The sequence below is a fragment of the Acomys minous genome, assembly GCF_964271855.1.
Source record: "Acomys minous genome assembly, chromosome: 5".
Classification (NCBI taxonomy): Eukaryota; Metazoa; Chordata; class Mammalia; order Rodentia; family Muridae; genus Acomys; species Acomys minous.
Window position 1 is genome coordinate 32,706,123 of NC_140494.1, and position 71,389 is coordinate 32,777,511.

The window sequence follows — 71,389 nt, forward strand, 5'->3', positions numbered from 1 at the left end:
AGTGTAACGTGTGTCAGGGTGTGCTAGGTAGAGTAATGGCAAGTGTAACGTGTGTCAGGGTGTGCTGGGTAGAGTCATGGCAAGTGTAACGTGTGTCAGGGTGTGCTGGGTAGAATAATAGCAAGTGTAACGTGTGTCAGGGTGTGCTGGGTAGAGTCATGGCAAGTGTAACGTGTGTCAGGGTGTGCTGGGTAGAGTAATAGCAAGTGTAACGTGTGTCAGGGTGTGGTGGAGTCATGTGGAGATAGATGCTGGCAGCCCTTAAGACCAAGGAGAGGCCAGGGAGGACTCCTTTCCTGACTCCTGGTCTTTATTTCTGCTTCTAAGGCATGAAGCCGACTTTATGGGCCACCCAGTGTGTGTGCTTCGCTAGTTTAAGCCTATCCACTCAGAGATGACTCTGAACTTAGCAGTTGAGACCCCCTCTTGTAATCAGCCAGTGTCTGGGGAATCTACTTTGATATGCAATTTTAAATGATATTTAAATTAAAATAAAAGTGTGTTGCAGGCCCCCTAGACCGCATGTTTAATGGGCTCCGCTGCACACCTCCACCTCCACTGTCCTTGTCTCAACCCACAGAGGCCTTGCTTGGCCACCAGGCTTGGTGCCCTTTCCCACGATTGCTTCTCACACATTTTGATGTCTGTAGCACCCCAGCCATGGTGGGTGCTGTTTCAGCCACTCACTACCCAGTCAACCACAAGAAATAATCTGGTCTGTTTTGTATCGGAGAGATACTATATCGGGGCCTTCCACAGATGTGTTCAATAGCTTCCCACCCCTAATAGGGTGGCCTCAGAAGCACACCATCTGTTGATCTTAGTCTTAATGCATAATAAACTGCTCTTTAAATTATCCTGGATAGGAAATTTCATTTCATTTATAAACAAAGTTTACACCCAAAAAGCCTTGAGATGTTTTTAATAAACTTAGACAAGCAGTCAGTGCAGTTTTGCTGATGGACTCTCTGTACGGATGCTGCCCAACACATAGCAGCATTTTAAGGCACATTATACTGTGATCAGAATTAAAGTTCAACTATGATTATGCTCACAACATTAATACACAATTTTAACCACTCAAAATATATTTCTAGTTTTGATGAAACTTAAATTTCCTTTGATAAAAAGATCAGTAATATATATTATATTGAACACTGTAATAAAATTATTTTCAAGAAAATACAGAAGTGGAAACACAAATTTCCTAAATTTGTATACTTTGTAGTACCACAAAGTAGGTCAAAGTTCAGTATTAAATAAATAGAAATTCTCTCCTAATAATACACTTTTACAACACTTTTCCTAAGGAAATACATTCATAGGATTTTACATTCTATTGTACAACAACGACAAGAACAAGAGGATCTTCAACTATGAAATGTAGCCACAGTGTCACGTAAGCACAGGAAATGAGTTTCTGTGGATGAGGCTTTCTTGTTAAAACTGATTCCATGTGGCTGTGCCCAGTGAGTGGTGTGGTTCACAGCTCAAAGGATATGGCCTGTGCACAGCTAAAACATGGGGACAGAGTGCCAAGAGGTTCCATAGAAGCATCACCTGGCTGCTAGCTTTGGTATCTCTGGGTATCTGGTGCGAGGTGACAGCTGTTGAGGTACTGTCTGGTCAGAGTTGGCTTCTGATTCTGCGGTAGAAATTAGATCTCGTGCCCAGCAGATCAAGTGGGGCGTTAAGGCAGTGTCCTGGCTCAGGCAGGTAGGAGAAACTTGTCTGCAGAGCAGGGGCTGATAGGTGCCTCTCAGAACACCCCTGGTACAGTAGCCAGGCACAGCCTACCTAGGAGGTGCTCCAGAGCAGTCTGATGAAAGCATTGGCCAAGGCATTGCACAGTTGCCAGATTTCCATTCAGAAATGATCAAATGCTACAAGGGCGAAGGGCTGTGGAAACCAGATGCAGAGCATCTTATGGCTGAGGCTGAGCTAGCCAGACAACAGCGTGTGGACTGGTTCAGTTGGGAATGACACTCTGAAGCACATGGCAGTGTGTTGCGCACATTTGCTTTCTTCTCGTTCATTTCTCTTATCTCTCTTCTTATCCGTGATTCAACTGCACCATTAACACAACCTGATGGACCTTCCCGTGACTCCTCCGAAGGTAACTGTCAAACCTTGTTCCTGAGACACTATTTAGTTTCCTGAGCAGAGACCTGAGTGGTTTGTTTCAGAAGTTTCCAGGAGGTCCCTAAGTCCACCTTCGCCCCATCTTGGTCTCCCTCAAGTGAGACCCTGTGATGCAGGCGAAATCTCCAGTGACTCTTCAAGACGGGACTTCTGAGGAAAGGTGATAAGTGATGAGGGCTCGCCCTCTTACCACTCCAGAGAGACAATACTCTAAGGTTGAGGCCCTGAAGTCCTGGGGGGAAATACCCACCTCCTGGATGATGTTATGCCCCCAGGTTTCCCCTGCCTTCAACAGATGGAGCCAGAAAACTGGCTATAGTTCCGACCAAGGTTTCCTGTGGACCCCCTACCCAGCCAGCCTGGCCATCTGCAGTGTTCCCAGGGACAGCTCAGGCCAGACACCTTGTGTGAGCAAGGGCCAAGCTGGGAGGGGCCGGACAGGGAAAGTTTGAGTTAGAGGAGCCAAAATTGGAACAAGTATTTCTGCGGTTGTTTCCTGCGACTCACAAGGTTGTAGGCGCGTCTGGAGAACTAACTGGGAAGTGGGGTCAGACAGGGCCTTAGGGGATGCGCAAGAACCTCCTCACTGCCCGTTTTAGACGAGGCTAATCTGAGTGATGCCTCTTGCACGAATCTCAACCATTTGTGCCAGGAGTGTTAAGACCACCAGAGGCTTGTCAGGGGTCTTCCTCCTCTTTGACATGGGAAGGAAACATTACAAGTGCTCAGGTGAGGGTGGGGGTTGGGGAGGCAGCACCTCGCAGCCTTAGGGACTGAACCTGGGCAAGAAAACGGCAGGAGGCAGTGTGGTATCTTGGGGACACCTCATGGATGAAATGATTCTTCCTAGGCTATGCATAAGACTCCCAGAAAGCACTGGGCCTCCAAGAAACCTAGCTGGCTGGGGAGGGGCCACTGAAGGAGACCCTCGGAGCTGGGCCACCAGCCTGGCAGCGATCACAGCGGCGTCTCTTCTTGCTCCAGAGCGTGTGGCGGGAGCTCTGTAGAGCCCGGAAGAGAAGCGAGCTTTAGCAGAGCAGGGCGTCTGCGTGGGCGAGGCCTCTGGAAGGATCGTCGGCTGTGTACCCGACGCGCAGCCGCCGACCGAGCATGCGCACTGGGTAGGGCCCGGTGCTCTGGCTCCACCCCAGGTTCACCGGAGGCAAAGGTAACAGGTGGGATGCGCTCGGGTGGCACAGGGCTAGGGGCACGTGGACGGGCGAACCGTGAGGGGAGCAAGGGCTGCTGGGCATCTGCGGATGGCCGACGAGGGGACAATCGTCCGGTAAGCGGTGTGTCAGAACCTGTGTCACCTGCGGGAAGACAGGATGTGAGTGGCTACCAGTCCAGTGCAACACTGAACTATTCACTACAGAAACCTGTACCCAGCCCAGGATTCCCTTCCGCCTAATTTTGTTGTTCCTCTGACCTCAGGCTTAAGTGCAAGGAGGGATCCCTTAACCTTCTACACCAAATGGCGGGGGCATTTTCTGCTGTGCACTATTGCAGAGTTGCAGGAAGTTTCAGCCAGTGTCATTGAACCTTCCTAGGCAGCTGTGCACTGTGCAGCCAGCAGATCTGGACCACTCCCGATGTTTTAACACGTTCAAACCCTGCCCTTGATAGCAGCCCCATCTACACGGGGTAGCAATGCCATACCTACCCCAGGGTACTACTGCTTTACCCCCAGAACCCTGCCACAAGCCTCTAGGCACACTAGGCTCTGCTTCAGAACAGCATGATTTAAGAACGAGGAAGGGAGCCAGGCCTTTAATTCCAGCCTCAGGAGGCAGAGGCAGCCATATTTCTGAGTCTCAAGACAGCCTGGTCTACAGAGCTAGTTCCAGGACAGCCAGGGCCACAGAGGGCTGACCAGCATCTCCAATCATAATGGAGTGTGCTTCATTTCATTTCCCACTAGACTGATAAAAAGGCCTTTGCAAATGTCCACCTTTCCATTTTCATCTGAAATGAACCTGAGACCTGCCCACACGATACCTCTATGTTCTCCAGGCTTAGTCCTCCTACTTATCTTTTATAAATGCTGGGGCTATAGGAACACACCACCATGCCAGACCCTTAAATCTATCTGGATACTACACATTGGCTAGAGAAGCAGGCAGACTCTTAGGGAATTCTCCATCAGTCTCCCGAGAAATACACAGCTGGACAGATGACCAAGACAGGGTCTACAGAGTGAAGAGAGCTGTTGGAAAGGCTGAAAAAAAGGTCCAGGTCCAGGAGAGAGGCCTGAAGGCAACAGCTAGGAAGAAAGCAGGCGTTAGAGGAAGAAGCCAGTTACATGTGTGTGGACTCAGGGGAAGCGGGTTGGTGCTGTTCCTCGGGGCCATCAGCCAGCAGGAAGGAATCCACTGATTTGTTGCTGAGGCGGAATGGTGTCAGGCGGCGGAAGTTGCTGGGAGAGTTGGGAATCTGGACACGGGCCCTCTGGGAGGGCACCACGGTCTCCCCAGGGGACAGCCAGGGTGGCACCCTGGATAGGATGCCTGGATCCAGGTCCTCGTCAGGAGAGAACACGGGGTTATCAATTCCTAAGAGAAAGGGCAGCTGGTCAGCCTCTAAGAAGTATTCCCAGGGGCAGTAGGAGGCTGGGTGGGTAGGCTCTGTACTGGGTGACTGTCAACTCGTCTGTGCTGCCACCTTCAGGGTGACCTGGATGGTCAGACTTACACATTTAGCCTCATCACACACCATCCCTCTATATCTGAGACCCCATACAACCTAGACAAGTTCAGCAATACCTCCCTTCTCTCAGATCTGGCCTGTTCTTCCAGACATGCTTGCCATCTGCCCTGGGAAGGCATCTAGGTGGAGGAGGTGACAACTCCAAGACCAGTTCTAACCCTCCCCAAGCCTTTGGCTCCTCCATCAATGGCCAAGCTCACTTCGGGCAGCAGGGGACATCTCTCTCATTGGCCTCTCCCAACTCACCTGCCCCAGAGTCAGAGGCTACATCCTTGGTGACATTGGCCAGAAACTCAATGCCCCCACTGGTCTCTTCATAGTTGGTGGCCTCCTCGGGCTCTGAAAGTTCCAAATCTAGATAGCAAAGGAAAAAAGTACTTTGGTTAAGGATGACTCAACTTCTTAATGGCTGGTGGTAGCTCCCCAACCACCGGCCCCACACACAAATGGTGTTTCACAGCACTTGGGTAGCCCAGTATCCAAGTGGCTAGGGCCAGTTGTACAAACGCCTGAACCACAGAAGGTGCTTCCTTTTGTGACCCCAGCCATGCTTGGTCTTTGGGAAGGTCTTTTGCATAGGAGGAGCTGGGACCCTATGGCCTACAATGAAAGGGATGGAGAAAGGCCACTTACTTTGTAAACGTGTGTGTGTGTGTGTGTGTGTGTGTGTGCGCGCGCGCGCACGCGCGCGCAGGTGTTTTGACTTCCCATGAGGGCCAGAAGAGGGCATTAGATTCCCTGGAATTGGAGTCACAGGTGACTCAAGCTGCCTTATGTGAGTGCTGGGAACTGAACTTGGGTCCTCTGGAAGAGCAGCAACCACTCTTAACCATTGAGCCGTCTCTCCATCCCATAGGGGGAGTGCTTCTCTGTGCTGCAGCAACAGGAGGTTGGGAGGAAAGCACCAAGTGTGCCTAGCCTAACGGTACCCCCACCCCACCAAGGGATGCATGGAGGCCCAAGGGCAGAATCCCTGGGTACAGCCACAGGCACAGGCAGGAGTCCCTCCTGAATCAGGCAGGGAAGCAATTCTTACCTTTCTCCTTGATGGTGAAGTTGTGTGCCAGGTTCTCCACAGGCAGCTTCCCATTAGGAATGCTGCTATTCCTCTGTGAACAAGTATGAGCTCTTACAGATGTACCCACAACCCGGGCCCCTAACCTATAGGGGCTTGGTCCTCTGTCCTAGTCCCCAAGTATCTCTGCTCTGGTGAAAGGCTGTTCACCTGGCAGCTTGCCTGGCCAGCAGGACTACAGAGGATTGCCTGCCCCATTTGTGGCCTTCAGGAGCCCACCCAACAATCACTGATGCCACCTTCTCTCACCCGCTTCTGTGCACGCTCCCTCTTGTACAGCTTGACTGCCTTCTTGTTCTGGTTGATGCCTAGCTTAGCTGACTTAAAGGACTCCAGGCGCTTCCGCATGGTCCTGTGAAAGATTTCCTTGTCCTGCTTTTCGTCCTCGTTGGGTGTTAGTTCATGCCGACTGTAGAGATGCTTGTACTGTGGGAATAACTTGCAGTCAGTTGGGCCTTACCACCCAGGTGGGTCACAAAGCCTCTAGCTCATCCTTGTAGACCCCTTATCTGAGAAAAAGGCAGACATTGCTGTGGGCGTGGGGCTGGGTTCCATCAGCCACAGCACACAAGGGAATGACAAAGGCTTACCCTCTGGGATAGAAGGGCTCTGGGTGGCTCATCCCATGGTACCCACCTCCTGCCGAGGCTTGTACAGGTACTGTTGCAGTGTGTGGTGGGTGACCATGTCCTCAGTGTCACGGATGCTCCTCCGCCTCTGCTCCAAGGACTGCATGTCCAGGCATACAGCACTGACATTTTCCCTCCTGCATAGACCAACACTGAGCCCAGGGGAGTTGCTACACAGAGGTCTCCTGCCCTGCCTAGATACTTGATAGTGCCTTCATGCCTCAGGACTGCTCAGATGGTCTTACAGGATGCCTTATAAACAGTCTCCCCACTTCCCCAACCATGAGTCCTGAGGCCCACAGCCTCTCTTAAGCACTAGAAAGATACAACAGCCACCATCATAAGAACTGGCCACCAGCTGCCCAGGGCCAGAGGGCATGAGATGCCAGACCAGGTCAGGCATCTAACCCTTTCTGCCTTCCTCCTCCTCTCTAATATTAGTGCACCACAAGCACAGTCCATTGGCTGCTGAGTAAAGGTGTGCTTCTACAGATGGAGATACAGGCATCTTTTTGTATCCATCTCCTATCCTGGTCCACTCACACTATCCTGACTCAATTGCCTTAGGCCCTGCAAGAGGCACTAGTAGGCTTAAGGGTCACTAGAGAGAGATGCTTTTAAGGAGTCCACTTCCCCAGGGAAGTTTATGAACTGGTCACATACAAGAGATAGGAGACGGATGCCTCCACAGTAGACGGGCGGGGTGTGCTGAAGTCCACATTGACCATATTGTCCGTACTTGGGGAGCGGATGAAGGCCAGGGACCCACGGCGCTCTCCCTACAAAGAGGACATCGACTCATTAGCACTCGGGGATGACCCTTAGGTGGCATCTACCACATAGAAGTCAAAAGATCCTGTGGCCAAGCTCAAGAACCTGTGGGCTCTGGGAGGCAGAGATGGAACCCAAGGAAGTTACACCTGCCCCGCCCCCCCAGACCCTGTCCAGGGTCTTGTGACATCTCACAGTTCAGCAAGGGCCAAGATACAGAGTAAGGGCTGGAATAAGGTCCCTGCAGAAGATCAAAGCCTCACGTGAGAGGAGCAGGGCTGAAAGTTGAGCAGACAAAGCAGCAGGTAGAACCAGAATCTCTTAAAGGACACTAGCAGATCTAGAGTATACCACCCACACCTGAAGCTCACGGAGGTAGTTTTTGTCCCCACTAGAGCCTGAAACGCACAGGCCTTAGTTTGGATACAAGTCTATAGAGCAGAGCTGGACAGGAAGCAGAATTACCAGCGAATAGAAAGCTGTCTTCTATTGAGGGCTTAAGTCGGGAACACTGTGTCACAGGGCACAGTAAGCTATGGCCTCAGGTAGAGCCCCTAAGGGGCAGCTTGTGCGTTAGGTTAGGGGTGATGGCTCATCAGATGTGTTTCTCTCTTAACTCTATCAATACATCATTGCACTTTACAGTTTGTGAGGTGCTCCCGGGGGATCCTTCGAAGAGGGTGGGGAGTGCATGGATATTCTGGTGACAGAGGAAACACGTGAGGCTTGGCTGGGACTGCCTACTCCAAGGTATTTGGCTTATCACTGGTATGGGCTGGGGCCTTTGGGTTTTTTTTGCTTCCAAACCAAGTGTTCTTTGTTTTTTTTTTTTTTTTTTTTTTTTGTTTTTGTTTTGGTTTGTGTGTGTGTGTGTGTGTGTGTGTGTGTGTGTGTGTGTGTGTGTGGTGTGGGCAGCCTTCTGTCCCATATTATTGATGATGCCAGGCACTCCCCCACCCCAAAGAGAATCAAGAGAGAAAGCAGGTGACCCTTAGGGCAGAGGCTTAGAGCTTAAAGGATGGCTGGGTTCCTGGTCGAGGGTCGAGGGCAAGAATTGGGGTGAGGCAGGATGGATGTGGACAAACCACCCCTGTAGTACCTTAGAGCCATTTCTCCAATAGTGATGGAAAAGATGGCCCCCAGTTCAAGACACTCTGGCTGATGCAGTGGGGAACAGGAGTGAGGCTCAGAGCTCCGGCTAGTGTGAAGTCAGAACTAAACAGCTTCTCAGAGACTGAGAAAAAGGGACAAGTGAATGCTGCCAGAGACTCAGCCCCCTGCCATTTTCACTCTTATCTTCCATCAATATCTTGGTGACCAGGACACCCAGGGTCATAAAAGGTGAGAATTCTTAATAAGTTCTGCCTAAGAGAGGAGGCATCTCAGACTGAGCCCCACAATATTACTCTGAGTAGCAATGGTCATAGGGTCATGTGGTGCCTGGTTGGGACTTGTGTCTATTTATAAAGGATACCACGGAGCCCAGACAGGAGTGGGTGGGTCATGAATGTGCTGGCCACAGGACAGTCACATATGTGTCTTTGAAGGAGTTAGTATGAGTGTGTACATATGTGTTCTATATTGTATCTGTGCACACATATGTTCATGAGTACATATTATGTATGTATGTTGTATGTATGTATGTATTAGTGTGCGTGTACCTGGGATGTGTGTGTGTGTTCGTATATGTATACATGAGCATTACTATCCATTTGGGTGTGCATATATCAGCCACCCCTTTGTGTGTGCATAAGTGAGGCTGCTCCATAAGATAGTCAGCCAATAGAAAGTATCTACCAACTTGTTACTGAGTACAATGTTATGTGTGAGTAGGTAGAGGACCTGGGCCCATTACTCTCCATTTCCCTACTTCTTCCATTCTTTTTAGGGGAAACACAGGAATTACTACTCCGCTAGAGCCTGTCTTTCATGCTCAGCTCTTCCAAATCCACAGTATCTGGACAGTCACTGTGCCTATGCCTCCGATTCCTGAGTGACATGAGCTTTTGCTGTGCGCTATCGAGGCATAGAGCACAGGGCTCACTCACCACCACCCTCTGTCTATGCCCTAGACCACATTTATTTTCCGACTTTAGTCCTCAACTTCAGCAGACAGATAAATGGGACGTTCCAGTACCTCGGCCACGTAGCTAATAGCATCCTTCAAATTCAGCTCATGGAAAACATTGAGGATCCGATCTCGAGATTTTTGGGCCGATCTTCTCATGAGGATTTTGCTGAGGAACTTCCTATCAAAATTGGACCACCTAAGGGAAAGACGATGACATCAGCACTGGGAGTCTGGAGCTGCCTGCCCCACATGGGGTAAGAACAAGGTCAGAACAGGAAACTGTCTGCCAGAGCTAGGCTCAACATAGGACGGCCCTTACTTCTCTTGGCTTTTATTTATTGTAACAACCTAAAGGTGAGTTTTAAAATGAGCCACCCCAGGTCTCGCCCTTTGCTTTCTCCTATTTTTGACAGCGGCTGGCAGTGGAACTATATGCCATTTTTTCCCCCAAGTGACAAAATGAGCATGTTTCAAAGTGGCCATCTGACCCTCCAGGTGCTGTGAGGACAGGGCCAGTGTTAACAGCCATTGTTCCAAGTACCAAGACATGGCTCCCTAGGGTCACACTAACACGTGTGAAACAAGTGTGTTAGTCATATATTTTAAGTACCACTTTGTGTTGTAGTAAGATATAAATAAGTGACTTCCGTTTCGTGAACAAGATAATTTTAAATACTAAACACATCTTTCCTCTGTTAATAAAATAGGACAGTGATTTATTTTCCTGGCTTTTAATTCCTACATTATTTAAGTTCAGCATTAATTGGCCAGTAAAAGGGTGTCTGTCTATATGCCTGGGAAGACCATCGGGATGAGATTCGGGTCCCAGGTTGTTGAATGTTCTGTCCTCTCTGTTAGCATTAGCTTCATTTTCCACCTGCTCGCACCTGGGGGTCTAGTGCACACTTAAGCCCTTAGCCTGGGAATGGTGGTTCATGTACCATGACAAGACACCCATATGTTGTCCTCTGTTTATTTTACTCCCTCACACACATATCTCAGAACCAGCGTAGGACCCACACAGCTCGCCTCTGGTTCTTTTGAAAGGAGGGGGTCCTCCAGAAATCGTGTTTTGTGATTCTTGAGCTGTGATGTCACAATTGATATGGCTTCCGGTGTTTTTAGTGGCCCTACCCGCACCTGTGGGACCCACAGTTGTGTCTGAGAGGTCACTTGGTAGAAGGAGGAAATGCCACAGCTTGGGCTACTTACTTGTCTCTGAGATAATTGTGTCCAATCTGTCCTGAGATGTCCTCAATGGCTGAGAGAATGTGGTCGAAGGCCTTTCAGAGGGAGAAACTTAATTGGCCATCCTTCCTCACCCTCAGCCCACCCCCAGACCGTGTCTCCCCAGACCGGACACGTCTCCCTCTCCCTACCCGGCCATGTAGCTTCTCATTGAGCTTTGGTTCACGGTGCTCACTCCTCTTCACCTTCAGCCACTGCACCAGGGGCTTAATGGTCAGACCCTGAAAGACAGCCTCACTAATTCCGGTGCCAGGCAGCACCTCACAGGCAGCACCTCACATCCCCCAGGGCCCTCCAAGCCCAAACCAGACAGACATTAGACCTCTTCTTCCACTGTAAATAACCCAAGGGTCCGTGAATCCATTGGCACTGCCCTATACAAAAAACAAAACAAAACAAAACAAAAACAAAAAACCAAAAAACCCCAAAAACAAAAACAAAAAACGTGGCCCAAAGCCCCTGTGCTCTGGACATCAGAACTTCCAGCTGTCACTTTGACCAAAGGCATTAGTAGGTGCCTGTTAGGGCGTGACCAGTCAACAGTCAGGATGGAACTAGGTCTGCTCTCATCAGTCCTGGCCAGCGCATAGCACTTTTGGGACAAATTGTGCTACGTCCCCTGTGGGGCCACATGAAAACCTACAAAATGCTCCTAATTACTAAAATTACAAAAACCAATTAAAGTGTGGAATCTAGAAACAATCAGCCTACGGGGTTGAGGTAGGGCCAGCTGTTCTTAGGTGGGGGCGGTGGGGAGGGTCAAAGTTTGGATGCCCCGAGGCAGGACCCTGGGCAAGCTGAGCCACACCTGGAAGATGACTGTGAAGAAGACCACAATGAGGGTGGTGCTGACGAACAGGTTTTTCTCCTTGACTTTCTTCTCATCCAGAAGCACCACCAAGGCGTAGGCCACTGCCCCACGCAGGCCACCGTAGGACATGACCACCTGATCGATGGTCTCGAGCTGCACCATGCGGTAGCGATTCAGGATCCAGGTTTGCAGAACAACACCTGTAGCAAGAGGTCACTCAGCTCCGTGGCTGCTTTCCCCAAGGCCACGCCCTAGGATGTCCTAAAGCCCCCTCGGCTGACTGGTATGGCTGAGCCAGTGGGTCTCTAGCAAGGGCACTACACTAGTCAGGCCCCCTAGGCTGAGCCCAGTAAATGCCTCTCTCCCACCAGCTGCTGTCTCCCATTCCTCGTTCCCGTTGCTTGGTGCCACCTTGATCCCCATGCTGCCCCTTGACAAATCTTGGCCTTTATGGAGACCAGTGCTTAGGCTTCCTACTGAGCTGCCCTGGGGGGCCCTCAACTCCGTGATCTGCCCTGGGCGCTCCTAACCCTCACCGATGGCGCGGTATACAGAGATGAAGACCAGGGTCAGCAACACAAAAGCTGTGTTCCATGTCCAGATGTGGGGGTCCACGGCTGAGATGCCCAGGAACATGAAGATAATGGTCTCTGCCCCACTAGCCAGCATCTTCATGGTGTAGCGCACAGTGGTGGCCGACTGCTCCGAGATGTTGGCCTTCACGTACTTCTGGCAGCAGATGCCACAAAAGGTGATGCTGGTGGAAGGGCAGTGTGAGAGTTCCCAGCCTCTGTTTAGGCAGGCTGATCCCTCAGAGCAGATGTTTCTAGGCCCAGCCCCCTGCCATCTCCATTTCTTCTGGCAGGCCTCTGCTTTGCAGCAGATGTAATGTACAATGGCCAGCCCTCCTTTGTTGTGTGAACCCTGCTCTTCCTGAGGCTCAGTACCCTGAGCTGGGTCTACCCAGCTGCTTCCGTGCTCCAACACTAGGCATGGAGTTCCAGTGACGGAACAGCGTTCACACACAGCATGTGTGCCTCTTGTAGCTGGTTGGTGACCAGATCACACTGGCCTTAGAAGCTTGGAGTCAACTTTGGTATTAGGAGGCTCCTGCCTAGTGAGAGGCTGCATGCCCGCAGAGGCTCTGATAGGGTTTCTGGACAGATCATTTTTTAAATCTCAAGCCACAGCACACACCTACCATGTCCTCTCAGTAGAGTAGGTACCTGTCTAGCCAAGGACAATTCTGAGGACTTATCAACTTCTTATTTTAAAAAAAAATTATACTGGAAAGCAGAAGCAGGTGGATCTCTGTGAGTTTGAGGCCAGCCTGGTCTACAAAGTGAGTCCAGGATAGCCAAGGCTACACAGAGAAACCTCGTCTTGAAAAAATAAAAACAAACCCAAAATTAGATTGACTTCTTTGCACCTGAAAATGAAATTCTACCCAACCATGAAAGCCATGGAGGTGGCAGTTACACAATGGCTTGAAATTCATGTTCTAAGGAGGAGACAGTAGGCAGGGACCAGGCTTACTGCCACAGTCCTTTCACCATGATGATGGCAAGGAGCCCAAGATACCCTTTGCTCACATTGGCACCAGGGTTTGTATGCAGGGGATCTCTGGCACATCACCAACTAGCAAGCCACCTACCCAGCCCAGCCAGCAGCGGAAGATTGTTTGTTGAGGGGCACTTACGCCAGGATGGCTGACAAGGACAGCATCTCGGAGGTCAGATAGGACAGGTAGGAAATGACAAAGACGAAGCCAGGTTCGATGATTCGCACATGCTTGGTGAAGCGAGTCACCAAGGACAGCAGGAAGGCAAAGATAACACCCACCAGAGTGCCTCCGAGGCTCACCACGAAGAAGGACACTGTGAGAGAAAGGAGCAAGTGGTCCTTTGTGGCTGGTGAGTGTGAGTGACGCTGACCAGGTTGGCCAGTCATTCCTCACAGCAATGCAAAAACTTAGGAATGAGGCAACTTTGCTTTCTATGGATACAGTGTCTGGTCTCCGAGTTTAGTGCAGGAGGCAGAGGGCAGAGGTGTGGTACCCAGGACACAGGACCTCAGGGCAGGGAGCATTGCCTTGACATCCCTTCAGGCTTGGGCCAGTAGCAAGGTCTGAACCCTGTGTCCCTACACACTGTCCATCTGTCATTGACTAGGGAGACCTGGATGGACTGTCCATATCCCTTCTCAGGAGAGCACACAGGATCCCCCATGGCCTTCATCCAGTAGGGTTTGTGTGATTTTCTGGGGAAAAAACCCAGCCTGGTAAGTAACTGGAGCATAGGCTGGAGACCCCAGGATAGCAAAGGCCCCACGGATTCCATTCTACAGAGGAGACAAGCCTCTGTACCCTTTGACCCACTAGACCTGACACAGGCCAGCAGGAACTCTCCCAATACATACCTATGCCTTTCACACAATCCACGCCAGTCACCTTGTCACCACCCAGTGTCACAAAAGACTCAAAAACATTGTACAAGACCTAAAGATACAGAAGACAGGAACACATTCTAGTCAGCTCTGCATCCACACTGACCCCTCCCTATCCAGTGCCCCTCTTTTCTGGATTTGGGACCCAGAGTTGATACCAGAAGCAGCTAAGAACACTTGTAACGCCAGCACAAGGTGACAGTGGTCAACAGGGAAGGATCAGAGGAGGCAGCCGCTGGGATGCGCAGAGAAGTAAGTGTCCCAGGCCCAGGGAAACAGGCCCAGTCCCTGACTCGTGTTCTCTGTTCTTGCAGCCTGTTTAGGACACAGCCATGCTGGACACTGACCCATCAGCAAGCCCTTTGCGGGGCCGTGCTTCTTTGTGAGGATGAAGGTGAGAAAAGGCTAAACTCTGAGGGCAGCAGGGAAACAGGAAGCTTGCCCAACTACATCCACAGGGAAGTCTGCCTCAGAAGGCTGAGGGCAACCCTCTGAGCTTAAGACTAGGTCTCAGATGGGTCTCAGAGTCTCCTACACACACAGAAATGTGACACGACGTACCCTGCATTCCTCTGACACCCCAAAGGAGCATAAGGCATGGGGAGTTTCTTAGGAACCACAGGCAGTTTCAGAGGGCCGAAGAAACTAAACACACTTCCTCAGGTGTCAGCTAAGTGCTTGGCCCATTCTTACCAGTTAATCCTTTGTCCCCTCCCACAGACCCGTAGTTCATCTGGGGACAGGTTTTGAAGTTTCCACAGGGCTGCACTAAAGCAGCATCAAGGCTCATGTTTCCTGAACCTGTTTCTCACTACCTCATCTTTGTGGACACCTTATGCAGGGGTCCACTGCAGGGGTCTGAAAAGACCCAGATGCCATCAGGGGAATCTGGACTCATGGGAGGAGCCGCACATGTTTCCTCCACTTACATGTTGAGTCCTGACCACAAGACCTGAGAACGCAACCCTTTGATTGGAAGTCTTCAAAGAGGTAGTTAAGGTTAAATGCGAGCAATAGGGTAGCTCTTGATGTATAAGAAAGTGCAGGGCATAGACACACACAGGCAACCATGTGAGGACACAGGAAAAGGAACGAATCTGCAGGCTAAGGAAAAAAGGCCTCCAGCCTTCAGCATCGAGACAGTTAAGTTCTCACTGTTTAAGCCGCAGGCTTCTGTAGGATTTGGTTATGGTGGGCCCAGCAGATTAATGCAGTGCCTGTAAGACTTTATTATTTGTTTATTCATCCATTTGTTCTGAGGAAACACTGCGTAATATCAAGCGTGGTCCAAAGTTACAGACCTCTGATCTGGGGCGTGTGGATATGGGGATTTCAACCGGGCAGCATGATTGCCAAAGGCATGAAGTAGGTGGGCCTAAGATTGTAAAAGAGAGAAATCGGATGAAGCTGAGTTAGGGATCCAGAAGGGGGGGTCAGAGCCTGTGCCTCCCCCAACTCATACCTCAAGGCTGTTGCACCAATAAGAACAGGTAGGTGATAGGCATAGCCTGCAGGAGTTGGACATCCTAGATTACAAACATGGCGGTAAAGGGAGGCCATATACACACAGTGCTCCTCTTTCTAGCTTATCTGTCTTGAGGCATATTAGTAATGCCCTCTTGGCAAGGGATCCTAGAACTTCCAAGCAAGTGAAAGGTTCTGTAGCTGGCTGGCCCCCCGGGAACCCCAGCATCACTTACCACAGTCACTGCGTCATTGAGCAATGACTCCCCAAAGACAATGATGAACAGGACTTCATTGACATGGACTTCCTCAAACACAGCCAGCACAGCCACTGGGTCCACAGCAGCAATGAGGCTACCGAACAGCAGGAAGTCTAGGAGTCCAATCTTCAGCTCACCTGCAAGAGGCGCAGACCATGGGACAAGGGCTAGCCACCTGGCTGCTTCTCTCTAAGTCCCGCATATCCCAGGTCTCTGGAAGATCGGAGGCATCAGGAATAAAGGCTAGGCACAAGTCTTCCCAGGCCTACCAAGTGACAAAGAGGAGCTCAGAGACTGGGGCTCACAGCCAAGACACCCCAGGATGTGTAAGGCTGGCACAGTTCCCCCATGTGGTGCTGCACTCCTTTTTTTTTTTTTTTTTTTTTTTTTGAGCTGAGGCAGAACTTGCCATCCCTTAAGGCCAAGGAATGAACCTTGGGAAGTAAGTGGTCCAAGAAGGCGTAGCGGGCACAGGTAAGAGTGGTCTCTCTAGTGACTTGAGCTCATATGTCTGTGATTTACTAAACTCTGTTGCCTTCAGCCAGCACCAGAGTGTTCTGAAGTTTCCATTTAGAAGTGGACCACATACACCTAACTGCCACACCATATAAGCCCTACCCAGCTTTCCAGAGCAAACTAGCTTCTGGGCCCCCTTGAAATGCTTTATCGTGGCCAGCCTCTTGGGTAGAATCTTGAGAGACCCAGAGTGCATTCTAAAAACAAGCTGGATCCCAGCAGATGCTCCCAGTAAGGGTGAGCCCCAGCCTTGAGCTGCTCTCTTCAGAGACTGACTACTGCCTAGGTAAATATGGTCACAACCATCAGCCAAAGTCACAGAAGAAGCAGAGCTTATGGGATGGGGATGGTCTTTCAGGTCAGCCTTGACCAGCTAGGTCCCAAAGGTGGACCATAAGCCAGCATCCTATGTCTATCATGAGAGAGTAACCCCAACTGCAGACAGGGATGTATAACAATACTAGTTAATAAAAGACACAGCGGTGTAACAGTTCTTCATGGCTATGGCATGGTTAGAAGATGGGCCTGGGTGTCCCTGGAAATTAAAATGCTCTAGAGTTTGGTGAGCATGTAATTTCCAGTGTAAGCACATTTGCCAAGGTTCAGCGGACTCTATTTAAAGGCCTATGCGTACACGATAAGTTAGTCTGTTAGAGGCTTCTCCATGCAACTTAAAAGCAGCTCCAGGAACATTACATGCTAGAATCGTATAGGTGACAGGGCTGTCGAGTGAGGGCCAGCATTGCCCCTTGAATAGTTGTGGGTATTAGATTCAGGAGTCTCTGCTCCACATCCCAAGACATTTAGACTCATAGGCAGCCAGAGGCAGCCAGTCATCTTAGATATGTCCAAGTTGCTAATGTGACCAGTAGTATCCACCCCAGAACAGGAGGCCTACAGTTTTAGAAGCTTACCCTTGAGGTCTCTAGTGATGCTGGACAGCAGGGACTAAAGGGGGACTTCCCTAAAATGATAAGACCCCAAGTAATTGATAGTTCCTGATTTTACTGCTCCCTGTTTCTCTTTGGTCTCTAGGATTTCAAGGGCATCATTCATGCAGTGAACGTTCCAAAGGGAAAGCCCTGACTCTGAGTCCTCCTGTTGAACACATCTATTCACATCTGTGCAGGCATTGGCTGCTGCCTCCCAGCTGGACAAAGATTCAGAGGGTTGGGTGTTCCCTGGGGGGGTAACCAAGGCTAAGTAATCACCAACATGTCAGAGCAGAAACAGCACCAAAACCCTCAAGACTTTGGGATGCTCAACTCTGTCGTTCACTCATAAGGCTGAAAGCAGTCCATTTGAATTTCCTTCTCCCGTGGGGTTAAACATCTGGCTCACATCACTCTGCTAACTGTGACAGGAGTAACAACAGCTACCTATGCACACCTACTCATCCCGATGGTCTGTGTGGCCACAAATATGTTCTGAACATGACACAAAGCCTTAGCTTACAGATATCCCAAGGAAGCTGATTATAGATTGAACCTTTTTACACATACGAGGCTATTTAATTTAGTTTAAGTAGTCCACAAAGACACTGCCCATCATCCTTAGCCCCAGCTCTTCTATATCTGTGATCTGCATCATTACTTTGCCTAAACAGAGTGGCTTGAACTCACCCAGAGGGCAATACATAGACTTACCCATTAGGCCACTGAGGAAGACACCGTAGAGAGACAGTCCTGTGGTGGCTGCATTCCATATAGTGCCAATGACAGCATACAGTAGAATGGTACCCAAGTTTCCAAAGAAAAGTCGATTGGGCATGAAATATCCAGCATCCAACACAATAGGAGGCAGCAGGTAGAAGAAGAAGAGCGTGGGTGTAAGTGTGAAGGAGGCGATGTGGTCAGCTGCCCAGACGATGCCGCCCAAGACCAGGCCCAGAACGATGAGCAGAGCACTCTCAGGGACAATACTGGTGACCTTGTGGGACAGGTGAAAGACTGTGGAAAGAGGGTCAGAAAGATTAGGACCCGTAAGGGACCCAAATGGCAAAGAGAAGACCTGGAGACAAGGTCCACCAGAGGAATGGGTGGGGTCGGGGGCCAGGACACACATACCCCATCCCCAGCGCAGCAAGGCACCCATGAAATCAATACATTTAAATCACTATTCATAACAGTAGCAAAGTTACAGTTATGAAGCAATAATGAAAATGTTACAGTTGGGCATCACCACAGGGTGAGGAGCTGTATTAAAGGGTCTCAGCATCAGGAAGGTCAAGAACTGCTGCACTAGATGGACCTCTTCCTAGGTACCTGGGATAATGGAAAGATCTTCCGTCTTCCCAGCAACCCACAGTGAATGGTGGATGAGAGCAATGCTGATGAACTCAGGCACACCAAGCCAGTGTCTTTACCTTATAGGATCTCCATGTTCACACAAGGGTGACAAAGTATGTGCACTGGAAGGCAGAACCTTCCATCCCACGGCAGACTCCACAGCAATTGATAGGAAGTGGCCTAGTTTGGGCAGGTGGACATCTTTGGCCCTCCAATTTGACCTGGCTGTTCCTGAGGTTAAACCTGCCTCATTGCAGTCACCTTTAGGAGGCTCATACTCTTCATATCCCCCATGACCCCTTTGGGGGTCAGTTACAGCCATGTAGGAGTAGCAGCTACAACAGCAAATGTCTCCAGAACAGGAAACTAGTTGGCTTCCTGGTATTCCAGCTTGCAGGGAACCTATGTCCATCTCCTCAGAACCTTCAGGCCCCTCAGTCTCTTCTCAGCCACCATCAACCCTGAGGAGCTTGGCAGGTGCTCTGCTCCATCCTATAGAGAAGCACAGCCAGTTGGCCATAGATTTTGTGCCTGATTTAGATGCAAAAGAAAGGTGATCAGACTTCCTATGCCAAGCAACACAATTGGAAATGCTAACAGAGGGGCCTCCTCCTGTGGCTTAAGCAACATTTTGTATGATCAAATTCATTCACCAAGGCAGTTATGTTGATGATATATATGAAAAAATTTAAAAAGGGTGTGTGTTTTCCCCCAACCCCAAACATCCAAGATGTCCCTCTCAGCCCAGGGTGGTATGGTAATCCACCAGTGTCTGATCTCAGAAAAAGCATTTCCTGGTGTGGGTAATGATGGAGGAGCCTCCAGGATGATTTGGGACCCACCCTTCTGAACTGGATAGCCTTGACAGGGCTCCCTGGCTGGTTTCTCCACAGATAATTGCAGGGATTGCGGGGATTAGGTGGGCTCCTCCACCCAAGGGGTGTAGGTTGCTACTGCCCTTAACCATGACAGTCCTGAACTGCATATTTAAGGTGCTTAAGCCCTTTCCAAGCCCGCAGACAAGCAAGTGTCACATCATCTTGGCACCTCACATTGTCAACCTTCTAGACTATCACTAAAAATCAACATAACAGAGACTCTGTCGCATCATTGGTTACCACCTAGTCTCCCTGCAGACTCTGAGCTTCAGGGAGGGTCAGGTTTTACCTGGCACAGACAAACTAGTTATGCATTGAGGACTGGAGCCACTCCCTGCCTTGCCCCGCACATGCATTTCCCATCCCAGGACGTCTTACCCATTTGAATCAAGCTTCTCTTCTCCCCTCTGAAAGATTCCACTAATATCAAGTAGAGTTAGCTATGTGGCCACAAACATGATAGAATTTCCAGGACATATTGGGTTCCTGAGACAAGTATATAAGAGAAAGTACCAACTCAAAATGAGGGAAGCTGCTGAAGAGGGTTGCCAAGAGTACTTTCTTGATTCCTCAAGGCCCTGCACAGGGTTATTCAGTCTTTGATGGTGCCAGGACCACCAGCAGAAAAACATCTGGGAGGTATGGTGTTGCTGGAGTTTACAGCATCTTCTCTCATAGGGTGCTGTCTCTACTCCAAGGAGAGGCCATGATGTGGATGAGAAGATCCTAAATACTGGCTGCTCAAGGCCCTGCACAGGGTTATTCAGTCTTTGATGGTGCCAGGACCACCAGCAGAAAAACATCTGGGAGGTACGGTGTTGCTGGAGTTTACAGCATCTTCTCTCATAGGGTGCTGTCTCTACTCCAAGGAGAGGCCATGATGTGGATGAGAAGATCCTAAATACTGGCTGCCCACAGGGAGCTGGAGAAAATATGTATGGCATCACCAGCTCCACAGAAAAAAGCTTGCATCTTCACTTTGGACCCTATGGGCATGGGCATGGGCAGCCCAAGAATCTCAGCAAAGTCTTGGCACCCAACTTGGGACCCCAGACTCAACATATCCTGAACAATATTAGGGCTTCGCATTCTTAGATCTAGGGAAGTTGTGCTGAGTTCTTGTGGACCCTGGAAAGGGACTGTGATGCCAGAGCAAGTCTAAGAGCTCCAGCCTTGGCAACCCACTTCCTATTCTTCCCAATGACTATAAGTGTTGGGTTCTGGGTCCAAAGGCTGTGTGTTCAGAAATGTCTGAAGACTTTGTGTCCCCAAAGATTGACAGCAGCTGTTCCATGACCATAGCCCCCACGTGTTCTGATTGCGATTCAGCCTTTTTTCTAAAGGGTGAAAGCCTTGCCTTCCCTTGTCTCTCTCCTCCAATCCCACAAGACCCATGTACCAGGCTTCCAGGAAGCGATGTTAGCAGCCACAGAGTCCGTGTGCATGTCCTGCCTTTCTCCGCACTCTGGGCTGGACCCAGTTGGGGGTTTTCATTTCTGCTGTGCCCTCCTCAGAGTCTCAGCCTGAAAGCTGGTGCCCTGTGCTCTTGGGAGTCCCTGGAGTGTGAGTGTCTTTGAAAGGCCATGAAAAAGGACCAAGAAAACCTCTGAGCTCTGACCACACCCAAGCTGTGAGGTTGCCTTCTGCTCAGGACTTTGTTCTTGTCCTATAGTACAGACCACAAATATCTCACCTCTGTGCAGTTCCCTTTGACAGTCAAGACTAGGGAAGGACCCAGAGCCATTCTTATCTCTAGAACAACAAGGCAAGTCTGCCCTTTAGACACTGCCACCTAATCCCTTCTGCGTGGTTCTGCCGGAGGCTGTAAGATCTCAACAGCTGGAGTGTAGGTGCATGGAAGACCGGCTAGTTTCAGGTCAGCTGCTCTTTCTCGGAAGTGGGTGGACCCTGAAACATCCCAGGAAAATGACAGCATCTTCGTTTTCTCAGAAAACCCATCTATTAGTGGTATGGATAGAGTGAAGGCTACCTCTGTCCTTTGCCATCTCTGTTCTGTGATAGGACCAACCTTAAACATAATTTCCACACATAGAAAGAAGCCAGAGGAGTTGAAGGACTCTGTGTTCTCGGGTCCAAAGTGTCCCCTGGAAGGGCGCTGCTGCCCTCTGCCTACCTCATAGTCCAATATCTCATTGAGGACTGACCCCTCCACCCTGCCACTTTCTTTTACTGTTTGTGGGTGCTGGCTATCTTCTCATGCTTTCTGTTATGGCCTGTGAGCTGTTATTTACAAAATTTGATAGCTTCTTCATTGTGGTGAAGAGTCCCAATCCTTTTCATAAGCTGAGCTGTTAAGTCCCGACTCCTTCCTTTTAACTGCCCAGAGCCATGTTTTCAAGCATAGCAGTGTAGGCCTTATATGTCCTGGTCTTACCACATTTTTGTCCTGATGTGCTCTCGGTAATCTGTTCCTAGAACATCAAGTAGATAGTGCTACAAGGGAGAGCTCAAGCCAGCCTGCTTTGCTTATCTTATTTTTAATGCTACAAGTTTGTTGTAAAAGACACGTTTTATCCTGAAGAATGACCTGAGGACAGATCTTAACATGAATGGCCCACTTTGGCCCAGGGGGCTTCCTCAACCCCAGAGCAGGAGGCCGGTTCGGTGCACTTGGAGAGTTCCCCACGGTGTGGTATAGTACTGGGGGTTTCTGGCAGCGTTCCCGTAGTGGTCTGAAATGGAGCAGCAGGCATCCATTTCACTTGAACTACCCCAGATTTCCTCCTCTGTGTGCTTTCCCTCTGATCATCTTATCTTCGTCGTTAAATCTCAAGCCTTCCCCCTTGTAGTTGTGTGAGCCGAGCCATCTTTCACTGCTTCCTGCTGTTCTTATGTAGTTCTCAGGTCTGACGTTGGTCGGCTCGTGCCCCTTTTTCAAAGCTCAGAAAACCCTGTCTAGAGTTCCATGTCTGGCAATGGGCTCTAGGCTCTGGACTGGGCTCTCTGACGTGTAGCTGGTGACTCTGGTGCTCTGTTCGTCTTCCTCGGGTCCGGACCCTTTCCTGGTTCATGGTGTCACTGGCTGCCCTTGAGCGATCCCTGCGCTTTCTGTCCCTGCCTGCCTTGAATAGCTTTTCCTACTCATCTCAGCCACCTTCTCTGGGGTCCGTGTGTTCTGGGCTGGATGACTCCCCCACTTCTCATTCTTCTGCAGCTGGGGGCAGGGTTGCCATGACAACAGGGAAAAGCCTCAGAGAGACCTGGCTCCGGGCCTCAGTGGCCCTGGGTTGGCAATCGACCATCTGGTACAGGCCGGGATCACTCTCACTAGGTGGAATAGCTGACGACTTGGGGCCTGCTGGGCCCAGTCTGTGCTGGCTCTTATGTGTCCCTATGACTAACTCCTGAACAGTAATCTTCATGGTAATTAGCTACTTAAGCTAGAGGTTCAATTGGCTTTAAGTAGCAATTTGCTAGTAGCTCAGCCATTACAGACATAATGGGCATTCTAGAAATTAGTAACCCAGCTTCTGTAGAGCAATCCTACAGGAAGTAGTAACTGCTTCCTGTTGCTGGAAGGGTGAAGACCTGTAGTTGGCCACGCAGGTGTGATGTGTGACATGAGACATTCACCCAGAGGAGTGACCCAAGCATGAGTGATAATGGGCCAGGGCCAGCTTCTTCCAAGGTGCTGGGCGCATTTCAGCTGTGGTCTGTTGCTTTAGGGATGGAAATATAGGTTGCAGGTTGCTATGGGGAAATGTATACTGTACACCCAGCCTTCTTTCCTTCCTGTATCTCTGCCTGTATCATCCGTGTGCCCATCATCTGGCGTACCCCTCCCATCTGAGAGGTAGATGCTGCTGCCCCTGCACTGTGGCTTGAGGAAGCGAGGCAGAAGGAGGGCCTGATGGGGACTAAGGAGTAGGTTTCCATAGCTCCTCAGGATACCCTTCATCTGTGTATGACCGGTCCTCAAGTTGCCCGGAAGTGCAGCCTTAGGGACATGGAGATGCTGGTGCAGTATGGAAGGAGACTTCCTTCCACACAGGGGAGATCCAGACTCCTCAGCGTGTTACATGTGCAGAGGACAGGAGCTGGGTGGCTGTGACGTGAGGAGTAGGCATGCAGTGTGGCTTTCCACACTGACATCGTCAGGCCCACTGGTCTGTTAGGGAAAGTGTGGCCTATAGGCTACAAAAGCTGTGCTGGGCTTTACATCTTAGGCACCCTCAGAGGCTATCAGAAGAAATCTTGGTTCGCGGATGGTGCTCTTGTAGGGCTTGTAGAAGGTAAAGCTGGGGAGACGCTTTGGATAGCATTGTATATCTGGCCTTGAGGGGATTTATGACAGCTTTCTCTCCTTTCTTTTTTTTCTTTTTTCTTTTCTTTTTTTTTTTTTTTTGGTCCTTTCTTTTTAAAGATGTAATTTTTATGAGCATATGTGCAGCTCCATGTTTTTTTATGTGTGTCGCATAGAGGTCAGAAGATACTAAATGCTCAGGAACTGAAGTTACAGTACAGTGCAGAAGTACAGACTCAGGTGCCGGGTATGGAGCTTGAGTCGTCTACGGGAGCAGTGAGTATTGTTAAGCCCTCAGCCATTTCTCTAGCCTCTCTCCTTTGGTTCTTTATTCCAGGAGCCATGAGGTTAGAGGTCTTGCTTGACCACGTGATCCTATCATGTGTTGCCATGGTTCAAGAGCAATAGGCCTGCTATGCTACAGCCTGGAACCCCAAAGCCATAAACCTAAATACGTTTTTTTTTTTTAATCATTGTAAGTGGATCACCTAAGGCATTTGTTATAGTGGTGGGAAGCTTAGAAGAGCCGCAGAGGGTATTTGAGGACTTAACACGGAGAGAACAAATACCCTGCTATCCTGGAGCAGACAATAGTCCAGAATTTATTAGAATTTGTTCTTCTGAGGTCAGGCTTAGTTGTGTAACTTCCAAAGCCAAAACTGAAGCAAATGTCATGGGGAAACAGGGAAAGGGTCTCTTTAGAGAACAAATAAAATATTCTAGGAACAAGGAGGCCGGTGTGGACAGAGCTGGGCTCTGATCCTCTGTGTCAGCTGAGGATATTCCACAGGGCAGGTGTGACAGAGGGACATCCAAGCCCACAAGTAACTTATTGCTGAGGCTCAGAGTCACAGCTAATTAAGCACAAAATAGCACACCCATCTGATGGTGACAACAGACAGCAAATGCTTTAGTTATAATTACAAACTCTCTGACCGAAGTAAAAGGTCCAAGACGTCATAAGCAGGCACTTTGGGACTAGTCACCAGAAAAAGCACCCACTTCTCAGAGAGGCACCAGCTGACCCCGACCCCCTCACACCCTGGGAATGCCGCTGGGGACAGGCCTTGGTCAGGCCCACGGTTAGCCCCACTGCCAAGGATCTTTCAAGGTGACAGGCAGATTTAGCTGAGTCCTTGCGAATGCAGCAGCACAGTAAATCCCTTGGTTTTACTTTAACGAGTACAAGCCTTGGAGAATTAAACTCTGCCTAACAGAGCAACTGGACCGAGCAACTGCCCAGAGGAAAGAAGGGGAAACGCCTGACACAAGGTCCTTGTGTGGCAGAGCAGGTCAGGGTCAGGCAGGAGCTCACACATGCATGCACCGTTTCCTGTGGTCGCATGGATGCACAGAGACAAACCTATAGATGACATAAGCACACTTACACACCAGACACAGGTGGGCCCAAGAAGATTTTCAAGTGTTCTTGAAAGGGCCAGAGTCTGTAAAACCAGCAAGGCCAGCCCAGCTGCCTCGCCTACACACAGAAGACCCTACTGTTTTGACCTGAATATTACATCTGTTCTTAGCTGTGCCCACTGGGTGCCTTGCAGGAATTTCAGTAAGTATGTCAGGTATAGATCCAGGACAGGAGGTAAGGATATTTATAGTCCAGCTGGGGTCTAGCCAGCTCTTCCTTCTGTCTGCATCCTACTAGGCAAGTGCCTGGAAGTTCACACTGCTCATGCTGGACCTGGTTTCTCTTGCTGTAGGCAGGGAGCCCCTCTGTGAGGCAGGCCCTCTTTAGACCCGAGCACCTTGGAAAACAAATTCGGACTAGCCCTGCTGCTTATAAATGCCAAGGTGTTTTCACATTGCTCATGTGTAAAACTAAGCAAACACTGCTAATTTATAAATTGATAAATTGTTGATGGCTTTCTTCTGTATTTATTTATTTGTTTGTTTGTTTGTTTATGGCTTTTCAAGACAGGATTTCCCTGTGTAGTCTTGGCTGTCCTGGACTTGATGTGTAGGCCAGGCTGGCCTTGAACTCACAGAGATCTGTCTGCCTCTGCCTCCCCAACTGCTGGGACTAAAGGCATGCGCCACGACGCCTGGCTTGTTGATGTCTTTCCAGGGAAGGCTCTTTCTACTCTAAGCCATGGTGAGCAACAGCAGCACGTTTCTCCTGCAGCCCCACAGGGATCCAAACCAGTGCAGACAAGTGTCTCTGGACCTGCCACAGCTTTTGGTCCTGGCACACAGGACACCTGTAGCCTTTGTCATTAACAGGTGGGAAGCCCAGGTGTCCTTGGGTCTGTACTGAGAGATGGCTCCAGAGCTTTTCACAGGTGTGTGGGATCCCCATCATTGGCTATCAACTATGTAAGTTACTCTTTTTGGCTTCTTTTATGTCCTCATTACCATACAGTTCCATTTTACATCTCCTCAGACTAATATTTCTGAGGGAAATTGCTCAGATAGGCTGGAGTGCAGCTCCTTAAAGATGTACTGCCCAGTGATCTGAGCTAACTCCAAATTCTCCTCAAAGCTGAAAACCTCAGGGACTGCTTTGCCTTGGGTTGCTTCTAGGGGTCACTATAGAAGATTGGAGGAAAGTGTTGACCCAGTCAGAATGTAAGGTAAAAGTTCACCAGAGCTTGGAGTCAAGTGCAAACACTGGTAAGGACCCAAAACATGGCAACTGCCACATCCTATGCTCACCCCATGCCCCAGGGTAACTAACCTATCAACATGGCAGGCATCTACCAAGTGGTTTCCAATGGTATTGAACACAACGTGTGCCTCAACAGCAACAGGCGACTGCTTACTAAGTATAAGAGTGGGAACAGCTTGGGCCTGTGGTGTGGTCAAAAGCCAACTAAGTATCAGCCTTGCCTCCCTTTACCAAAGTGCCTTCCCAGAGGCCAGAGCCCAGAGCCACCATATATTCCAGCCTACTTTGAAGTCATGCTACTCCTGAGGTTCACCACTTACAAAGGCTGAAGAGTTTCCGGGGTTACCTTGTGACCTCACAACTGGATGTAACGTAACAGAATGAGAGAAGGTTTAATAATCACATCTGAGGACTGGGCGTTGCAGCAGCTTCTATGGCTCCAAGTCACCCACAAGCAACAGTCAGAAACCCTGAGAGAAGTATGCAGGCAACAGGCCCAAACTGGAGGGATGTTCAACCCTAAGAAGGGAACAGCCTGGAGACTTCCCCACCATCCTGAATTCTCCGAAGTTCAGGTCTCAGCCACAGCTGAGCAGCCAGATGAGCCCACCAGAAACCTCTAGGCCACTGGCTAGAAAGCCAGGAAACAGAGGTCTAAGCAGAGACTAAAGAGAGCTGCAGACTTCAGGAAGCAAAGGGCCAGAGACGGGAACCTCCCATGTTCTCTGTGAGAAGTCTTAGCTTCCAGCCACAGTAGTACGGCAGGTCCCGTGCGGTCAACCAGAGACAAAAGAGCAGAATAAATGTTAGTCCCAACAAGAACAGATAGTACTTGGAGTTTCAGTCCACACAAAAGTCAATTGCTTGGTAAGACCATCACCTCAGAAAGCAGCTAGCCATAGAGGAAAACAGTAGGACACAGTCTCTGCAGGGCATTAGTCACAATGCCTTGGACAAAATTCAAAACTACTAGACATGCGAAGAAGAAGGAAAGCAGGACCAACCATAAAACAACTGATGAGGATCGCAAGATGCAGATGCAGATACTGGAGATATCGAATAAGAACTTTAAAATAGCTGCTAAAAACTATTAGAAGAAAATGTAAGTGTTACTAGAAAAAGATGACCAATCTAGGAATGGGAGCAGGACACAGGTTACCTATTTTCTCTGAAAGAGAAGTAGTTATACTATACGGCTTATGGGGATATACAATTGATTCACTGCAGAACGCTGCTGTATTGAACAGAAACGAAAGGGCAAAGCTATGAAGATTTGTTCTAATAAACTTTACTTAAATAAATAAGTGTCTGGTCCATGGATGATGGCTTCTTGACCCCCCCTAAAATACGTTATCAAAAACATTCAAATGGGCTGGGCAGTGGTGATGCATGCCTTTAGCCTCAGCACTCCAAATGCAGATCTCTTGGTTCAAGGCCAGCCTGGTCTACAGAGCAAGTTCCAGGACAGCCAAAGCTATACAAAGAAACCTTGTCTTGAAAAAAAAAATTCAAATGGAAATTTGAAGAATGCAGCATCTGAAATAAAAATTTAGACTGACTTCACAGCATAGATATAGTGCAAGAGTTAGCAGTTTGGAGTCAGGCTAATAGGAGTAGTACAATCCAAGGCATAAAGAGAAAAAAAATTTTTTTAAATGAGAAAGATACCACGGTCTGCCCGGCAATATCAAAAGGTCTAATATGTGTGTGTGTGTGTGTGTGTGTGTGTGTGTGTGTGTGTGTGTTTGTGTGTGTGTGTGTGTCTAGAATGAGGGGAAAAAGCAAACAGTGAGAGAATTTTAGAAAAAAAAAAGTAGCAGAAAGTGATCCAAACTTGGTGGGAGGCATGTTTACAGAGTTGAGAAACTGCCAACTTCAAACAGTAAATTAAAAAAAAAATTACACTCTGTAGGACCATTAAATCCAAATAGTTAAAAACCAAAACTGAGCAAACAGTAAATACAAACAGCTATTTCTTTTTGTCTTTATCCTGTCGAAGTACAGGAAAGGAACATGGGTCTGGTGTGAGTCTATCAATGTTGTAGGTCTCCAGTCTCAGAGATCATCTGTCTTCAGGGGCTGGCGGTTTTGACAGAGTCCCGGAGCCTGACCCTGTTAAATGCAGCATACATACTCAGGACCCCTGCCCTGCACACCATTTATAAAATCATGCTTTTGAAACAGAAGCCACGAATGGTGTTCTAAGTGATCTCAAACGCTCAGCAATTCTGTCTTCCCTTTGGTTTATCAACAACCACATAGTGCCGTGTCCTAAGCTGCAACTGAGCAGGACAAAGTCCCTCCTGCTACTTGAAGGAAGGGTCATTGCCAGCACATCCAGTAGTGGCTGGGCCTCTGACATGGGCAGCCTCCACACAAGGTACACCCACATCTCCATAAGGTTGCAGAGATATTTTTTTTTAATACTTCCTGAACAGTGGGCATCTCGGGAGGACTTAGGGCTGGCTGGGATAGTGGCAGGCACATGGGTGTCATCTGAGGACAGCACCCAGGAAGTACCCTTCCACTGTCTTAGTTTCTCTTCCAACACTTGAGCAAATGGTTACCTAGGAGGACTTAAGGAGTTGGACGCATGGAATCTAGGATGGTCTGGGCTTTGGTCCACTAAAGCACCTATGGCAGAGAAGTGGGGCTGTGCCCTCCTAACATAGCCTCAATGTGCTATGTGCCCCCCACGGAGGAGGCACTTGCAATTAGAGGCTCTCTATGGCCTCCACAACTGCAGGCTCTGCTCTCAGTGTCATTATATCTGGCCCTTCCTGGGGCCATAGTCCTCCAGGAGATCCCTGGTGTTTATTATGATGGGCTGAGAAGATGGTGAAGGAAGCCTGAGCTCTCAGGTAGGAACTGGGGACAACCCTTGGCTTTCTGAGGCAGGTTCCCTGGGGACCTCAAGCCCCTGGGACTCCAGTCCTTAGTGCTGGCCATGTTGCATATTTTTAATGTAGAGACTGAAAGGCAAATGGAAGAATCAGCCAGCTCCTAGCCAGCAATGAGACATGGCCATGTCCCTTAAGGCCCGAGCAGAGACTTCAGGGAGGTCTGTAATCCTATTTCAACCTAGATCTCCAACCTGTCCCATCTGTCCCCACTGGACCTCACAAAGTGGATTACCCGGCCATCAGCTTCCTAATGGCAGAACTGACTGACAGAAGCCCTGGTAGGGATCTTGCATTGAAAATGTAGTCATGTATAGCATGAGGCTCAGTCCAAGGCCTTCAAGTTTGAAAGTGACCCCAGTGCCATGCTAAAAATTAGGGGTGGGCTGTGGGCCAGGCACATCAATACTCAGTTGGTCCCAGGGGGTGACTGTTGATGGTGGCATAGATAAAGGGTAACTGAGTCCAACTGTGATGGCTGTAGCTAGCATACGTGAGGATTGGAGGAGCAGAGTTCACATCAGAGGCCTGTCACCACCCAGGACTCCCCAAAGCATGAAAGATGCCAGAGGCCAGCCAAGCCAGGGCCACCTCCTTTTCATGGCTTTGAGCTTAAAGAACAGAATCTGTCACATCACAGGAAAACACTGCAAGAGGAACAGGGGCCTGACAGTTAGCAGAGTGACCGCAAGGTTAAATTGATGTTAAATTCACTAAAGCAAAGATTCTCCCATAGGACAGGGCAGGAGACACGGGTGGACACTCTAAGAACTCCAAAGAGTCTACAAGCATAATTCCGGTGAATCTTTCTGACCTTCATACCTTCATGTGAAAAATTCCAGCAAGGCATTTTCTCTGAGGACTTCTTTTGTGCAGATAAACTGTATGGCGACGCCTCAAGTGCTGTTCACCGGGCCTGTGCCCACTCACAGCGTTATGATCACTACCACCTGGGAGCTCACAGCTTTTCTCCAAAGCCAGGACTTTGTCACTATTCACTTCCTGGACACAAAGCTGAAACTCATCAGGACCATTAAACTTTGCTGTTCATATAGCACAGGCAGATGATAAGTTGGAACTCCAAAGATTTCTTTTTTTTAAAGCCATAACGTGGCCCAGAAGCACAAACCCTCGGTGAAGGCAGGGTTTGTAGACACTGGGCAGTGGTATGTGAAAATGCTGACGGCTTAGTGGGAGGCCTCGTGCCAACAGCCCACCCTTCTGGTAGTTTCTCCTCTGAGACAGATGGTTCAGAGCCCAGAGGGACCTCCTGAGGGCCCCCACCAACACCTAACTTCCTGGGGCAAGGTGCCCCGCAAGGTACAGGCAGCCCCTATCTGTGGAGCCAAGGGCACGGTGCCTGCACACCCAAGGGCTCTCTGTTCCCAGGACTCGCCTGTCCACTTTCTAACTGGCAGTTTTATCTTTGGACTTTGCTTCCTGGTGTAAGATGACAATCTCATCTTTGTTTTTTGGATGTTGTGAAGATGAAAACTAGATCCCCAGAAATCAGATGCATTACATTCTTCTTAACCCCCTCCCCCGCCAAAAAAACAAAAACAAAACAAAACAAAATAACAACAACAGCAAAAAAGCGGGCAGAGGGCTTGTTTATTGTCTTTATTTCCAAGGTCTTGGCATGGGCCAACAAGAGGTAGGGAACTAAAGGGCCTGCTGTTCCTGTCTCTGTACAGATACCACGTTAACACATCCTTGTTCCAGGTTCTCATGAGGTTTTGTGGCCCCAGCGCATGGCCCAGGCCAAAGACTGGCTCTGCGGATCTCAAGGAATAGCAGGAGCTGCTTACTCAGCTGGTAAGGGGCTAGAGTTGAAGGGAAATGCCATACACTGGCACTCTGAGGAAAAGGGAGTACATGCAGAGACTCAACATCTCTTGGGGTGGGTTTGGTGTTGCATGCCTGTAATCCCAGCATGTGGTGGGGAGGCAGACAGAGGGATCATCAAAGAAAGAGAAAGAGAAAAAAGAGAAATCCAAAAAGGAGCAGGGGGAAAAGACCTCTTAAAAATTATCAACACAAAACTAGTAACTTTAAAAATCAGCAGAAGAACTTGAAGAAGAAATTCTATCAGAAAAATAGAAGAAAGAAGATACATTTTGAAGAGCCATAAGACAAATAGACCTGCCCCCAAAACATCATTTTAAACACAATTGATCCTGCGTCATGGGGAGGAATCCCTGTGCAAAGAATGCTGAGGAAGGCTTCCAAGATCACAAATCAAACCATGAAAGTTAAGCAATGCCTCAAACTCGAGGCAGAAAAGCACTTACACTCTGCACCAATATGTCCCCAGAGTGGCCAAGTTGTGTCAATAATCACCAGGTTGCTCTGTAGCCCTAGCCCTGCAGCCATGACTCAGAAGGCTAGGTGAAAGCTGCAGAGGAAAATACGTTTAAGAGAATGACCTCAGTACAAAAACAGAGGACACAAAGATGGTCCAAGTCAACGGAGCCAGTGTCAGGGGACCAGACAAAACTGGTCAAGGAGACTCCGAATCCCTCAAGAAGAAAACAAGAGGATCTTAGAGCTCAAGCCAAACACAGCAGCATACGGCCTGAGCAAAAATCCCCTAACAAGCACATAGAAAGTGATGCCAGTAGCGTTGGCAAGATGGATCAGCAGGTCAAAGCACTTCCCACCAAGCCAAGAGACCTGAGTTTGATGCTTGGGACCCACATGGTAGAAGGGCAGAACTCCTGAAAGTTGTCCTCTGGCCATCATACACGTGTCATGGCATGAACACATGCACTTGCACACATGGGTATGCACACACACAAATATATAATGATATTAATAACAGAAAAGGGGCCTAATAGCTTCAGGCAAAACAGAGAACTACACGGGCAGTGGAGAAGCAGCTGTGTGTGTCACATGCTCCTGAGACTTTTGCAGTTGGAGTTAGTACAACCCTGGAAGACAGCAGACTCAAGAACATAGTATGAGCTAGGCAACAGAGGGGGTATTCTAGGGTGATCAACCTGGACACTCTGTCCCCTGAGATTACTTGGTCATCTTGGGCCATAAGGGACAAGGAAGGAGTGGCAGATCCTGCCCAACAAATCCTAGAACTGTTTTTGAGTCTCAGTGATGGCAGCCAAAAGAGAGAAATATGATACAGCTCGTTGCTAGCAGCTCTCTGCTGGCCGAGGACAGTTTGCAGGATGTGGTGTGTTTACTCAGTGACTCTGGGACCTCTCCTACACTGAGGACACGTGCAGCACAATGAAGACCCAAGAAGGCAGTTGTGAGTTCAAGGATGTTTCACGGGACCCAGGAAGACATAAGGCACGAGAGACAGACGTACAGAGAGGCCCCATCGGGGAGGGGCTATAACGAGAGGTTCCATCTGTAGCACATCCACTGCCTCTGGTAACTACAGTACTCCAAGATTTCCTATGGCTCCCACTGTACTGTATCTGTGTTGTGCGCCTGTGACCCCATCACCTGTCACTCCAGATCTTGTGTATCTCTTGGCCAGATTCTTTTCCCTTATAAACTGTAAACACCATCTTCTCATCTCATGGGCTCACATCAAAATTCCTTCCCAGGAAGTAATGCCATTCATTTACTTACTCACATGTGATATTTTGGCTATAGAATATTAAAGTACCTAACACACAGCAAGGCCACATCCAAGTCCCCACAGGCCTTGCTTACTAATATCAAGGGAGTCTGATTGTCAATGTAGAAAGTGTAAAAAAAAAAAAAAAAGATTTCTGGACCTGATGAGTGGCCGAGGCAAGGTTACAGAATGCAGCACTCATACACAAAGTCCACTGCTTTTTTTACATATGAGCAAAAGAACCATAGCATTTGAAATGTAAAGCACTCTTCTATATGCCTTAGCACAAAACTCATGCTTAAGTCACCCTCCCCAAAATGACAAGATAATCACTGTAAAAGGCCATAAACTTTGATGGACTAAATCAGATAATAATAAATTAGGATATTGCATGTTTATGGATTAGAAGTCTAAATTTTGTCAAAATGTTGCTTCTTCCCACTTCGTTGCAGCAAGTTACTTTGTCGATTCTGACATCCTGGTCTACAGTTCATTTGGAGCAGCAGAAGCCTGGGGACAGATTCTCAGTGCTGAAGGAAAACAGGTAAAACCGATGCCACAACTGCCAGATTTGTTGTAGTTGGGCTTTTGGAACTGCCCAGTGCTGGGCGAGCAAACAGATCACTGCCAAAGACTGAAAGCAGAGAGAGACCTGCAAATACAACATAGGCAGAGAAGCATGGAGATTCAACAGAGACAGATTATTTGTCAACAAATAGTACTAAAATAATGGGACATGTAGAAGTGAAAATACAAATCCAGACACAGAACCACAACTTTCATTTTTAAAAAATTCCCACAAAACTACTAGCTCAAAATGTACCAAAGACATGAAAGTGAAACACAAAAATTTGACAGTTTCTAGGAAGAAAATAACATGGTGAAAATGTCTAGATTATCTTAGGTTTAATGATGAATCTTTAGATAAAATACTCAAAGAATGAGACATAAAAAAAATGGGTAAGTTGGACTTCATTAAAAGTTAAAGCTTTCGAAAGCTATCAAGATGTCAGTCATTGAAAAAGCACTTGTTTAGTGTGCATAAAACCTTGTGTTCAATCCCTTAGCACACCCCCCAATTTATTAATTAAAAAACTTTGAAGAAAGTCTATAAGTATTCATCTGACCAAAACTAATATCTAGAATGTATTTAAAAATTATTCTTAAATGAAATACAAGTGGCCAGTAAATTTTAGCAAATGAAAACATTCTTCACAGTTGAGTGGAGAGTGAGGTCTGACTTTCACACAAATTCTGATGCCCCATATTTGACCACGTCCCCTGGATGGGGAGACCTGGTGGCACTCAGAGGAAGGATAGCAGGTTACCAAGAAGAGACTTGATACCCTATGAGCATATACAGGGGGAGGAGGCCCCCTCAGTCACAGTCATAGGGGAGGGGATTAGGGTGAAAGCAGAAGGGAGGAAGGAATGGGAGGATACAAAGGATGGGATAACAATTGAGGTGTAACATTAATAAATTAATAAAATATATTAAAAGAAGAAAATGTTCAACATCCTTAATCATCACATAAATGCAATTAAAACTACATTGAGATTCCATCTTTCTCCTGTCAGAACAGTAATCCAGAACAAAAGCTACAGATACTTCGAGGATGTGGGGTGCATGAAGAAATCCTTATACTCTGTTGGTGGGGATGTAAATTTGGTAGCCACAAAAATATGATGTATAAACAAATACATTTTTATTTATATAGAACAAAATTATATCATTTGGAAGAAAATAGACAGAGATGGAGATCATCATATTAAACAAAACAAGCCAGACTTGGAGATACAAACATGGTATGTTTTCCTTAACACGTGGCAATGGTTAATCCTGACATTCAACTTAATGGGGTTTAGAATCACCTAGGAGGCAAACTTCTGGGCATGTCTGTGAGGATCTTCCTGGAGAGGTTTAGCCAAGGTGGAAAGACACACCCTAAGCATGGGCAGCACCATCCCAAGGGCTGGAGGAAGTGGGCTGAGCACTAGCATCATCTCTCTCTGCTTCCTGACTGAGTGCCACGTGACCAGCTGCCTCACACTGCTGTTGCTGTGCCTTCCCACTGTGGTCGAATGCACCTCCAAATGTGCATTCTTCTTTCTTCTTTAAGTTGTTTTTGCTTTTGTTTTGAGGCCTTTTGTCACAGCAATGTGAAAAATAACTCATACATACAGATTCTAGAATTTTTTTCTATTTATTTATAATAAACCACATACAGTAAGAAACATTCTGAAACAGCCAGAAAAGCCATGTATAAAAGTTACATTCAAAATGTTTAGCTCATTTGTATTTGGCAACCTTTAAGAAAATACTATTTTCCTATCTAGGTGAGTCTAAAGTTTTGTACCTAAATCATTCTCCATCATATCTTGTATTTATCAACTTTAAAAAAAATCTTTCTAGACCTTAAAACATTTTCTTAAATCCTAAACAATATATAGATTCTAGAATTTTTTTATGCCCCGGAAGTAAGGTCAGTAAGAAGGGGGTGACAGTCAGAAGGTTGATGGTGGGGGTTGGGGGCATACGAGAAAGGGCAACTGGGGGTGCGTAAGCCAAGTACATAATATATGTGTGTGAAAATATCATATACAGTTATCTAGAAATCATAAAATTAAAAAAAACCTTTGTTTTAAAGAGACAGGCTCCTGCTAGCCATAGCTCGGGCTGGCCTCAAAGTCATCATCTTTCGGCTTTAGGCTCCTAAGTGCTAGGATTACAGTCATGTGCCACTGTTTCCAGACAAAATTAAATACTTTTGTCCTGCAAAAGACACTATTAAGAAAATTAACAGGCAACAGAGACTAGAAGAAAATATTTGCAAAACATATATTTGATAAAGGCTTCTCTCCGAAATATAAAAAGATTTTTTTAATTAATAAGGAAGAAAAGAACTCAATTAAAAGTGAGTCAAATGTCAAGTGAGAAATTTTATCAGAGGTGCACAAATGTCAAATAAAGCATACGAGAAGATATTCCTGCTAGAGTAAGGGGAAGAATTGAAAAGAGCTGGGCGAAGGAGTGCTGTGAAATGCTGACTTCTGGACATGACATGGCTACTGCACGCAGGAACTTAGAGCAGCTATGATCACCGGCATAAAGCCTGCACGAGAGAAACCTGTCAGCAAGCCAACTGAAGGGCGCAGGTGCTCACGAAGACCCATCTACTAACTGAGGACCAGCTGGCAATTGATGGCTGCCGGGGGAAAGGGAGTGGTGTTTCTCCAAGGGTGTGGCCACCGGTAAAGTGGCCATGTTCTGGCAGATGGCTCTACAGCCATGTGCTTGCAGGCAGCACTATCTGGACTTGGCTAGTTATAAACACACTTAAATAAGGAAAGGAAATAAAGGGAGGTTATTAGAGGGGTCGAGGAAAAAAGACTAGGATTGAATGCAACCAAGATACACTGTAGATACGTGAGATTGCCAAAGAATAAAAATGTTATGTTTAAAAGGAAAAAGGAAAGACATTTCACATCACTGGCTACTAGGGGAAAACTGCAAGTTTCAAGACGAGGGTCCACTGCACATCAAGCAGAGTGGCAAGAGTCCAGGTCACTGTCTGCTTGGTGCTGGTGAGGCGGTGGAGTGACAGACTCTTACCACCACGGTTAAAGAACAGCAAAGCCACTTGGGAAAGCGGGTGGCTGTTTCTTCCAACACTAAATGTATGCATAGCATCTTCATTTATAACCAACATTTTTCTCGGGATTTTCCAAAGAAGTTGAAAACTTTGTCCACACAAAAACTTGCACATAGATCTTTATGCTAGCTTTATTGAAAATTGCCCAAGTTTAAATATATGCTCCGATGGATAAACGAATAAACTGTAGTACATCAATATAATGGAATATTATTCAGTACAAAAAAGAATAGCATTTTCAAGCCATTAAAGGGGAGCAACCTTAAACACGTGTTACTAACTGAATGCCAGTCTAAAAGGATCACAAACTACTGATTCCATTTTGGAAAAGACAAAACTATAGTGACCGGGGCTGGAGAGATGACTCCGAGGTTAAGGGCACTGGCTACTCTTCCAAAGGTCCTGAGTTCGATTCCCAGCAACCACATGATGGCTCACAACCATCTATAATGAGATCTGGTGTCCTCTTCTGGTGTACATGCAGACAAAACACTGTGCATATATGATAAATAAAAAGTCTTTTTAAAAAATATAGGGACAGTAAAAAGATGGATGTTTGGCAAGTGTTGAGGAGGGGGGATATGAGTAAATGGGATCAAGACACGTTTTAAGGCAGGTAAACTACATATCACAATGGTTGATGCATGTTATGCATCTGATAGTACCTTAAGTTAATAACAGGCATCAATTTGGTGTGACTGTAGCAAAGAATGCTTATAGTGAAAATTCTCAATCAGGTTGGACAAGGAGAGGACCAGCTCTACCAACTGATCAATTATTCTCCAAAATCTAAAACTTTGCTTTCAGATTAAGGGTGTTAGTTTTTTGAAGTCATGCTGGGTGACCCTGAATAACATAGGCTGTAAATGTTAGTATGTCAGACCACTTCAGAGAGTGGGCTAAATGCCCTGTTATTCACCTAGGTGTGGAAACAGGCTTGTAATCTTATGCCGTGCAGCCGTTTACAGTGGTCCCACTTGACTAAGAGTTTCAGATTTTAATAAGATTAGAGCAAGTGAAAATTCCACCCTTCACTGGAAAGTAACAAGGAGTAAGGTGCTGGTCCCCAGGAGAAAAAGGAAGAGCAAAAACCACACCTGCGGAGTACATCCCTCAGAAATGCAAAGGCTGTGAGGCTGGACTTGAAGGCAACAGGTTGAGCTAGGGGTCATGCAATAGGGTCCTCCTCGGACTCTTAGACCAAAAGAGAGCATGTGTATATTGGGTGCCCTGGTGTTGTGATGGGCATGTATGTACATGGATTGAGTTGCATGGTATGGGCAGAGGGAAGCACTGTCCCCAGAAACAAGCTGCTAGAGGCTCTAATAAGCACAAATCCAGGGGACGTCTATATTTGTACCATGCCTCAGTTCATCCCATTGTATTGTCTTTATACTTTCAGAAAAGGGAACCATTTTGGGAGTTGAAGATGGCCCTAGCACGGCAGCATGGCTGCATGTAGAAATCGCATGGGCTATGCACAACTAGCTGCCCTTCACTGCCTCCTCTCTGTAACAGAGCCCAGGCTCCACTGAGAGCACAGCTTCTCTGAGGGCACATAGCATGGCAGGAACAGAGAGGCTCAGGGTCAACTGCCATATGCACAGGGCAGGCATGCTGTCTGATCCCACAGCTAGCCCAGTCTCTCATTCCCCTAGACACCACTGATGGATGCTTGTCACTGCATGTTCTCTCCATATCATGTTTTCCTCCATTGCAAGCCATCTCTTTCCATGTACCTTACATTGTGCCAGACGCCACTCCCACAGCAACCACACATACCCCTCCACAGTGTTCATGTGTGAGCTTTCCAAGAGGGCTGGGTATAAGGGTCGCCTTAGCAACTCTAGTGGGTGAGACAATGGCCACAGGACAGGTTCCCTGAGTAGAAGATCCCTTTACTTTCTCTATGATGATGATGGTGGTGGGTTCCAGCTTGCTCCCATCTCTGTCCCCAGGAGAGTGTGAGTTCATTTTTAAATGGTTTCCATGCAATATATTTTGATCATATTCTGTACTCTCACCCAACTCCACACAAGCCTCCCTACCAACCAACTTCATGATCTTTCTCTCTCTCAAAAGAAAACAAAAAGACAACCAAACAACAACAAAAATATGGTGTCCATGAGGCCCGCCCTGGTGTGCAGTTGATATAAACAGGGTCACTTCACTAAAAAAAACCAACTTCCCTTCTCCCGGCAGCTGTCGCTTGCAAATGGCTTCTTGGTGAGTCTGGGACTTCTTGCTTCCTTCCGTTTTTCCATGCTCTTTTGCCTGGCCTGAACGTGTGGGGGTCTGTGCATTCTCTCAGAGCCTTGGTGAGTTTGTGTGTGCAGCAGCCCTGTCGTGTGTGGAAAACACTGTTTCCTTGGAGTCACCCACAACCTCTGCATATTCTTCTGCCTAACTCCCTGAACCTTGAAGGGAAGGGCGTGGTAAAGGCATCCCATGCAGGGCTGAGTGCTCCACAGTAAGATGTCTCACGATTGGAGCCAATGAATGGCTCCACGGATAAAAGAGCTTGCCACGTGAGCCTGATGAGCTGAGTTGGAAGGGAACAGACTCCTGAAAGTTGTGCTTCTATTTACACATATACGATGTGGCATGTGCACATGCACCCAGCTCCTGAACACACGAAAGCATGTGTGTACTCACAGACTCAGAAACACAACACACACACACACACAAAGAGAGAGAGAGACAGAGACAGAGACAGGGAGAGACAGAGACAGACAGACAGACAGACAGACAGATAGACAGACAGAAAGAGACAGAGAGACAAAGAGAGAATTTAAATTTAAAAAATTAACCTTCCCATAGTTGGAGTCAGGATTCCATGCTGTGAGGTTGGGTTATAAACAGTCAGATAGCTTTGTGGTCCTCACACGGCGCTCTGCTGGCAAAAGGCTGTTTGTTCTCTGACCCTTCCCCTGGTAGCACATCAGGGGCTAGTCAGTCCTCACAGTGAGCACTCAAGACTGAATGACCCCAGTGCACCAGCCAGAGGACAATGAGGAAAGTACTGCGCCCTCGGGAATAGACCAAGGCCCATCTAGTCTTTGTGAATACCCCACATTCACCTTAAGATCTCAAAGAACGGAATTAAAAACTGGAAGTTGAGTTGGCAAGGTGGCGGAGCAAATAAAGATGCCTGCTCCCAAGCCTGAGAACCTGATTTGCATTCTGGAGACTCATAATGGAAGGAAAGGACCAACTCCTGAGAGCTGTTCTCTGACCTCCACATGTATGCCAACACACACGTGCACGGACACACATATTTTAAGAAGAGTGAAGTACTTTTTATTGCATTTATTTGTTCATTGTATGTATAAGTGGTGTGTGTGTGTGTGTGTGTGTGTGTGTGTGTGTGTGTGTGTGTGTGTGTGCAGGGCATGCATATAGAGGTCTGAAGATAACTTGCAGGCATCAGTTCTTTCTTTCAACCATGTAAGTTTGGTGATCAGTCTTTAAAAAATCGGGCTAGTGAGCAGGTAAAGGTGCCTGCTGCCAAACCTAATGGCCTAAGTTTAATCCCTTGGACCCACACAGTGGAAGCAAAGAACTGACTTCTATGGGTTGTTCTCTGACCTCCACAGACATTGCTTAGCATACATACATACACACTGTCCAGCTATATCTAGCTATGTGTGACTATCTTAGCATTTTTGTTTGGTGGCTACCATTATGTGCTGTCGCCCTCCCAGACGCCAGATACCTTGAAAGTATCTCATCCATTGAGCCCATTTCTTAACACCTCTTCATAGAGAGATGCGGGTGCTGCCTCATGTCCTGTGAAGAGCCCGAGGCACTGGAGAGATAGGCGCTTGTCCCTGTTAAACCAGGCTGCCACAAGTGCTTTTCAGATGCTGAGGCACATACAGGTAGGAAACAGGAGTGTGCAAGCCCAGTTGTGGAAGGCGCTTCATTGATGTGTGTGATCCCAGGAGCCCTGAACGCACAGTGCCTCCTTAGAGACCGTACCATCCGTCTTCATATGTCCTTCCCTGAAGCCCTGGGACTCTTCTCCTAGTCCCATATTACCCTCAGGATTTTCTAATTTTAGAAGTTGGAGTCACCTGCATGGACTGACCTGGATTGGGAAAACACTGATCTCCTAGATGAGATGAAAAGACGGGGCCCAGAGATGGCACTACTTGTACAAAATATGCTGGCACACTCATTCAGCGCAGCCTAAGTGTGGGGACAAGAACAGGTGGCATTCTGAGTATGCACGTGCAAAACCACCCACGCTTATACACCCAGGTGGCTGTGTGTGCACCACCAGCTCAGCAAAATTATCAATGGTCTGTGCTGTTTGCACACACAGGCATACTTCCTAAGAGGTCTCTGGACCCCTGGATGTGCATGTCACTGGCTCCTCCTCCTCCAGTGCTAGCTTATACCCACTTTCCCCACCTCTGTCACTTCCTGTGTGACGGAGATAAGCCACATTGCTTCTACCCTGCAGTTGAGGCACCCCAAGCTCCTGGGTTCTCACGTTCAACGGAGAGATCATGCTCACTTCCCTGTGTCACCTCCTCAGGCAACTGTCTACTGGGCAGCTTCCCCCAAAGATGGAGGCACAGGAGGCCGAGAGAGGCCTCAGAAGAAAAGCCAAGTTGATGCTGACTCAGCATCAGTCTCAGAACAGCAGGAGAGCCGGTCCACGTCCTCTGAACAAACATGGGCCAAAGCTAAGACAAAGCCCCCCAGCAACCAGTAGTTTTGCACTCCTCCTTTTCTTCAAACGGTCCACAAAACCAGGCCTTTTAACTTCCCCATTTTGGCTTGCAAGAAACTCTTTCCCAGCAGAGAGCTCAGAACGAACTGGACTTTGGCACGCCAGCTCAGCAGGTGGTGAATCCAGCAGGTTCCCTGACTTGCCCAGGAGGGGAGAGAGGACCAGATCACTCCACCTCACTGGACTCTTCCCCCTTCAGGGAGAGCCTGAAAAATCTAACTTGAAAATGATGCTGGTCTTGTCCTCATCTAGGGAAAGCTTCCAGAGCTGAACTGCGGGCCCCACACAAAACCTTCAGGATATATATGTCTAGGAACGTGAGCCTGGCAGGTGCTCCTGACCAGCTCCCCTTCTCAGGGGCCAGCTGTTCTTCAGGGGGTCCCAGACAAAGTCCACACCGTTTACCCAACAACGACCCTCCTCCACCTGTCCCTGACCACGCCCTCTTCAACTAACGATGGCGGCCCCAAAGATCCTGATATTCCCAGAATTTACCCCATGTGCCCCCACGTCTTAGGTCTCTAGGGCTTGAGCTAGTGCCCAGTCCCTTTACTCCAAAGCTCTCCTTACTGTGTCCAAGATAGACCACCCCCGCCCCCGTGTTTCAAGCAGCTCTCCAGCCCCTCAGCCTGAACTCTGTCCCCTGTAGCCAGCATTCTAAGGGCTCGCCTTCAGACAAGAGGCCCTTTTTTTAGATAAATGACACTGAGTGACAGACGCGGACAAAGAGGAGCAGCCAGATAGAAGCAAAGCCCAGTGTACACAAGCCGGACAGACCTCGCCTGTCCAGCTCCTAGGCTGACACTCAGATGTGACACCCACAGTACTCTTGCCTGCCACGCCTGAACATATGTTGTCACCAGGGATGCCATGCGTGGGGAAACTGGGTGGCAGTTTGCAAAAGAATTTGGCTAAGACTTAAGGATTTTCTTCCTTGGACTCTGGGCCAAAGTGGTCCTGGGAGCTTAAGGTAGGAAGGCGCCAGGTTTATCAGCGTGTCATTTGCTCATCTGTGCGTGTATCCCACCAGCTTGCATGCCCACCTTCACATGCCTTCACTCCCAGGGCACGGCAGCAGCCCGGCTCCTTATGGTGAACAGTTTGTAGAGGGCTTGCAGGGTGTTTGTGCCCCTCAGTGGGGTTTCCAAGGACAACAGTCCTAGAAAGCAGCAGCAGGAGCAGGATGGCATAGTCATCTGTGTGAACAGGCCAAGCTGGTCCGGGGCTCATCCCTGCAATGCTGCAGCACTTCCTAACCTTTGCCCTCTTTCCTCAGGATGCTACAGGTTCCACTGCTGCATGGTTTTACAGCTCCAGCCACTGGCCAGGCTCAGTTCCCCCAAAATAAGACTTTATACCTTCAGTGCCTCCCAGCACATTCTAGACAGCAGATTCCGATCCCCTTGGTCACATGAGCTCTGCCCCATGGCCTGTCCCTCAACTGGCTCTCTCTCACTGCCTCTGCCTCACTGACCAGTACCAGCACCACACACCATTGTGGTCTGAGAGGCTCCTGATTCCTTACTGATGGGATTCAGCTGGGGCTTGGTCACTGTTACTGCCTGGATCCTCTTCACTGAGCACCTCTGGAGGGCCTGGAGGATGTCAGTTTTGTCTTCTACAGTGACCTCCTCCCCTACTTTTCCCAGTCTCTTCCATCAGTCAACCCCTAGTTCCCTCTGGCTTTAGACAGGTTTGGGTCCTGTGCCTGCGAGGCTCAGGAGCTGTGAGGTGGGGACCTGTGCTACAGAGGTGGCACTGCTCCCAGCAAAGGAGAGGGGACCCAAAAGCTGTGCACTAAAATCCTGCCATAGCCTCTTCCTCCCAGCAAGTCTGGGCCCACCTCCTCACCTCAGCTCAGAGGTTGACTGTTCTCCCCGTAGCCTCCCTGGTCTTACACTCTGTCCTGCAACCAAAGCGGCGGTCTGAGCGGTCAGTCATGACTGAGGCCCACCCTCTACACAAATTCAGCAAGGACCAAATTCCTCTAAGGCGTGCATACAAGTCGGTTCAGTCTTTCCCTAGCATTGCCGTGGCCTCTCCTAGTTTCTTTTCTGTCTCTTTTCAGCCTTTCCACCAAGTGCCCCTTCACCTCATCTCACCCTCCCACTGGGCTCTTCTAGCCTCCCTTCAACCTCTCCACCAACTCCCCTGGACTCCTGCCCGTGACTTTTCCCTCTCCCCAACAACTTCCTACTACATGCTCCTGAAGCTGGCTGGGTCCGCCCTAGGTGGAGCCTGACACCTGATGTGAGCCCTTGTAGCCTCGCACCTACAATGCTTTGAGTCCTAACATTGTGGCTGTAGGCTGCGACTCTCAAACGGGAGGGCGTGGACAGAGAAAGGAGCACCTCACCCACCTTGAGTGGACTCTGGCCTTCCACCATGGACAATCAGATGTTTCAACCGACTACCCCTGCCCTGTAGCCAGGCACCCTGGCCTTGATACCCTGCCCTTGGCCTTCCTCACTCCCCAACTGCAATAATCCCACTACCTTGTTCCAGGGCCCGTATCTTACTCTCCAACTGGGGACAAAACTGGCTGGATGAATTATGACTTCCTAACCACAAGGTTGGGATGGGAGTTAGAAACAGTCAGAATAAAACACGAATCCCATCAGTATAAGATCTTCCCATCTTCTCCTGGAAGGGAGTTCCTGGGCAACTTGAGCATAATGTGGGCAGTCCTAAACATGTCTTTAAGTATGTGGGGATTGACCGGTGAGAGCCATGTCCTTGTATGGAAGTTGTGGAAGAGTTAACTATACTACTCAAATTTGCACACATGTAAGCTGTGTACTCATAGAGCTGTGCGTGAGGGTTGCGATGGGGCACCTGAGGCTGATTGTACAGAGAGGGAGTCTGGAAGGAGTCTGAGGTCAGTGTCGGTGGGGGAGGGGGTCTGAAAAAATTCAGAGTTCACAGCTGAGGGAAGAGTTGTAAGACAAGGTCTAGCTATGGGAGTCCCTGCTACCAAGAGGGTGGTTCTTCGAGTCACAAGGGCAGAGCTGGACCTGCAGGTTGCCTCTTGCCCTCCTTGCCTCTGGATTGAGTCTTCAGGGTGGCTAATGGGTGGTTGGTGGGGTCTGATGAGAGAAAAAAAATCTGCCTCAAGAGCTAGAACCAGTGAAGATTTGATGTAACTGCCTATTGTTGGGGTTGAAAGGGCTGGAATGGAAGGACAGTAGCTTTGGTCCTTAGAGGACAGGGTCTTGTAGACAGATGGAGTCTGACAGGTAGGGAGAGGTCTGGTGTGACGTCTGGAATACAGCTATACTTGAAGAACTTCCTGAGTGAAGGACCCCAGTACCAGGCTCCTAGCTGAACATGCTGGTGACTTGCAGTGCAGTGCAGGGAACGGGCCAACAAGGGCCAACTTCTGCAGGTTTAAGCAGGTAAAGGATTTGGGGAGCAAAGCAGGATCTGGTGGAGGTACATGGATCAGTGAGAGCCACACTGAGCCTCCAGGAGGCCTTGGGGGACCTAGGAAGGATCATCTCTATAAGTTCCAGAAGTTAGGAGAGGGGTAAAGTTAAATGACAGGGAAACAACACTTGGGCCTACTGAAATACTTAAGATAAAGAGGTGCTTCTGCAGAGCTGCCTGTCTACTGACGATCCCCTTGACTAATAGTGTGAGAGTTGCTACTGATTTCCTGGGACAAGTTCAAGGCCCCTGGAGACCTGCAGAGCTATAGCCCTGAGGGATCTGGCTGCCCCTTAGTCAGTGTGCTGGCCCAGCATAGAGCATGGCAGAAAACCCAGCTGCTCCTGAGCTGAGGGGTACAGAGAGAAGCACTGAGATCACACAGAAGGCACCCACTCACTTCACAGGCTGGCATGATGCAGCCCATGGTGAAAGGGCATCCTTGGGACTCCCCTGGCCTTCCCTGAACACTTTGAAGGAAGAAGTCAGTACTGTCTAGTCACAGCAACATAAATCTTACTGAAAAATGCCTATCAGACGGCATATGCAAGAAGAACCCATTACCAGATCTACAATCTAAATGAATGGAAGGAGGAGGCATAAAAAGTACAAAAAGAAAGAGGAGGAGGAAGAGGTGAAGGAGGAGGAGGGGGAAGGAGGAGGAGAAGAAGAAGAAGAAAAAGAGAAGAAGAAGAAGAAGAAGAAGAAGAAGAAGAAGAAGAAGAAGAAGAAGAAGAAGAAGAAGAAGAAGTTTCCTACTAACCAGGCACTCTGAGCCTGAGCTCACTCCTCCCCTGTCCAGCTAAAGAGTCATGCTCCCTCTGTCTCTTCTATTCCAGAACCTTAAAGGAAACTTGCAGGCTAGGGAGCTCTGCATCTGTTCCTGCTCTCCTCGTTTGGGGATCTAGTGAATTCCTTAGGGAGCACATCCCCACTACCTCCAGAAAGATAATGAAGCTTTTATCCTCTTAAAAATTTTAAGAGGCCTGACCTTCCTCTCACCTTGCCAGGAGCTCCTTCAATCCCACCTCCCAGATTCACTGAGCTGGGAGAGGAGAACCATCCTCCTTTCTAGACAAGGGTCATGCGTTTCCCTGGATTAAATCATAAGTAATGTCTGTCTGTCTGTTTGTTTAACTGCTCTGGACCCAGACTTCTCTCCAGTGCCACTTACAAGTAAGTTCTTTCAATGCAATATCAAATCCCAAGGTACCAAGAAGGGCAGCATCTAGAGACGGATTTGGGCGGAACAGGGTCATGAATGAGACTTGGGGCAACGCCTGCTCTGTAGGATGGAGTGTGATATATCTCTGGGTTAGCTGCTGCGCTTCTCCGACCAGCTCCCCGCACCAGCTCAGGATATGCTTCTTCCCCCAGAAAGGGAGAGAAAATGCGAGGGCAAAGGCAGGTGGTGCAAACTCTAAGGGCATGGCTAAAACTCAGCCAAGATGTCATGATCCACAAAAACCGGGGCTGCTTACCGATTTTGGCCAAGCTGGCCACGAGGATCCAGATCGCGATGATGTATGGATCCTGGACGTGGTGCCATTCGAATGTGACCACCTGGAAGCTCCCGCCGCTGCTTGGTTCCTCCTCAAAGCCCCTTGCCCCTCGCAAGCTAGCCAGCGCCAGCGCCAGCGCCAGCAGCGGCTTCCAGCCTGGTCCCAGAACCCGATGGCACATCGCTGCTGCTCAACTCTGGGAGCCGAAACGCATACCGTGGTGAGTACTCCCCGGGATCGCGCTTTCGGTCGCAGCCCTCCGCGCGCGATCCCGGAGCTGGCAACAGTCAGGTCCCTTGGCCGCCCCGGTGGCCTTTAATCCCGCTGCCCCCTCCCGCGCCAGGGCGGGGCCTTCCCGCCCCCGCTGCGCACACGTGAACGCAAACAGCGCTGCGTTAGAGGCACTCCCGCCAGCCCTGCTCACGCCCACCTAGTTGGTTGGGCCCCTGCCTGAAAGTCTGGGCTCTCTGGGTGCTGTATGCTCCTGAGACAGCAGCTAGGACCTGTGGATTTTGAGGTCCTGGAGGTCTCTTACCCTCAAGGTCTAGCGGCATCTAGCCCACTAGCAGCTGCTTCCCTCCGGGCAGCGCAGCTCAGCGCAGCGCACGTCACTACCAACTCTATGTGATAAGTGGGACCTGCTTTTCCCACCTTGACCTCAACACCCTGATGGTTTTGCTAGTTCCGTGGTCAGTTGCCACAAGACACGCAGCAAGGCTCCTCTCTATTGAGAACCTGGAGTCGTGGGTAGCTCACCATGTCATCTAGTAAACTTGAGGCAGTGTAGAAAGAAAATTAAAAGGACATGGGACAGGAAACGGACTTCTCATTTCAGAGTATCCTCAAGCCTCTGGCCAAGAGAGAGTCAAGAATATCCATCACGACTAAAGATTGTCGTGAACTTTGCAGTATCCCTTTCATGTGGAAAAAAATTTAATGTTAAAATGGCCATGAACCATGTTTAAAGCCTAAACATATATGACTTTAATCCCTTTCCCCCGATATAAACCTGCAGATTTCTGGGAATCTTACAAATAAGATTATAAATGTTGTTTTACAGAACAAAACAAAAACAAAAACAAAAAATTTATCGTAGTCCGTGTGGTGATCCTTAGCTGTAATATCAGCGTTCGTGGGGTGCATGAAGGAGTTCGAAGCAAGCCTGGGCTGTGTAGCAAATTTAAGGCCGGTTTGGGATACATGAGACTCTGACCCAAACAAACACAACAAAAAGCCTTGTCTTAACCCCCCTTGCACAATCTGATCCATGGTTTCATCTTATCAGCTGTAATCCCTACTTTGTGTACCCTAGAACCTGCCCTATGATCACATTTTGGAAAAGATAAAAAATTCTTAGCAACCCTTTAAGATCTAACTTCAGAAGTCACCACCAGGACTGTATACATGACCACTGTAAAAACATCCATACACCCATGTTGTCCTTTATACATATGCTGTCCTTTCCCCCTGAGGATCTCTTTTGCTTAACCCCTATGCCTAAATCTGGTACAATCTTCTTATACACTCCAGCTTTGCTTCACGCGGACTTTTTCTAAAATTCTTTCCGTGTCCCAACCGAGAAGCCCAACTTCGCCTAAGCAGAATGCTCTTAGGCTACAGGTGCTGTGTCCCCAGCCAGTGTTGCCAACCAAGTCACACTCTGTAACACAATCCAGCGCTTATCAGCGCCCGAGCTCTGCGTATGGTGTGGCCTGGGAGTCTGCCCCTTCCATGACAGCAGTTCTTACCTATGGCCTGTGAACACAGGGCTCACTCCATTGTCCTCCAATGTCCTTTATGCCCACGGGTGTTAGACTCCCTCCTTGGTCAGGACTGCAGTCTAGGTATTCGCCTGTACATGTTAGCTCCCCATGAGAGCTGACTTCCCAGGCCCTTTCTAACCTCCAAACCCACCCTTCAACCACAGCCCCTGGCAGCTTCTCTCCCATGCTCACTCAAACCCTGAAAGCCTAGGCACGCCTCGCCTGCCCCTTTAGGATCTCCTGTTGGGATACCCAACCCAGAGGCTAGATGCAGCTCTCCTTGGATTCAATCCATCTTCAGCCCATAGTCCCTTGCTGATGCCCACCTCCCCTACTTGCCCAGGTAGGCAATGCCCTCCTCTGAGGCTTCAGGCATCCCTCTTCATGCTTACCACACATGGACCCCTTGAGGTCTGGTACTAGTGTCTAGTGTTTTGATACTGAGCTCCTGACTCCCTGACAGCTCTGCTCTTCAGCTTAGCTCAGCCACTAGCCACTGGACTGTAGGTCCATGTGCTGTCCTCTGTGCAGTGTCTACCCTGTAAATGCGGGGCTGTAGCAGGACTTGGAATAGTGTCTGGTAGCCTGTGGGTGGATGGGAGACTTACTGAGCAAGTGATTGGTGGTTGGACCCAGGACAGGCGGAGTTACCTTTCAGTGTCTAAGCCCAGAGGTCAAGGCTCCCAGGAGGGAAGTACTGGCCCCAGTGGCTTCATTTTTGTCTCCCTGTTTTATGCTGATGGGTGTCGGCTTGCATGGCAGGGCGGTAGGGCTGGGTGGTTGGGTGATGAGTGTTGAGGCAGAGGATGGGTGGTTGGACTGAGCCAATCACAGGGCCTGGCACACAACAGGGCATCATAACGCTGTAATTGGACACCAGGCCTACAATCTTGGTGCTTACTTGGTCATCTTGTACAGTGAGTTTATGGAATTGCTCCCAGCTCATATGGTCAAAGTAAACCTTCGGTTCCCAGTCACATTCCTGGCCTTCTGTCCCAGAAGAAGGCTGGAAGAATGAGAACAGTCTTATCCCTAGTTCAGACGCCCCCTGGGTAAAGCCTCAGGTGGGGGTATACTTTCTGGATGGTGTCCTTATATTCCACGGGAAGGCCGGATCCCATGACAATAGTGCATCCACGGTGTTCAATGACCCTCCAAGGATTGTGTCTGTATCTGCCTAACCTGAGAGTCTGCAGCCAGGAGCCCACAGAATTCAAATGGAAGCTGGAAAACATTACTATGCATGTGTGAACTGAAGACGAACACTGGTGCCATCCCTAGCTATTTGTGTGATGTGCCATTTACATTACTAGCCTCCTAAGACAAGGGAAGGCATGTCTGGGGGAAGGGAGAGAAAGCAAAGAGCCCTTACAGTGACACACACACACACACACACACACACACACACACACACACACACGTATACACACAAAAAGCAAAGCACCCTCATAACCCACTACTCATTGCTCAGGTGAGAGCTTGGCGGTGGCAGGGGCTGTAGGCACTTGAGGATGAAGGTCCATATGCCCCAAGGCTTGCAAGAAGGCTCCAGCAAGGAGTGGTCCCACGCTGTGGTGACCGAGAGGAGAGAGGCTGGGGTCATGGACACCAGCCATGGCAGAAGCTGTCATGGTAGATATGAGATGTTACATCTCTTCCGTGGCCTGGGGCCAGGGTGCAGGCAGCTCTCATGGCATTTTTTTTCTTCTGCAAAGCTGTGGTTTTAGAAAGCCTGTGCCATCCCACCAGGCCAAGGCACCCACATCTGGAAAACTGTATGCACAGCAACACCATTAGCTATGCTTGGGGAAAGAAAGATTCATTACAGAGCTGCCCTGCCCTTCTTTCTTGGGCTGTGTATTGAAGGTGCCCACTGGGTACCAAATACTTAGAGTTAGGAGAGATCCACTTGGGAGCTCTTCCCAGAACCAAAACAAAAATGACCACGTAAGGGAGAAGAGTTACTGGCTTTTGTGTCTTGTGTTTTGTTTCTGTTTCTGTTTTTGGTTGCTGGTATACAATTGCAAATTTCATTTCCCAAAAAGAAATGAGCATCATGCTTTCATGACTGCCCATTAGTGCCTTTGACATTCTCTGCTCAAGCCTGGGCCTTTGCCCAGTCTTGGACTTGCAGGAAGAGTCACTCTGGGCATTCAACCTGTATTCTGTTCCCGCCTGTCCCTGGTAAGCCTGGGGTCTCATCCCATGTAGCAGATGGCAGGCCGCTATCACGCCGGTGTGTGCTATGGCTCTGGCTCTGGATCCTGGAAAACCTTGGAGCTGCCCAGGCTGGGCACATCAGAACCCAACCCAGCAGCAAAGCCACTATAGGGCAACAGGGTATTTGGTGTGTTGCCAATCCCAGATGGCTCTTAGTGGGCGGAGCTGTCCTGGCTCTACTGCATTACGTTGTGAAGTGAGGGTTAAAGGCAGTAGGCTACAGAAGCCCTCAGGGCCACAACTCTTACAGCTCCTAGCCTTGCACCTGTCACCTGTTCACAGTCGTCACCTGTCACCCACCTACTTCCATGCTATGAGGCTGATTGTTCCCTGGAAAGTCCCCTAGTACTTGATCAGCTCCGTGGGGGTCTTCAGCTCTCTTCCTTGCTGGATCCGACTTCCAGAGGGGCTGGGTCATAGCCCAGGGCATGGCTATCCTTATTATCATGGCCCCTGAGCTGGCTCCTCACCTGTCTGGTTCCCTATTGAGAGAAAGCTGCACAGACCCTGCACAAGCCTGGTGGTGTTGCCAAGACTCTGAGGATCTTATAGAACAGGATCACATGGGCCTGGGACCCATATTTCTCAGATGACCTTGAGTCCCCAGGAAAACCACTATGGGAAAGAACAAGGCCTGAAATATTTTGTAGACTGGACTAGGACACAAAGTCACCAAACTGCATTCAGCAGATGAAAAACTCAACAAGCTGTGGCCAAGCTGGGCAGGCAGGCAGGACAATTTGCAAACTGGAAAAAAATTTTTTTTCTTCTAACCTGACAATTGGAAGATGAACCAGTGACTCCAGGCAGCAGGGGAAGCCCCAGAGCAGGGGACATAGAAGGACATCTTCAGCTCCCTATGCATCCTGCTGTCCTGGCTCAGCCTCCTGCTCTGAAAACTGCACTTTGAGAATAAGGATAGGAATATACCAAATTCTGAAGAACTCTCAGGCAAATCGCCATCACGCAGGCACAATTTTCCATATATGGTGACCAGTATACCATAGTAGGGTCATAGGTTACATGCCCTGGTGACCTCAGCTTAGGCTTTGTTGGTATGGGCACACTGTGACGTCTGCGGGAGGCCGAATGTCCACCTTTAGCCATCTGGGTTGGCTCTCCTCTATGCACAGCTGTGTCCCAGTTCTTGTTCACACAGCTCAGGCCCCTCAGGTCACACACACACACACACACACACACACACACACACACACACACACTTGGGCGATCATCCAGACATTCTCCTCCGACTCCCTTCTAGGTCACTCGGGATCTTTGGAATGTGTCCAGCTAGATGCAGGACAACCTTGCAGACTGGACTTGGGCAGAGGTCATGATCTCAATCCTTTTCTTGTTATTTCCACGGGGTGGGGTGATGTCGTCAATCATACTGAAGACATGACAGGTCTTTCAACTCTAGGCTTGGCTGAGGGTTGGGTCTTCAGAGCCCCTAGAAACACCTCTGATCAAGTGTAGCTGGTGGGAGCCGACTGAAGACAAGCAGTCCTGATGTCTCAGGAATGCCCCATTCTCTGAATTTTCTCTTCTACTCTCTAAAGTGAGGAGTCCTTCTTTTTTTCTTTTCTTTTCTTTCTTTCTTTCTTTCTTTTTTAACTGTACATATCTCAATATCTGCTTCTATTGAAACATAATAGTTTAATTACAAAAGACAACTGCTTCATATTTCCCTACTGTCTTTTCCCAGCATGTAAATATCAAATTAGCATATCTAACTACAATGTCTGCATGGGGTTTATTATTGAATACCAGACCGTGTGTGGTGTTGCATGCTTAACCTACTGCCTCAGTTGCTCTCACACAGCCCACCAGTTTGGGATGCCCAGAACTGGGTCGCCAAACCTCTCCACTCTGGATGGCTTCCATTCATGGAGCCACCCTTTCAGCCAATGTTAGCTTAATTCTTATACGCCGCTCTAAGCCTCCTGGAGAAGATCTGAGGCCTCCCCTTGGCTCCTCTTTGGCCTTCCACTTTGAATCAGAAAGGCAGGGCCGCCCCCAGGAATTTCTGAAAAGAAGGCTGATAGGACAGAAGAATGCCCTGGACCTGCCTGGACTCAGATCCCACCTGTCTTGGATGCACCGGCACCAGTTGCTCCATGTGTCTGGGTCTGCATTTGTCCCGTACTCCTTGAAGATCCCTGACAGCACAGCATGACCCATAGCAGGCGGTGCCAGCCCCTACCACCTGTACGTCAGACCTCCTGGAACAGAAAACAGCATGCAGCTCCCCCATCCGTCAAGGAGAAGGCTTGTAACAGAGATGGGAACAGCTCAGGGTACTGGAAAGTGGCCAGGTCCCCTTGGGCCTGAAAAGTGCAGCTGTCCCAGCTGTTAAGGGCCCCTGCCTTGTCTAGAGATCAATGGTCTTAGGCCTTGAAAAGCTGGATGACAATAGGCCCAACAGAGGAGGGCTGCTGGACTTTGTCTGTGTCTGATATGGTGTATGCTGAAGGATTTAGGGTGGCACTGACTCAGGAGCACTGTGCCTATGAAGAGATCCCATCCTCTGGGCCCAGCAAGGAATGCTGGCTGTTGGGATGAGCTCTATTCATGATAAGTAGACACAGCTTTGTTTGCAGAATCACTGCTAATAGACTTTCTTAAGAATACAAGGGATTTCCCTGATGAATGACACTTTTGTTCATAGGAACAAGTCCAGCTATCCCAATCGCAGGCTGTAAAAATGATCCTGCATTTGTCACCAGTGGCATTCTTAAGGTCCAGCAGAGGCTAAAGTCTGTTGTCAGGCCTCCAAGATCCATTGTGGCTGCCAATCCACAGAGCATCAGGAGTTAATGTGAGCCCCTAGTTAGACCACTACCACGTACCAGGGAAACTTGTTAGAGTGTTGAGGTTATCCCCTGGAAGGTGAGACGTGGCCACCTCCAGGAGCAGGGTGAACCCCATTTCTCCACCAGAAGCTCGGGTAAGGGCTGACTGCGGAGGGTATGGCAGGTACAGCCCCTGTCACACCTCTCCAACCTCCTCTGTTTTTCTTTCAACATATGTTGATCTAGATTTGTGGGAGCCACGGCAGCAATTAGTTGGTTGCCCACCAAGCCCAGAACAATCGGAATAGGAAGGAATTTGGCCACATAGCTAGCTGGCTTGCAGGGCCTCTTTGAAAACTAGGAAAGGAATTAGGGTCTTTTACCAAGAGTCTCTGACCCAGGTCTGCACTCCAAAGATCTATCAGAGGGACAGCAGACAAAGGTCCTCAGGGGGAAACCTCAGGTCTTATATTCCTGGCCACTACTGTCAAGGGTTCTGTCCATGTGGAAGAGAAAAGGCATCACCTAAACCAAAGGTAGCGCTGGACCCTGAAAGCAGGGCAGCATCAAAGCTGCTCAAGAGAGGGTGGAAATTTTTCACAGAGGAATGTCTGTAGTTGTGGAGGGATGGGGAATTCCTAGGCAGAGGCCAGAACACAACTCATTTGCACACATTAGCCTTTCAGATTGGAATGTCACTCATGCCAGACCCTGGTAGCACAGAATAGTTACTGGGGCAGGACTCCATGTCCCAGCACGGAAGGGCCCCTTGGCTCCTTCCAACCCCACAGACTCTTCCCTTAAATCTGTCATCACATTCAAGGATTATGGACGTGGGACTCCACATACTAGCCTGACCCAAGCAAGGAAAGGAGAGGAATGCCAGCTGAGCCAATTATCCCAGGGGGACAGCAAGTGAGCTGCCAGCCAGCCTTCCCTGTGTAGTTGGGCCTGGGAACCCTGTGGGATGTACACAGCCCAGGCGAGAGAGCTGGCCCTTCCTGAGGCCCCGAGACACCTCAGTCCCCCGTTCTTCCTCCACCAGTAGGGGACCTAGTCCATCAGGAGTGCAAGGCTGCAGCCCCGCCCAGACCCACCTGAGACCTCGCAGGAGGAACTCAGCCATGCTCTCACCTCAGGTGGGTACAGGCTGTCCTGGACCAGCCCTGACTGGGCTTAGGTCAATTGGGTTATAAAGGAGACATGGTCGGGCTGGACATAAACCCTGACTTCTTCCCAGAACCAGGAGTTGTGGGTTTATGGAGTGTAATCCCGAGGGAGGATTAGGCTGCCAGCACCTTCTGAGTCACCATTTAGTGGCTCTGGAGAGGGTGTGGGAGCCTCTCCCCACCTGGGCAGCCCACCTGAGCAAGAGGTGCTTGGAGTGAGGAGGAAGAGCCCTCTTTCAAGATCTGCAGTGCAGGGCATCATTCAGAAATGCCTTTTCTAGCTCCTTGGACTGAGGAGAGAGAGAGTGACCAGATTTGAAGTCTTGCTGCCAGGAACACCAGCGGTGAGTTTATATTTCAGGAATAATATTTTCGAAGATCAATCTCATGCTTCCGCTATTTCAGCTTGTGAAAACAAGGGTGTTTTCCTTGGGCATGGGTGTGGAGTATGTTCCCCTCCCTGAGTTGAAGCGACCTTTTGGCAGCTTTAGATGCAAGCTGACAAATCACTCCTACCCTAGCCGTACTGCCCTAGTGTCAGAGTGTCTGAGCACGTGTTGCATGAATTCCTGATTCCCAGCTGGATTGAGATGTGTTGCACTCTAGCTCGACAGGATCTCCCTGATAAGGATGTCTCTCAGGGTCCCTCTTCAGCCTCTGTCCTCCCTCGTGGGCACAGCCATGGTGCCCTGACTGTGCAAGGGATAAGGGACTGCAGGGAAGGAATGTCCCTCCTCAAGCTGAACACCCACTAGTGCTTGACTCCCACAGCACTGGCTGCTGTGGGTTCCTGTAGTAGGCCACGTGGATGGCCCTTTGTGCTTGTCTGCACATGAATGCACTTTTTGTTCTGTCTCTGAGTTTCCCTATTTAGAGACTGGTATTATACACGGAGAAAAACAACAACAGCCTCTAGCTGGCACCCCCTTACTGTACCCTCACCTGCGTTTCATTTGATAGCCCTGGGAACCATGAAGGCAGGCTGGCCTGGCATTCACATTGTATTTCTAATCCCATTTTAAAGCCAGGAAGCTGAAGGTTTTGCTGACTGGCCTAGAGCCACAGGGTCACAGAGCCAGGGCTCTGTACCCATCCAGCCCTGATGCCCACCCTCTTGCCCCTTATGTCTTGGGCATTCTCACTAAGATTCAGGCATTCTGTCCATGCCAAAGGTCTGCTGGAATCTATACCATGTCTCCTATGTGGGAGAACAATAGTTTTTAGCTACCTACTGTAGGAAACAAAAAGTCAAGAATCTAGGCTCAGTGAAGGCAAATATGGGTAAATGGCGCCCTGAGTGAGAATCCTATGACGTGTTCTACAGGCACAGAAGGCTGCTTGTAATGAGTTGAGGCAAACCACCCTCCAGGTGCATGGCAAATACGGAGCGTGTCCAGCACAACGCACTCCTCCTGGTAAACAAAGGATGGCAAGCTATTAGACAAGTTGATGGCAAGGACCATAAGTGGGTTTATTTATCCCAACATCTCTGATGGCAATGTTCTGTTTGCCATTGGTTGGTCATGGTCTGTATTGGTTTGAACGAGAGTGGCTCCCATAGTCTCAAATGGTTGAATGCTTAGTCACCAGGGAGTGGTAACATTTGAAAGAACTAGAAGGATTACGTGGTGTGTCTTTGTAGGAGGAAGTGTATCACTGGGGTGTGCTTCCAGGTTTGAAAAGTGCAAGCCAAGCAGAACATAGTCTCTCTTTCCGCCTATAGATCAGTGAGTAGCACTCAGTTACAGCTCCAGTGCCATGCATGCCACCATCCCCCATGCCAGATGACCATGGGTTAAACCTCTGAAGCTGTAAGTAAGCCCCCAATTAAGTGCTTTGGCTTCTAATAGTTGCCTTGTTTGTGGGGTCTTGTCCCATAATTAGAACAGTGACAAAGAAAAACAGTTGGTACTAGGGAGTTGGATATTATGATAGACCTGACTGTGCTTTTGTTTGGAAAACTATGCAAGACTTTGGGTTGGACTAGAAAAGTGGTTGAATGCATTAAGCCAGGGTTTAACTGAAGGGTGGAAACAGTAGTGCTGAGAGTGATACACATTGTAATGGCCAAGCTCCAGAGGTTTCAGAGGGAAAGAGTATTAGTAAGTGGCCCAGAAACCATTCTTGTGATATCCTGGCAAAGAATGGGGCGGCTTTTGCCTTTCATAAAAATCATCCTGAGAGTAAATTGAAGAGTTTTGGATTAAAGGAATTGCAAGAGAAGATTTTAAAAGAACCTAGTATTGACTGTGTCATGTGGTTACTAGTGATCAGCCTTATAAAGATCTAGAATGAAGAGAAGCAAGCTGGGCAAAGAGAAATACAAAATGTAGTTGTGAGAGAAAAGGGACACCAGGAAAGGTCATTTTGGAGCCAAGTCCTGTGCTCAAGGAAATAAAAAGTTTAAAGAAAACCCTGATGCTAAATAGGATTAAAAAAAAAAATGGTTACCTCAGGGCAAGACCCCGCCCAGATAAGCTTCCAACTTGTGAAAAGGACTTAAAGGAAAGATTAAGTGGTGAAGGAAACCATCAACAACAGAAGCTGGTGCAAATGTAATTGAACAAGAGGCAAAGTTCCAGCCCCATCAAGCAACAGAACTTGGCAGCTTCAGCCACATGATTCTGGCTTTGTCAAAAATACAAGAAAGGGTTCGTGGACTCTTCCTCCATGGCTAAGGAAAGCTGCTGAGGCTGGGTGTGTGACATGTCTCCGCTGGGAGGCCCCACCATTGCATGAAGCTGTGAAAGTGAAACCTGGATTGTGTTGGAGATCCTAAGATGTTGGAGATGCCAGAGTCATGGGATATCTGCCTAGGAAAGCTACAGGCGAGGCGTAAAGCCAGCCCAAGGGCTTCACAAAGCTGAAAGGAGTTGGAGAGCCAAAGAGCGCTTAGACATGAAACATGGAGATGCAGAATTTGGAGTTTGCCCTGTTTGTATTTGGTTTAATTTGGTCCAGTATTTCCTCACTATGCTCCCTTTTCTCCCTTTTAGGATGGTATTGCATAGTCTGTGCTGTTGTGTGTTAGAAGTATATGATAATTTTTTTATTTTGATTTTACAGGTGATTACAGTTAAAAGATTGCCTTGAGTCTCAGAAGAGATTTTGGACTTTTGAACAATGTTGATACTGTGATAGACTATGGAGACTTTTTAGATTGGACTAGATGCCTTTTTGCCTTGTGATACGGCTACAAACCTATGGGGTCCAGGAGTGAAATGTGGTGGTTTGAATAAGAACGGCTCCCATAAGCTCATATATTTGAAAGCTCAAGTCTCCAGGGAGTGGCAATATTTGAAAGGATTGGAAGGATTAGGAGGTGTAGCCTTGTTGGAGGAAGTGTGTCACTACAGGTAGGCTTTGAGGTTTCAAAAGTTCGTGCCAAGCAGCCCAGAGTCTCTCTCTCTCTCTCTCTCTCTCTCTCTCTCTCTCTCTCTCTCTCTCTCTCTCTCTCTCTGCCTGTGGATTAGTGTGTGGTGCTCAGCTACTGCTCCAGCACCCGTCTGCACACTGCATGACGATAATGGATTAAACCTCAGAAACTCGAAGACCCTAGTTAAATACTTTCTCTTCTAATAGTTTCCTTGGTCATAGTATCTCTTCACAGAAATAAAACAATGACAAAGACACAGACCGTGGTCATAATCCCCAGCCTCGGCACAGAGCCTCAGCTCAGAGCCTCAGCTCAGAGCTACCTAGTACCCTACCCTACCATCAGCGGTTCATGCTCCTCAAACCAGTAGTCAGCATGTCAGAGGCGCTGCATGGGGTGCCCAGGAGTCCTGATGGTCCCTAAACAGCGTATAGACATACAAAGAAAGAAGAGTCATCGTTCCACTACACACCCCTTTGTAATATTCCTACCTGGGTGCAGGCCTCACCTGCCAAGTGTGCACGGGACAGCTATACACAGGCCACGGCCTCCTCTGACTGACCTTATTCCAGCTTTGTCTGGCCAAGTTACTAAATATTTGCTGAAGAGCAGAGTTGCTTCTGTTATTGCCATAAGTTCTCCAAGCTACAATCCATGTTTCAAGCTATGGTGCTGATTGGCTGGTGAATACAGGGCACCAGAAGATTTTCTTCTAGGTTTCTTATCCAGTGTTCCTAAATCTAGGCTCATGAAGCCCGTTATGTGGCCGCAGTCAACTGGCTCAGATGTCAGAGCATCCAACACCAGCCCTGTCGTGCAGCACCTTTTCCAGCAGCTTTGCCCAGTAGCCTGAGCACAGAAGGTGGAACAGGGTAGGGCAGGGCAGAGCCAATCATCAGCTACATCTGCAAGGAAGCTGCCCTCCACGGGACTGGTTGTCTGACAATGAGCACGGTAGAGCACATGTGTGCTTGTGTATGTATGATCTAGGAAGTAGATGGAAGTTTTGCTTCACCCTGTGCAGCTGAAGGACCCCAGGTAGGAGCTGGCTCTGTATTACCAGTGCTCATGAGCCTGTTTCTCTTTTATTTGTTGTTCCCTGAATATAACTCCCCAGTGTCCCTTCCTTTAGCAGGTCACATAGAGAGCAGTGGCCTCAGAGGGTGCTACCAGGGGCTCTGCCTGCCTTCCTGAGGAAGGACGTTACAACTCCCTAAACCCTGGAACAAGGACTACTAGTGTAACACAAAGTTATCTCGCTGGTAGAATGGTCATAATAGAAGAGCCAAGCTGAAGAGTCCCATCAGCTTCTTGCCCTGAGATTAATTCTTCTGTCCCCTTGGAAGGGAGGGACAGCGCCTGCCCTAAGAGGGTCTTTGTCTCTGCTGGCAGCCAGGTCTTTGCATAGTCTATACATCAACCACAGCACCCTTTCATCTCGCATACTCTCAAGACAGGCTGGGAGGGGCCTAGTTTATGGCAGACTATACTCCCGCCATAACTTGGCAGCAGGAAGGGAGCTACTGAATAACTGGGCTGAGAACATGGGCTTCTGTCGGCAGAAAGACCCTGACTGGGGCCCCTGTGGCGGCTGCTTATATAAATAAGCATCTCACCATAGCCTGAGAGCGAGGTGGACAATGGTATGAGATAACGCCAGTAATACAGTCGCCAGAGGAGTTTCCAATAGAGACGGGGCCAAAGAATCCCAAAGCATGGAGGGGGGGGAGCAGCTAGTGTGGTGGGGGCAGACAGAAGAGGGACAAGGTAACTCCACACCTTCCCCTGGTGTGTTGTCAGAAATCACTGGCTGCCTTCCCTCATGACCTTGGCATCTCACAATGAGAGAAGGCTCTTATCAGCTCTCCTTCTCATTAAATCCTTATCGAACAATAGCTCTGGCATTGATGAGATACTGAAGGGTGTGGAATTATATATTAACCTGTGCTAATTAATGTTTATGACACAGGGTGCTGTGTGCCACTAGCCACAAACACAACAGCTTCCATTCAGTGGTGGCCGGGACCTCTCTACCCTCCTGGGCCATAAGACTGGTCAGCCTAGAGAGCTGTCTTTGGCCTCCTGGGATGACTGAGGTTCCCCACCAGAGCCCTCCCTCAGCTACCATGAAGTTGTCCTTGGATGCCTTCCATGCTTTACTCTTGGGCAATGCTAAGCAATGGAGATGGCTACTACTTTGAACCCAGTCCCTCTCTTTACACTAAACCTGCAAAGAAAAGCTTCAACCCATCCTCACTTATATTATATATATGTTTTATATATATATTCCTTTTCAAAGTTTCTCATTTATATCAATATATATATATAATTAGATTCCTTATGTAAGCTCCTCACTTATATCACTTACCATGACTTCAGCTACAAATGGTCCCCTCCTCTTTCCAGCCAAGTGTTCAGCCTCCACCTTCCAGTTCTCTTTGACAAGCTCTCCCAAAGCAGTTTGTCCAGGGTTACATATGGTTTCCATACTGCCATCTCCCACCACTGGAGCCCATGGTCCAGCTTACAAGTTTCCCACCCGCTCCCCTCAGCATAGTGAATTCCAAATTTCCAGTCAGGCCAGCCTCAAGGTGATACTGCAGAGACAGACTATGACACAGGTTGATATTACACAGAACACCAGTTGGGTTGTCCCTTCCTGTGTGTCACTGAGCCCTCATCAGGTGCCATGGCTCTTCTCTCTTAGGATTTCTTTTCTCTTCCAGTGAAGCTTCTTGCAGTATCCCTAGGAAGGGATTCTATGGGTTTCTCCCCAGCCTTCTCAAAGAAGGAGAGCACACTGTGAACAGCACAGGTCCTACTGGCCGTTGCCAGGCCATACCACAGCAAACCTGGATGTATGCTCGCTTTACTGGAAGGCTCTCCCACTGACTAGACACAGGCCAGTCAGCGTCTCCAGGATGAGGTAAGACCTACCAGTGATGACCCCTGAGGTTGTCGTAATTTGTCCCTAGAGTCAATTAGATGTGGGTACTTATGACTGGGCTAGAACCAGACTCTCCTATCCTAGCTTCCTGGTGTTCTTCCAGACCACAAAACATGCCAGGTTGAAAGCATCAGACCTCTGTCTGTAGACCTTACATACACCCGTTAAGGCAGAGCTGTGCCTAGATAGCTTCTTCTCGACAAAGCCCCTGTTTCCACACTGCAGAGCAACCCACGTTTCTTCTCTGATACAGACGGAACTCAGTGGGTGGGACTGTGTTCCAGGCTTCCTACCACTTCATAGGGAATCCAGAAGACCTAAGACTATGGACAACCCTGCCCTTGCCTCCCTACGTGACTCTATTACTGTTACTTGTCCCTGCTGAGGATGTGGGACCACGCTAGAGACCAGTGGTAGACTTTATCTCCTGAATAGCTACACTCTGTGGGAAACAGGGAACTAAGGAGAAGCTGAGTCCAGAGCCACGTTCATTCTGGATAACACAGCCATCGCTGTCCTGTAGCCCTGGGGTCCTTTCATCCTTATGTCCTGACTTCTTCACAAACATCCCTTTTGGGTGGGGCTTGGAGGTCCAGGGCTCTAGCAGGGTCAAGACCGGACACAGCAGGCATTATTCTCTGAGCTGACTGTGGTATGCATCACTGTGGGCTGTAGGTAAGGCAATGAGATTAATATGAGTGTCCCAGGGCCACCTTGGTTCCACCCAGTCCTGCTGAGATTGGGAGATGACCCAGATTCTCAAATGGTGATCTGGGATCTGTTGTCCACCCTGAAGAAGATCTGTTTTCCAATCACGAGCCTGAGCTGTCTTTAAGTCTGGGCAGTCCTCGGCTCTAAAGTTAGGGGCAGGTTCCCCCAGTTGGCCTCCTTGGACCCCCAGATGGGAGCAGTTCTACAAAGGGCAGTCCAGCAATGTGACTGCAGCAAGGATATTCCATGGACTTGAGTTCAACAGGAGTCGAAGAAAGTGCCAGAAGAGCTGAGCTCAGAGTACCAAGTGAGCCTTCCAGCAAGGAGACAGGGGCCCAGAGCTGTGGGAGTGTCTGGGGTGTAGGGTCTTGTTGGTGTGTGTGTGTGTGTGTGTGTGTGTGTGTGTGAGAGAGAGAGAGAGAGAGAGAGAGAGAGAGAGAGAGAGAGAGAGAGAGAGAGACAGGAAGAGAGTGTGGGGAGTAGAATGGGGGCCATCCACAGTGTGGGTTGATCCTGTGACCAAGAAGAGAACAAGTAGGCAATACAGCACAGTGCCTCTGTGAGGGACACCAAGCTTAGGCGACCTGGTTGGGAAGCTGAGCCTGGCAGTGGACGTAGAGACTCTCTGAGAGAGGCTGGAAGAGCCAGGCCGTCACAGGAAGGCATTAAGACACATGGCCAGGATGATGCCAGGATACTGGAGACATGAAAGCTGTTCTCCTTCAGGTCCTTGGTCACAAAGCTCCAGGGATAGTGGCTCTGACTGGTTCTCAACACAATGGACGTTCTTGGAGTTGAGAGCTATCTGAGAAGCCAGTGTGTCCTGGCCTCGAGGGAACTTTGGACAACTGCTTTATGATCCTCATGGCTAGTTGCTCCTTCTCTGGCCCTGAAGGAGGCTGAACTATTCTTTCAAAGGTGGGCCAGGTCATCTTCCTGTTGTGACCCTTCGAGAAATGGGAAGTCCACCCTGAGCTGTCCTTTCTGAGGTAATCAGAGCAGGAAGGCTATTTCCCTCACCCTCTCATTCCTAAGCCTTTCTTGGTGGGTAGAAGCTCAGGATAGAGCCGGAGTAAAGGAGACAGAAGCTTTCGAATGGAATTGTGATAATTACTCCTGATAGCCCCTTCCAGGCCTCAAAGGAGAGCCGTGGCTCCTGGTCTAACCTTTGTAGGCCTCTCAAGGTCTTCTGAGTCCTAATCAGTTAAGGAGAAAATGTTTCCCTTCCAGGAACTGGGCAACTCTCAAAAGCCACGTCCCGTCTCCCCTGGATTCCCAGTCAGCAGGACTTACTATCAGGAATGCCGGGAGACTGGAAATTATTCCACCGCCTCACCTTTAGCCACTCTCCTCACTGCGAGAAGGTGACGGGCCAGGAAGTCAACAGGTCTACCAAATGCAGGCTAGTGCTACACGGAGGCCAAGAGAGGGTGGGAGCCACTCACTTCCACCTCCTCACCTCACGCAGGTTTATATGCTTTTAAACTGCACAGGTGGAGACAGAGGGTGGTGCGCCCTGCAATTGGGGTGAAGTCACAAGTTCGGCTTTGGGCCCTTGGATCCAGGAAGGACAGCAAACGGGGACACGTGCGTAGAAGTCCTTTTGGGCAACGGTGGTGTTGTGGGAAGCCCTTGGTGAGCCACCAAGCAGTAAACAACCAACCATCCAGAGACATTTGCTTCTTGCTGTGGGATCAAGACTGTGGTGACTGATTCCCTCCCAAGGTTCTGTCCAGTCAGGCCATAAGGAAGTCGCAGCTGTCAGTCATACAAGCTAGAGAGGGCCCAATAGACACGGAATGAGCCTGCCTGCAAGCCAAAGTAGAGGAGCCTGTGTCGAGAGCCAGCTGGTGCTGTCACTGTGTCTTCCTCTGCCTATAGACTCTGAGACAGATTATTGCAGTATTTCCTCAAAGTCTCAAGCCCCCAAACAAACCACAGATTAATAAACAGGTCTTATCCTTTTTTCCTATTGTTTGTTTGGCTTTTGGAGACGTGATCTGGCTATGTAACCTAGGCTGGCCTCAAACTCAGTCTTCAGCTTCAGCTGCCCACATTCTGGAGTTCCAGATACACCTAGATTTCTAGGATTTATTTTTTTTCTTTCCCATATATGTCTCTATCTCTTTCTCTCTTTTACTGGTGTATTTCATGTGGGTATATATATATGTGTGTGTGTGTGTGTGTGTGTGTGTGTGTGTGTGTGTGTGTGTGTGTGTGTGTGCGCGCGCGCATATGTATGTGGAAGCCAGAGGTCATCCTCAGGTGTTATTCCTCAGAAGCTGACCATCTTTTTTATTTAATAAAGGACCTCTCCACTTGGGGTCTGGGTTTCACCAGGTAAACTAAGTTAACTATGTGGAGAGCCCCAGGGAACTGCCTGTCTCTATCTCCCTAGTGCTAGGATTATAAGCCCACACCACCACACTTAGCATTTTACCTGGGTGCTGAGAATACAACTCGGGTCCTCCTGCTTTCAGAGCAAGAACTTTATCAGATGAGCTATACCTCCCACAATCCCACGCTGTCTCTAAAAGTGTGGTCTTTTGGGGGAATCCCTGTCAGAGTTAGTCCCTAGTGATTAGGATCCAGATTAGCTCACCGACCAGCCCTGGTTAGTGAAGGACCCTAAATCAACATGGAGCTCTGACAGTGCAAAGCTCCTGGCTGGCTGCCCAGGTCTCCTTTTCATGTATGATGCCATCTGTGGGCACCCAGGGTCGCCTTGCGGTAAAAGGTTCTGCTTTCTGGCAGAGGGTTAGCAAGTGTTCTGGATTGCGACATGTATTCTTATATCTCAAAAATCTGTCCCAATAATCTCTTCAGACCAGCAAATCTTCTACTACTAGTCCTAAGTGTTTCTGCCCCTTTCCTTGATCATCCATGCCCTAGGTCATCACCCCCAAAAAGCAGTTTTATAATTTATAGTTTGAAAGTAGCTCAATAGTTTTATAACCAGTGGTCGTCACTGGCTGGCTGCCCAAATGGTCAGAGGGGGCCTGTGCTCTGTGGGTGACTTCAAGCTAGTGTGTGCCTTGGACTACCTACCAGCAAAACCAAGATAACCAGACTACTTCATTCCACGACTGAGGTAGAGGTCTAGCTTTCCATTAAAGCAATTTAAGGAGTCTCCTTCCCTCTTGGGACAAGGCCAAGGGACTACAGCTGTGGCCCAGTCTTCAGGCTTGAGGTACCTTACCCTCCCAAACCCCGTCCATGTGCAGTCATCTATGGAGCTTTACAGCCTATATCTGTAGCTTGAACTGGTTTGTAATCCTCTTGTCATCTAGTAGGCCTAGGGCCATAAGCCTATGCTCATGTCCAGGCCTCTGTAGTTCCTGGAAAGATTGGACAGCTTTGGGAAGATATCAGGAAGGAGAAGATAGAGAAAAGTCACTTTGTTGGCCCCTGCCAAGGCCGGAGCAGCTGCCAGGGGCTTATCAGGAGGAAAGTCCACTCAAGGCCACACCTGTCCTGGTATGACCCCAACATTGACATTAAAGAAACTCTATGATTTTGCTGGCGGGGGGTGGGGGTCTTAGTCTGAAGTAGGGGTGTATCAGTGGGTCACACAGTGACAACACAGTAGTAGTGTTTCAACGGGACCCCTACACCAGTAGCTCCAGTCCCAGGAAGCCAGCCCTCAAGGTCTTCCTGTTCTCCTTTCCCTGTCCTATGTCCTTTTCCCCACTGGAGGCCAAGGCTCAGAGCCCCATGCACTCAACAGCCTTGCTCTGGGTTGGGACGCTGTATGCTCTTGCCTGAATGAGTTTAGGACAGGGTGAGCATGTCGGGAGACAGCCACTCCTACTAATAAAGCTCACAGAATTACAAGGCTTGGACTTTGTGACAGCTGATTATTTCTGCCACTCAGACAGCCGCACAAACTTCCTGCTCTGGAACAAGGCAGGAAAGTTCCCTTCACTGCATCACCCAGCCCCTCAGGTCCAGGCCTCTAGATGCTTAGAGTGCAGCTCCTGTCTATAGCTGGCTCCATCTACGAACAGATAATGACCTCAGAGTTCAGCTAGAAATCCTCATCCCAAGACAGCTCAAAAGGTAGAAGAGACATTGCTGTGGGGCCTCCAAAGAGCCACGGGACCGAGGCAGCTGCCATGAACCAGGAGTGCTGGATATTTTACAGACAAAACATTAGAATCACTAACATGAGGCTCTTTTGCATGTGAGGTAACTAAGGCGGGCTTTCTTAGCACCTTAGAGCTCATTCATGCCCCCAGGCTTAGTACACAACACTGTTAGACATCAGTCAGATAGCACAGCCCAGAGTTATTGGCTACCAGGTAGTAAGGCTGAGTGAGGTTCAACAGCGGACAGACCTCTGATGGTGGAGGAGACTGGAAATACAAAGATGGAGCACTCAGTCTGGAAAAGCTCCTGGTCAGTGTCTCTAGAGTCTAGGAACATGTGAACTTGATGCAGCACCTTCCCAGGCAGGACAGGTTCCCACATGTCACAAAGGGTGGGTGCCCAGACTCAGGGGTGTTCTCTAGAGGGAATGGGTTGGTAAGCATAGGAGAGCGAAAGACCATCCTGGCAATCTGATGACTATACACACATCCATCACCATATGGTATACCTCAAGAGAAGGAATGGAGTATGGTCCCTGCCTACTCCGTTCCAAATGATCAGGTGACAGCCACGCCACCTTAAAGAGACTAATCCAATGTCCACAGATCTACCGGGCCACTTCCTTGACATGATAGTCATCTATTTCTGGAGTTTTAGCTCTTTCCTGACCTACTTTCACACCACCACAGTACCTTCTTATGTAACTAAAGTTCTGCTAGTCAGCATGGGTCCTTATGGGAACCCAGAAAATAAAAAGTTTTAAATAAGCAATGCTATAACAGAATTTTAAGGATATAGAAAACTATGCAGTGTCAGGAGAAGACACTCAGATTGTCATTATATAGAAAAGTAATATCATATACGGATGTGTATGATATGTATACATATAGTCTGGCCTTTATTGTACACTGGAAGCTGAGAATTTAAGATACATTGTACTTGTTTTTATTAACTTTTATATAAAGCTTTTCTATTTAAAGCTTCCTTTTTTTTTCTTTTTACATTAAACACATGTGGCATAGGAGCAAAGGAAAAAGTTTTTTTTTTAAGTAAGTCATTTTGAAAGGTGATTTTTAAAACTTTTTTAGCTGAGGCCCCTTCCAAGTAAGAAGGAGTAACTGGGACAAGGGTTACACTACCAGTGGCCTGAACCAAATAAAGACTCAGAAATAAGGCTTGAAGCGAAAGCTCCCAAGGCTGTGGACACCAAGCATTCTGTAGCGTGAGCTCTGAGATATGGGGAGCAAATCATTACCATGGAGCGCATAGAATTATAGCACATGTAGGAAAAGCGTGGGACAGAAACAGCACAAAGGCCAGGAAGGAAGAGTGGAAAGCAAGGTTGTAGGACCCCTAGTTCAGTGGTGTCACCTGAAGGTAAACCACGATGAATCACACACACGTGTATCAGGGATTCTAAGAAGATAAAATAAAATAAAATAAAATAAAGCCAAACCCCAAAGTAAATAAAATGGAATCATAGAAAAAAATAAAGCAAAATAAAAGAGAACAAAGAGTGGATGGAGTCAATAAAAAACAAAAACGGCATGTTTAAACTCACCCTTTCATAATCACAGTAAATATAAATAGTTTAAACAGTACAGTTTTAATATGCCAGATTTATTTATGTATAATAATATAAATGCATATGTAAAAAAGAAATATAAAAATTCTTTTAAAATACCAAGAAATTCTAAACAAAACAAAACAAACAAACAAATAAAATGCCAGACTGAAGGTGGGGACACCTAAGGCCTAGTTATCCGGCCCTTACAAAACAAAACAAATAAACAAAGCCTTTAAACATAAAGACAAAAGTTAAGCTAAAATTAAAGTCTTGTAGGAAAAGCACATTCATTGTGTTGGTCCTAATCAAAGAAAGTGAGAATGGCTAAAGTAAGGAAAGTTGGAAAGAATTCAAGTGAGCATTGTAAGGATGACAGGTTAAGGTACGCTTGTACAATGGACTACAACAGGACTGTGGAGAGCGCCGAGGCTGTGCCCCAGATCAAAGCTGGATCTCAGCACAGCTCTTCTAAGCAAAGGCAGAAAGACAAAAGCTAAAAGTAACAGTGTAGAATCACTTGAAGTGTTCTAGAAGATGGAAACTAGCCACCAGTGTGACAGGGCGAGCCGTTTTGGCTGCGCCGGGATGCGTCATGAACAGGGAGGACCTACAAGGGACGCGGGGACCTATGGGTAAGGGAGACATCTCTCATCTTGTTTATGGAGGCGTTTTCTCTGGTGGAGACACATGTCAGAACATCGAATTGGTGCTTTATAGGGTTGATTGTATGTCAATTGCCCCTCAGTAAAGCAGTTAAATAAAAACTGGATGAGCAAGGAACTTTATATTAGTTCATAGATTTAAAAAAAAAAAAAAAAAAAGATACGACCTCCACAGCCCGTGAAATGTCATCTGGGGAGGTAGGTAGGTGGAAGCTGCCCTCTGAGTAACCTTCCCCTTGGGATCTCAGTTCGTTCTTCACAAGGCTAACCTGAAGAGGCTGGCCAGACACACTGAAAGACCTAGGAGTCAGGCAACAGGGACATCTAGCCTTGCTCTCTGCTCTTCCCACAAACTCTCCTCCCATTTTGAGTTTTGCATGCAAATCAGCAGGTGCTGTTCCCACCTCCTGGGCCATGTCCCAGATTGTCAGCTCTTGCTTCACTCATATTGTAGATCTTTTTTTTTTTTTTTACAACAGGGGAAATAAACGAGCATTACCTTTCACCAAATCACAAGGCATCTTAGTTATTTAGAGTGTACTCCCCTATCTACCTCCCAGAGGAATTTCAAGCAGGTTATAAAATTATCCTCAACTTAGAACAAGATAACTATAAATAGAAAAGAAACTCAGCAGCCAGCCTCTTCTGGGGTTACAGAGGTTACAGAGGGAGGTGACAGAAGACAAACGCTGGAGTGGGCTCTGAGATGACGCGTGGCCACTTCACTGGGTGACCTTGCACTTCTCTGAGGCTCTGCTTGTGTGTGCGCGTGTGTGCTCACACACAGCCTGGGACAATGCTGCCTCCACACATTGCTATCTCCTGCATAATCAGCACAGCAATTCCAGTTAGCACGGGGCAGGTACGGCAGCTGGGTAATCCACCTTCAGGGACCATACTTTAACTCACAGCAGCTAGGGAAGTTAGTGGCTAACCCCTAAAAAGTGGCACCTTTAGGGAATTGCCTCTTCCCTTAAGGAGGGTACACTGGTAGTGCCCCTGGGAGAACTTGCATCCCCTGGTTACCCAGGAAACGCAGGTAAGATCTACTCAGATGCCCAGCCATGCTGAAAGAATCCCTGAGTTCAAGGTCCTGACCCTAAGGTGTGAATCCCTAACACTCCCACCAGACCTCTGCCCTCCCCCAAGGATAGGGGCTCTTTGCCCACACAGAAACATGTGATCAGTGGCCACACCCCCTGTATTACCAGTCCAGTATAATGTGTGAAAAAGGCCAAGTTCAACTGAACATGGCTCCCAGGTGTATCCATGTAGGACCATTGGGGGGGTAGGGAGCATAAAATTTGGCTTGTAGCTGCAGTTGCTCCCATCTCAAACAAATGCTATGGCCAATATGGTGGCATGTTCCTGTAATCCCAGAACCTAGGAGCCAGAGGAAGGAGGATTGCCACAAGTCTGAGGTTAGCCTGGACTACACAGTGAATCTGAGGCTAACCAGGGCTACAAAGCAAGACTGTATCTCAAAGGACCCAAAGTCCAGGGGCTGAGGAGAAGGCTCATTCAGGAAACTGCTTGCCTTGGCAGACATGAGTACTTCAGCTCAAACCCTCAGGGCCCACATAAGAGCTGTTTGCACTGGCATAAGATGTAATCCCACTACTCAGGCATTCAGATAGAGTTAGGCTTGGAGCTATTGGCCAGCTGGTCTAGCCAATCAGTGATCTCCAGGTTCAGTAAGAAAAATAGTAATCAAAAACTAAGATAGAGAGGCAGAGAGTGAGAGAGAGAGAGAGAGAGAGAGAGAGAGAGAGAGAGAGAGAGAGAGAAGGAGAAAACCAATATAACCATATTACTCTGGTTTCCATACGTGCTCATACACACACACACACACACACACACACACACACACACACACACACACACACACGACCAAAAATCAAGAACAAAACCTCAAAATAACAAAACCCCTCATGCTGTGAAGGTGAAAAAAGTTTCAGGATCTGTAGTGAGAAATAGCCATAGGCCCAAGGGAGCCAGCCACCAGCTAGACTGGGCTGGCCCTGGGCTTTCTCTCTGAAGGGTTCCTCGGCCACCAGAAAATGAGACCCGTCAGGCCCAACTGGTAGGACTGAGCACAAGAACTTCATGCCAGAGTGAACATAGTTTCTGGCCCTGCCACATTCTGCCATGGGACTGCGTAGGGGCAGATCTGAGTGTGCTAACCTGCCCCCTGGGCTGAAGCTTAGACCACAGGGGTCTTAGACGGGGCTAGTGCTTGTTAGTCCTGAAGGGACAGGAGCCAAGAGGAGCCACAGCTTGTGGCTGTGCTGGACTAAGCCATGAGCCATTCTGCTTTTCCAATATCTCTGGCACCAACCTAGAAACTTGACAGTGCTAGAAAAGTCTCCAATATCAGAGTAATGTTGAAAAGTGACACAAGCCTCAGATAGTGACAGAAGAGGATGGAATAGCCCCCACCTCAGTGTGGCACCTGGAAGCACATTCTCTGAGCCCCGATGGAAAAGCCAGACAGAATCTTGGGTGCAGGAGATGGCACAGCCCAGAAGGCTACCCCGGTGTCTGCACACACCCATGTGGGTTTATGTGGGGTCAGGGACCACAGAGAAAGACCTGCTGAGAAGGCCTGGTTCCTCATCGGTCTGTTGTTTCCTCTGCCCACAGCAGTGGGGAGGTGGGGCTGAGAAGGCAGCAGACTCTCATCCCTAACCTTTCCCACCCTTCCCAAGGGTGATTTTTTTTTCCAGCTGTGCTTTCTGACTTTTAATCATTATCTCTGATGAAAATTAAATAGAGGGGGAATAAACGAAAGGAACACATATGATCCCAAGACAAACCGCTTAGAGAGCAGAGTCCCCTTGAGCTCAAGCTAGTGGCCCTGAAGAGGTGACTGCCTGCCCCCTGCTGGCTGTCGTATAGTAAAGGTCCTTGGAAGGAGAGTCCTTGCCCACATGAACACAGGTAGTTCAAGATGTGAGGGACAGCCTTGCCGAGAATATTACAGGCTCTCAAGTGTATATTCAGGCAAATCTCTATCCTAAATCCAGCGCTTCCAGATGTCACCATGCACGAGCTGATCCCTGCATAGACCCAGCCTTGCCCGGACTCCAGGCCTGAACAGATACCACCCCCGTGCAGGTATCAGCCATACACGGACCCAGGCTCTACACAGATCCCATCATACATAGACCCAGGCTCTACACAGATCCCATCACACACAGATCCAGGTTCTGCATAAACCTCAGCCCTGACAGTGCTCTTGCTTAGACCCCATCCCTATACAGATAGCAGGCATGCCCACACCTCAGGCCTGTATAGACCTCGGCTAGGCTCATATGCAGACCCCAGCCCTGATTATATTCCAGATCAGCAGAAACCCAAGCCCTGCACACACACCATCTTGATGCACATTAAGCCATATGAAAGCCAAGTCTTTCTGCAATGGTATGTTGAGCTCTGGATAAGGTCACACCCACCAGACAGAATTTTCTCACAGGTAATTGAGCTGAGCAGACCCTGGCACTCCGTGTCATTCCATTCTTCCCTCACCTAGAACCCCCAGACATTGTAAAATGCGATGTTTGGCTTCTCAGGCTTGGGTAGGCCAGGACTCTGCAGGTCTGGCAGCTCCAGGCCCCAGCACATGTGGATGAGCCTGCTGGTGCTGTCCCCGGGTCATGGCTGAATGCTAGAGCAGAACCGGTGTTTGAGCACAAAGCCACAGGAGTTCTGAGCATGGTGGAACACAAGCTTCCCGCATCAGTGCTTCTCTGGGTCTACACAGCCTAGACATAGATGTTTCTGATCTGTGGACACTTTCCTGATGATCAGACAGGCAAGGCTTTGACTCGGGAAAGTATCATGAGCTCATGTCTTCTTGAATGACAGCTTATATGTTTCTAGAAAATTACCTCTCTGTCTCTATTATGTTATCCTTTCAAGTATTGATTCTGGGCTTTATCCCTTTATTTTTACACCATTGTGTACTCTATTCCCAGGAAACCAACCCTTAGTGCTATTATTCCCCTCCGCTGTAGCTCTCGCCTTCCCCTTACCTCTCTTCTTGTCGTGTTTATGTGCTGGTGCATTTTAACTTCTGTACTATCATCTATATTTATTTG

The 71,389-nt window shown here is 48.6% G+C and overlaps 1 protein-coding gene and 1 long non-coding RNA gene across 3 annotated transcripts; one reads left to right on the top strand and one right to left on the bottom strand.

Moving 5' to 3' along the window:
* Positions 1-3,334: 3,334 nt before the first annotated feature.
* SLC9A3 (solute carrier family 9 member A3) lies at positions 3,335-46,307 on the bottom strand (the record flags this gene model as incomplete). Of its 2 annotated transcripts, XM_084783007.1 has the most annotated exons (17): positions 45,973-46,306; positions 17,785-18,087; positions 15,599-15,759; positions 13,872-13,950; positions 13,153-13,330; positions 11,990-12,210; positions 11,451-11,653; positions 10,774-10,863; positions 10,607-10,677; positions 9,461-9,590; positions 7,216-7,331; positions 6,560-6,689; positions 6,173-6,349; positions 5,885-5,957; positions 5,095-5,202; positions 4,445-4,694; positions 3,335-3,455 (listed from the first exon to the last, which is right to left on the bottom strand). In XM_084783007.1, the coding sequence occupies exons 1-17, from the start codon at positions 46,172-46,174 to the stop codon at positions 3,452-3,454; spliced, it is 2,496 nt and encodes an 831-aa protein (XP_084639133.1). In that variant the 5' UTR covers positions 46,175-46,306. The 2 variants fall into 2 exon arrangements, with proteins under 2 accessions (XP_084639133.1, XP_084639134.1); XM_084783008.1 differs by lacking the exon at positions 3,335-3,455 and having other exon boundaries at positions 4,441-4,694; positions 45,973-46,307.
* A 7,284-nt stretch (positions 46,308-53,591) lies between these two features.
* LOC311598147 lies at positions 53,592-62,936 on the top strand. The gene is made up of 4 exons (XR_014779491.1): positions 53,592-53,907; positions 54,219-54,281; positions 60,040-60,239; positions 62,202-62,936. It is a non-coding gene; the product is annotated as an uncharacterized lncRNA (long non-coding RNA).
* The last annotated feature ends 8,453 nt before the right edge of the window (positions 62,937-71,389 follow it).